The sequence below is a fragment of the Lepus europaeus genome, chromosome 3 (genome assembly GCF_033115175.1).
Source record: "Lepus europaeus isolate LE1 chromosome 3, mLepTim1.pri, whole genome shotgun sequence".
Taxonomy (NCBI): Eukaryota; Metazoa; Chordata; class Mammalia; order Lagomorpha; family Leporidae; genus Lepus; species Lepus europaeus.
In genome coordinates, this window is record NC_084829.1 from 16893338 (window position 1) to 16949386 (window position 56049).

The window sequence follows — 56049 nt, forward strand, 5'->3', positions numbered from 1 at the left end:
CACAATAGACAAATGTTCCATGATTCCTTCACTTAACATACAGAACATCCAATTTTTTCAAAACACACATTGGATAATTACAAAATTCAATCCAGGCTTCAGAAAGTGTTACAACATGTACCAAAGGATCCATTTCATACATATTACACTCATTCATCATATTTTAATTGAAGAGCAATAGAAAAATTGTGATTTTTTTTGAAGACAGTAAAAATAAAAAAAAATCTCCAAATGCTTGGAACCTAAAAATCACACCCATATATACTATGGATTAAATTTAAAAATGGACAGGAAATTATGTAATATTTTGAAATAAACATGTGTAATATAATATATATGAAAACTGCAAGATGTATCTGAAGTGTATATATATACATATATAATATTAAATGCATATATTAAGGAACATATATAATATAAATGCATATATGAAGGGACAATAAACAATGAGGATATATAAAATAGATATACAACAAAAGAAGCTAAAATAAGAAAGTTGAAATTACTGAAAGAAAAGAAATTTTAAAGGAACAAAATTGAACATAAATCAAAAACTTGTTCTGTGAAAAAAAATTGGGTGTGCTTGTGCCCGGCAGTGAGGATGTTACAGGAACACTGATATTGGGGCAGGCATCGTGGCACAGTGACACCCACATCCAGCGTCCTGCTAATGGACCTTGGGAGGCAGTGGATGACAGTCCAAGTGCTTGAGTCCCTGCCACACATGTGGGAGACTTGATAGGCTTTGGCATGGTCAGCTCTGCTGTGGAAGGCATCTGTAGAGCGAACCAGGAGATGGAAGATCTCACTCTTCTCTGACTTCCTCCTCTCTCTCTCTCTCTGTGTTTCAAATAAATAAACCAATAACTCTTTTTAAAAATAAGGAATACTGATATTGAAGAGAAGGTAATTATGGAAAGGAAGGCAAAAAATCACCAGAGAATGTTGTAGATAACTTTTAGAAAAAAATTAAACTTAGAAAAAATTATAATTTTCAAGAAAATATAAGAAAATTGGCATATGGAATAAAAATATGATTAAGGAACTAGGATAGACAATTAAAAAATCTCTTATACTCATTAACCCAAAGGATGCCAAACTCAGATGGACTTTACAAGTTTTAGTGAATTTTAAGAATTAATGACCCCTGTTTTACAGAACTTGTTTCAACAGAAAATGGCTCTCTTGCACAATTTTAAAAACTGTATAATGTTAATAGCTAACTGGAGAACAGTACAAAAAATAAACAGAAAAGAAAGAAAACTATCCCATCTCACTATGTGAACATGTACCTTTTAAAAAGGTCATTTAAAATGCAAGAATGTGGAAACCCAAGAGCTATGGTACTAAAAATATGTAACAGTATATCATGTAGACATTATTTCAAGAATACAATAAAATTTAGCACTGTAAGCTTGTCATTGGAAGAGATTAATAGAGATGAACTATGGACATCTCCCTAGTTGTACAGAAAGCATTAGACAAGATGTAACACTCTTTTATCACCAATTTCTCAACACTCTAGAATGAGAGGGGAACTTCATAAAGAGTAGCTACAGTGACTATAAGACGTTCAGGGACAATTTGGAAGGATTCCCACAGATTCTGAATTAAGATAAGAGTGCTGTGGCACGACTCCTATTCAACATGGCATCATAGGGCCTTGTCAATGTCATCAGACAAGAACAGGAAGCAAGAAGGGTAAGGATTCACAAAAAAAAAAAAAAAAAAAAAGATTATCTTTGTTCATGAAAATAATATAATTGTCAATATAAAGTTCCAAAAGAATCTATAAACAATTGAATGTAGTAAAAGTTCATCATGGTTGGTGAGCCTAAGAACATCACTTAGAAATTCATAACCAGTCTATACATTAGCAATTACTTATTTGAAATTGAGATAGAAAGGTCAGACATCATTCACAACATTACCACAGACTTTAAAGATTCTAAATCAAAGAATAAACATTCTAGGTATATATGGATAAAATTATGAAATTTCATTGAAAGAAACAGTATCCACTTAAACATACTAGTATATTCTATATTACTGTTCTTTGTTAATAATTTGTGGTGACTCAATATGGTAATATGTTCTCACATTCCAAAATAACCTAAAACTTCAATGTTATGCCAAACAAACTCTGTTGCATAGTTGGTAAAGCACTGTAAAACTCATCTTAATAAGCAAGAGAGTCAATGGATTACACAAAAGAAGAGGGGTCAGCACTGTGGGGCGGTAGCCTCTGCCTCTGCCTGTGGGACTAGGCATTGTGGCCATTTGGGGAGTGAACCAGTGGATGGAAGACCTTTCTGTCTCTCTCTCTCTGTCTGCAACTTGCAGGTTCAAATAAATAAAATCTTAAAAAGAAAAAAAAGAAAGAAAGAAAAGAAAAAAGAGTGGTGGGCCTTGACAATATATCCAGACGTATACACATGCAAGAAAGCCAATGAGGTCTAGGTATAGGCAGCAGGTTTGCAGCAGGTATCTCTGCTATTTTCTGAGAGCCTCTTCAAGCAACACTAATTGCTACAGATAGCTCTTCACTGGTTGCTTCGTGTCTTTGAGACCCAGTCCCTGTATCTTGGGGAGTGAAGGGAACAAGTATGTTAAAACATTTTCTGGCCCAAGGTTCAACTCCCACTGTTTGCAAAAAGAAATCTGGTTGATTCATCGTTGCTGAATACCTTCAATGCTGAGAATGGGGGCTCTGCCTGCATATAAGGTACCAGGGCGGTGAAGCCTAAGAGACACATCCCTGAAACAGGGAGATGGTGGCTGAGTGGGTGTGTGTGTAACAGCAGACAGCAACGCCGCCGCAGCACAATTACTAGGGAGAGAACAGTGGAAATCTCACCAACTTGTGAAAAGCAAGCTCTTGGTTATTTCTGCTTTAACTTGTGGTTATCCACATCAATTTTTAAGACTTACCAAGAGATAACACTTTCAGTGCATCCCTTAACGGAAGGGACCCCGGAGCTAATTCTGCTTGGGTCAGGGTGCCCTCTGCTGTTTATGATCTGTATGACACTGGGCAAACCGGCGATACAGGGCGTAGCTGCTATGATTAAATGATTTAACATTTAAAAAGCTCTGGGTGTTTAGTTTAAAAATGTAAATAAAAATAACTCTGAAGGGGTGGCTCCACTCATCTTCGGGGGTATTGTGTTTCTTGGCCTCCAGGCACTTTTGCCTTTGTGGGTTCCTTCCTCTATTAAAATAAGATCAATAACAACGCTACATTACATAAAAAGTAATACCTATTGTTTTCTTCTACCCATATGGCTCTTTTTATTCTTCTCATTTTACAGGAAATTACAATTTTTATGAGCTTATACAATAACTGAGGGCCCTATGCACTGTGCCTACCGGATCACTGGATATGGATTCTGTGTGCACCTGAAGATGAAATGTTAAAATATCATTAGGAGGGGCCGGCTTGTGGCCTAGAGGGCTAAGCCTCCTCCTGCAGTGACGGCATCCCATATGGGCGCTGGTTCCCGTACTGGCTGCTCCACTTGCGATCCAGCCCCCTGCTAATGGCCTGGGAAGGCAGTGGTAGATGACCCAAGTCCTTGGGCCCCTGCACCCGCGTGGGAGACCTGGAAGAAGCTCCTGGATCCTGGCTTCGGATTGGCCCAGCTCTGGCCGTTGCGGTCATTTGCGGTGACCCAGCCAGATGGAAGACTTTTCTCGCTGCCTCTCAATGAAATCTTTAAAAATATATATAATTAGGAAATAAACATTATACACATTCACATACATGAATCCTCACACGAGACGACCTATGAGCAGCAAGGTTTTTCTCTCAGATGCCTAAGAAACTGGCGATGCTGGGAGACTGAAACTGAACTTTTTTTTGCTTCTTCACTCATTGGTGTGGAACGTAAAAGAAAAAAAACAAAAACAGAACTCGAGACGTCAAAGAGGCCAGGTAAGGCTGTTTCCCCGCTTCTCGGTCCTCAAAAGTCTCGAGCATCGACTTTTAACTGCGAATGACCAGAGCCGCTTGTTCAGAGCCTCCAAACACCCGGAGGCCGCCTACAGAGAAAGGCCTCATAATGCGACAGCCACTCGCCACTTCCGGGCGCGGGCGACGCGATGACGTCCTCTCACGGACTGCCCAATGGGGAGCCGGAGCGGCTGAGCGTGGCGTGGGCGGAACGTGAGCTCTGGCGTCAGAGGAGGGGGCGTGGCAGGAGAGCCCTGGTGTGGGCGCTGTGGAGGGATGGAGCCTGGGGAGTGGGCGTGTTGGGGCATAGCAGCGATGGAGCCTGGGGAGTGGGCGTGTTGGGGCGTGGCAGGTGTGGAGGGGCGTGGCCCAGAGGCCCACGCAGAGCTGGCGTGGAGGAGCGGGATTCGTTTCTGGCTCCTTCGTAGCCACACCCGGAGCAAAGCACCCTCTGCCTTTTCAGGACCGCTCACCTTTGTGATTTGGGGCTCTTGGGTGACTATTTGTAACATCGTTTCAAATCCGTTCCCAGTGTTTTAAAACAAATTCCTCAACGATGGTGCCCCGTTCAGCAGTAGCAGCATCCCCTCGGGTAACTTAGACACGCGAATTATCAGATACTATTCCAGATCTAACAGATCAGAAACTATGCAGTTAAATCCCCAAAATCTGTTTTTGAAAAAATCCGTCAGGTGATTTTGATGCAAACTCAAGTTTGCAACTGCTTCAAAAATATTGTATTCACCTTAATTCACATGTAAGGCGTGACCTCTCACATGGCAGCTAAGCCAAACTATGTTTCTGTTTTCTTCCAAAACCAAAATATGTGAGGAAGATGACACATAAGCAGGTAAGTAGATATGTGTGTTGGTGGGTAGGTAGGTATAAGGACGGATATGGAGACAGGTGGATGGCAATGAATAGTCTTTTTCTTTTTCTTTTCTTTTTTTTCCTGTATGAAAGATGAGAATGCTGAAGACCATTCTCAGCAAGCAGACTGTCAACTTGCAAGAAAATATCCACACCAGTTTGGAAGGAAAATTACTGTGAAGGGTCCTCGAGGTACCCTGCGGAACAACCTCACTCATGTCAATGTAGAACCCAGTCTCATAGAAAAAGAAGAGGATCGGGCCTGACCAACGGGGAGAAGGAAGGAAGGGCAGCTGTTCACACCGCCTGCAGTGTTGCTCAGACTGAAGCCAAGGTTACTCTGGGCTTGCATTCCCAGGTGAGGTCTGTGTCCCCTCACTTCCCGTCAACGTGCTTACATCCAGGGGACTGGATCTCTTGTCGAAATACAAACTTCTTTGGGTGGAAAGTATATCTGTAGGGTCTGGTTGAGACCAAGTGTTGCTTGTTTAGTGTCTCAAGCCCAGAAAGATGAGTTAATCTTTGAAGGAAGTGACACTGGCTTGTTTTAAATTCCGCTGTTTCGATCCAGCAGGCAACATCAGTTAAAAAGAAGGATTTCAGAAAAGTTTTGGTATCTGTCTCTGTAAAAGGAACAGTTCAACAGGCTGGCTGATCATTAAGATCTGTAAGTTGTCCAGCGACTGAAACAAGAAGCCAGAGTGTAGGTCCAATTTGTGAAATTTTAATAATGCAATAAAAACTACTGATTTAAAAAATACAGAATTCCAATTTTCCAGATTTTATTAATCATAATATTTCATTTACAGACATCCAGCCTCTAATTCAGACTTTTCCTAGCAAAAGTAGTCTATGGTAAATAACTAGGCCTGAAACAGAATTAAATTCTATTTTTATAACTTAGACAATGAAACAAATAAGCTAAAACTGTTTAATCTGTTCCACTCAGGTAATGCTCTTTTGATGGATCAAAGTGCAGCAAAGCAGGACAGTTTGGGTGGAATATACAGACTAATCAATCATTCTTAGGCAGATCACAATTTTCATACTTCATAACTTCTATATACAGATTGATATTTTCAGTCACTTTATGCACTCATTTCTTCTCTGCATTCGTATCTCTCCCCTGATTAAAGAAACAGAAAGGACGGGTTAGGTGGCATTTTGCATCAGCATTAGTGTTTTCTAAACAAAGAAGGTTTTTTTTTTAATTTTTTACAAGTGTTTATATATTAAACTATCTGGAATCTCTGCTCCAGTGTTGCTACCTATGCCTTAGTCATTATTAGAATTAAAAGATAATGGTTCAAACATGCTTAGTCAAGAGATATCCCTAATTGCTTCCATCTTACGTGGTCATTCACTAAGGCCTATACAAGTGTTTCTCATACTTTTTGGAAATCTGCAGGCAGTGGAGTTTGGCTCATATGGAGACCACCAAACTCATTTAATTTAGGCAAAATAATTACCTCGATTGTTGAATAATAAAACATAGTATATTAATGTCATTGTTACATATTGTGAACTTAAAGAACAGCTCTAACATTTAACGCCAACTGCAGAGTTCAGGGCTCTCCAAAACCAGCTTCAGATGTGAAAATTTCTAGAATGACTTCTAGAATTAACTAAAAATTAAAGCACAAGGATGCAAATTAAAAGCAGCCAAGGGGGCGGACACAAGGAGCCAAATATAAGAGCGTTTCAAATGCAATGAGAAATAACAAGATACATGTGGAGTGCTGACAAGCTTTGTGTCCAGACTGTTTTGTGATAGATAACTATACAGAGATTGAGAAGCACACCAAAGTTGCTGAACTTAGTATTAATTTTTAAAAAAAAATCAGAGGTAAATCCAAAACAGAAACTCTTAAATATTTTTAAATATAATTAGAGGTGGAGAAAAAGGTATGCAAAAAAATCAACATTTCTCTAGTCATAAAAATAAAATAATAATGCAACATGACCATCAAAGATTTGGCCTAGGGATGTAAGTATGAGTCAACATTAAGAAATCTGTCCACACTTCATTGCAGCATGTTAAAAGGAGAAAAGCACATGATTTTACCACATTCCAAAAAGAGTTAGAGGAAAATTATATCACCACAATAAAACCTACACACACAAATACTATAAATCATGAACTACCAAAGCCATTGCTATGAAAAAAAGGAACAAGATAATGATGCCTGCTATCATGTCTAACAGGATGTGTCATTTTGATTGTAGCTAACAAAAGATGACAAATGCAAGTAATAGTTGCTGGAAGTAATGTCAAACTTTTTTATTTGCTAATAATAGTATTATATGCAATGAAGTTCAAGACAGATGATCAACTGCTTATTAGAATCAAAATTGGTGAAGGCAGATAAATAGAAAAATACATACAAATAACCAATTGCCCAATTATCCTCCCATACTCAGACTTTGAAACACTGCATCAATCAGGCACAATCTGTCATGGAACAGAAAGCACAACTTGATAAAAGGCACATAATTTTAGAAGGATTTACAGAGCTTAATTCAGAGTCATATGGGGACCTTTCAGTATCATTTTTAACTGATTTTTAAATACATGAGAGAATCCACCAATTTTCGGAAATTTTCAGTCATGATCTTTTAAAATCTCACATATGCATCATCCTCTTTGCTTGCCCTGATACTATGATTACATCCATGTCAGATTACTATGAATTCCAGATCTCTTAGATCTACTTTAACATTTATTTTTCTGCATTTTGGTAATTGCTTAATATCTAGTTACACAACTAAATTTCTTCTGCCGAGATCAAATTGGCTGCTAAACCCAACCAGTAAGCTTTTACTTTTAATTCTGCAGTATCATTTTATATAAATATTTGTTTTCTAGAATTTCTATTTGGTTCTTCACACCTTGTGTGGTCATTCCTTGTATTTTTAGTCCCTCAACATGTTTTGAAAAGTTTTTAAGAGGTTGAAGTAGGTCATTGGAAGTCTGTATCTGTTAATTTCTTCTTTTTACTCCTTTTGTTGCTATTTGCCCATTGTTCTTGTTTATTCTTCCTTGTTTTATGGTATGGTTAATTTTAATTGTGAAGCTGCTTATGTGTTTTCTTTGATGTCTTATCTGTGAGATTTTCTGAGGCCTAAACTGGAACTTGTTCCTCCATTTGTATTTGTTTCTACCAGGTGTTCAGGGACACATAACCAATGTGGAATAATGCTAAATTAAATTTTCAGCTTGGATATTTAGATTTCTTGTGGTATGAATGCTGGAAATAATTAAGTTGAGGCTGGCTTACAGTCCAGACTTCAGTGGCAGAATCTGCAAGCAACCTTGGGACGGTGTGTGCATGGGTGTTTCTGGTTCACTCTACCCTGAGGATGTGCTTGTGGCCTGGTGTCTGTTTCAGTGGTCAAGATTTGTCAGCCACTACACTGTGGTCAGGCTCCATGTAACACCCTGAAAGCCTTAACTCCGGTTTAGGTCAAAGCCAGCTGTAGTGCTGGGGTTTCACATGAGCGAGTCTGTGGGCCTCAGTTCCTTACGTTCAGCCACTTTTTAGTGCTTTTAAGAATTAAAATAATTATGAAGGCTTTTATTTGTCCATCCTGGTACCAATATTGCCTTATGGAAGAGCTAGCCTTGTAATCCATGATTCCACATTTGTGGAGATGAGGATACCAGGATTTCCAAGTTCATTCCTCCTTCAACCAGTATGATTCTCTACCCCCAAGCCCAGCATCCCTTCCTCTAGACCATTCCCTCCCAGCTCCCACCAGTCAGTCCCTTTCCTGGATTTCCCCCTCAATCATCCATTTCCCAGCAGTGAAACCTTTTATACCATCATCCTTTGTTTTCCTCCATACCTAGGCACTCAGGACACAAAGACAGGAATGTGCAAATCACATTGAGAAAGGGCCTCACAGGAGATTGGACTCGCCCATCTGCAGGCAAACACCTTAAAATGGATGGGTTATTGGGTGCCTCCCCTTTGGATGTTGCCAAAAGGCTATAATAAGGCCTTCTGACAAAGGTACAGTAATTAACCAATTTTGAAGGCTTCTCAAAGATTGCTCACTTTGGGGGCCCTTTAACTACAATTTAAGATCCACCATTTCTGTCCCCCTAACCTGCCTGAGCAGTCTCAAAAGTTGGCTCAATTACAAAGCAATCAAACCAGAAAATCTAGCTGGTAGTTCTGCACAAAAACATTGTCTTTAGGAATCATTCAGTATTACATACCCAGATGACTAAAATTTAATGGAAAAGGAAAGGATTTGAGGAAAACGAAGTGGCTTTGGGAGAGCACTTTCTTCAGTGCTCATCAGAGCAAACAGCACGGAGTCCCAGATCAACATCAGGGTCAACTTAGGAGGCTTGTACCGGGAAACAGCTGGCAATTCAGAATCTTTCAGTTCTTATGCTATACACAGTTCTGAGGTTAGGTAGAATTTGCCCATAGGGAGCGTTCAGCGTCTGGTATTTTTTGTTATTTACTTACATGTACCCTTTACACAGTATTGACGTAAACTAATCAGTGGTAGCACGAATTTAAACCTGGTATGAGAAATATAAAATTGCGAATTACAACTCGTTTATTGAAAGCATGCGTGGCTCTGAAAAGAGCCTTTGGAGTTAGGTGTAAAACGCTTACTTGGAAGCTCACTTGGAGCTGGTGTACTTGGTGACGGCCTTGGTGCCCTCGGACACGGCGTGCTTGGCCAGCTCGCCGGGCAGCAGCAGGCGCACGGCCGTCTGGATCTCGCGCGACGTGATGGTCGAGCGCTTGTTGTAGTGCGCCAGGCGCGACGCCTCGCCGGCGATGCGCTCGAAGATGTCGTTGACGAACGAGTTCATGATGCCCATGGCCTTGGACGAGATGCCGGTGTCGGGGTGCACCTGCTTGAGCACCTTGTACACGTACACCGAGTAGCTCTCCTTGCGGCTGCGCTTGCGCTTCTTGCCGTCCTTCTTCTGCGCCTTGGTCACCGCCTTCTTGGAGCCCTTCTTCGGGGCCGGCGCAGACTTCGCAGGATCAGGCATGATAATACTAAAGACCACAGCAGTCAAAACACCTGCGAGAATAACCAACTCCAGGAAGCCACACTCACTTATAGCTGCGGTATTCAAATGAGGCTAGTGAGGCTTCGCTTGTGATTGGGTCAATGTTAGTGTGTCGTCACAAACACGAACACAAGCAGCACTTCGGAGCCTCTCTTCCCATTGGCTATTTTGCTGCTTTACTTTGACCCAATCAGAAAGCTCAGGCTGAACTACCCACGGCTCCTATAAATACCTGTCCCAGGCCTGCAGTAATTCCTACACACGGTTTGCCGTTGTTGTGGCGGAAAGTACCTTAAGCGAGTACTGCCTAGTTGGTGGGGGAGGCAACAATCAGGCCAAACGTTGTTCAGACTGTGCAGCTGATGTGCATTGAGTTTAAACTGCCCTGCGCGACTTGCCGCAGAAACGAGCTATACCCCTCACCACTCGCCCCTGGGTAGAGACCAAGGTCTTAAAAAGACGGGTGCCAGGAGCGAGCGTAGAGCCCACCGCCGACCATGCCCTGCACCGCAGCACCGCCCCCCGCCCCAAGGCCCACCCCCGCCGGCGCCGCGCCCTGGCCACGCCCCCCGGCGTGCACAGCTCTTTCCAGAGATCCTTGGGTGGCTCTGAAAAGAGCCTTTGGGTTGTGTTCAGCTAAGCAGTTGGCCAAAGGAACTTATTTCTTCTTGGCGGGCGCCTTCTTCGGCTTAGCCGTCTTGGGCTTGGCGGCCTTGGGTTTGGACGCCTTGGGCTTCACAGCTTTGGCCTTGGCGGGGCTCTTGGGCGCCTTCTTGGGCTTGGCAGCCTTCGCCTTCTTCGGGCTCTTTGCCTTCTTGGCCCCTGCGGCGGCCGCCGGTTTCTTGGCCTTCTTCGGGGTCTTCTTGGCGCCCTTCTTCGGGGCGGCGGCACTCGTCGCCTTCTTGGGCTTCTTGGCCGCCCCGGCGGGCTTCTTGGGCTTGGCGGCGCCCGCCTTCTTGGGCTTGGGCTTGGCCTCGCCGGCCGCCGCCTTCTTGTTGAGCTTGAAGGAGCCCGAGGCGCCGGTGCCCTTGGTCTGCACCAGGGTGCCCTTGCTCACCAGGCTCTTGAGGCCCAGCTTGATGCGGCTGTTGTTCTTCTCCACGTCGTAGCCGGCGGCCGCCAGCGCCTTCTTGAGCGCGGCCAGCGACACCCCGCTGCGCTCCTTGGAGGCGGCCACGGCCTTGGTGATCAGCTCGGACACCGGGGGCCCGGACGCCTTGCGCTTGGCGGCGCCCGCCGACTTGCGGGCCTTCTTCTTCACGGGCGTCTTCTCGGCGGGGGCCGGAGCGGCGGGCGCGGCGGGCGCAGTCTCGGACATGCTGAGGGCGGGCGTGGGGAGAGCACTTCGAGCCGGAAGCGGAGGCACTGGCCGGGACTCGGGCCGCGGCGCTGCGCCCGCGCGTTTATATAGGGCGGAGCTGCGCCGTGATTGGTGCGCTGTCCAGCCCGCCTCGCTGGCAGCCGCAGAGTGTCCTCTCGGATCCCGAGTTGTGTTTGTTACACCTCAAAAAAACCCAAAAATATCAAAATTCTCCACACCGAATCGCTCGGTTTTCCACAGATAATGATCCCCGAAGTCTCGGGCTTCAGGCAGAGCTCAAATAATGCGGAAAGCGCATCACCTTGTGCCAAAAACTGGCCATATTTCCCACCGTGCTCGGCAAATTTCAACTCCAAGAAACAAAACTTTCTATTTTCTTCGTAAATTATAAACTGATCTTTCACTGTGGAGTTTTCTAACCTCCCAAACCTGATTCTCCAAGTGGTTAGCTTATTATGTGTCCAAAAAGCATGTTGCTGGCATTAAGATTTTTATTACAAATCTGCGCTTAAGTGAGGGAAGTAACACAGGCTCCTCGGAGAGTCCTGCCTATTGAGCCGAGGGCATTTGAGTTCATCAAACTGGTTTAGTTTGAGGCCAAACAAATTATTACCCATTTTGGGTTACATTTTGGACCACTGGGACATCAACCTATGTATCCATGGTTTTATTTTTGTCCAATTCCGCTGGGTTTTAAAACAATTCCTTAGGATATTTCTTTTCCTTTCGGCTCCCAAGGGTTGGGGGCGGGGCTGTTGCCTCTCTCTTCCTCTGGACAACTGCTCCAGGGGTTGAGAGACCTTGAATCCAGGTTATTTGGGAAGGAAAGGGAGTACAAAGCATACCCAGAAGATGGAGATGAAAAAGAATTCATTTTCAATTAACACGCAAATGATGTTCATAAAGTCACTGGAAGCGGAGGTGCACTTTACTTTGACGAATATGTCTGCACTCTTGCTGAGTACTTTTGGCCCATGGTTTGGATCCAGTTCTAACGTACTAGTTAGAACGGAACGTCAAGCACTGAGAAAGCAAGAAAAATAAGTGATAAGTAGATTGGAGCGTATCTATTCCCACTGCTACAGAGAACCGGATCCTAGTCTCACAGAATACTTGATGAAAGGCCAGTTTCACCCACCATATGTGGTTTCAATCTTCTGAAAATTAGGGGACGCATCAAAAAGAAAATAAATGACATGTAGGGACTGAATGATCAATCCAAGTTTCATTCTCAAGAGACAGAACTTTGAGAGGTTATCTATGCTAAGTCATTGTTCTTTGAAGACTTCCTTTCAAACTGTCAGAAAGAATGGTTTTGTTGTTGTTGCTTTTTACATAGTTACCCAACCAAGGACAAGCACTGTGAGTTTAAGTTGACAAAGAAACACGACTCAATAATCTCTGGAAAACAGTCTGACTGGAATTGTCTTTTAAAAATTACTGAAATTTGGCTACCACTTGCAGGTGGCATGATTCTGTTCTGTGGCCGTGGCTGGTTGTAATATGGCATTGGACATTCCTTTTTTAGTTTCATTGTCCCAATTTTCTCAACACTCCTGAAGTAAAAGAAAACAAACCAAAACAGAACCTTGAAACATTTATGAAATATTTCATAATGATCTATTTTGAGGTAATGCTGAATTTGATACAAAAATCAAGTAACACTGTCTGACATTAAAGGCATTGGATAGAAGCCTTTTAGGTAAGATTTGGATTATATATGTTCTTTAAGAAAAAAATGAAATAACAGCAGTGTTTCTTAAGCCATAGATTGTAAACATTTTAAGTTTAATTATTGTCTGCTAGGACAGAATAAATGTGCCCTTTGATATTTATGAACTAAAAAAAGGGGTGGGGGATGGATAAGGCTCCCAAACAGACTAGAGAAACTGTGGTTACATGTACATTTGATTCCAGAATGGTGGAATTATCCTCATTTTTAATGACACCGGAAACCAGGCTTGTAAAGAGCTGAAGTCTACACAATACACAGCTTGCTGTCAAAGGCCTCACTTTATTCTGTGTACGTCTCACTGCCTCTGACGTAGTGGGATTTAGAATCTCCAAAATCTGTCACCTTGTAACTCACCTCTGATTGTCTCCTATGGTGCAGCATATTTTCTGTTGAATAAAACTATTTCTATTCAAGATTACATTGAGAATTGACCATTATTAAATTAGGCATTTATTTGATACTTTTCTACAATGAACTAGGAATAATACCCCCAAAAAATGCTATTTAACAGGCTCCTTATGCCTCTCACGTCCTCCCAAGTTTGAGAATCATTGCTGCTCTCACTGGAGGTGACCGACATGGTCAATGAGTTTCCTGTTGTGGAATGTTCCTGTAGATTTCTGGATTTGTCTGTGAGACCTTAGAAGAGGAGCTCACACTGGATATGACCACGTAATGGGAGAATGTGGGCAGCAGCAATGCCATCTTGACTTCTTAGATTCATACCTCACTGGTCACTCTAATGTGCTGGTTAAGGGAAAAGAGACACTCAAGTTAAACCACTGATTCAAATTTTCTGTTCATAGAGGGTGCACTGAGTATTGGCTGCCTGTGGACTACTTGGATCCCTAAGTATAGCATTACCCCATTATATCACTCTTTTTAATAATCCCTTTCAGCTTTGGGCTACTGTACTAGGTGCTACCTGGAATCTTGCTTAGTCAATGCAACAAGGCTCTGCAGTGAAGGAGGTGAACTTGCAAAGACTAAGGAATTCTTCTGAGGAGATTGTTGGCAAGAGGTTCAACCCAGATTCTAGCTCTCATTGGTCTGAATTCAGAACACGTACACTTATCAACCAATATCTTTGAGACTGTAAGTCTGAATAAATATTAGAAGTTATGAAGTCAGTTTAGTAGTACAACACTAAAATTTTTCTTGATGTAATAAATGAGAGTAGACTATAAAATATTAATGTATGTACTTTCACTTGTATACACAATTCTGTGCACTATATTCTCAACTAAAGGGCATCTCTTACAATGCAGGCTCATAGATTGCATGTTCTTCTCATTAACTCCTTGAGCTTTTGTAGTTATGAAATGTTCCCAGTGATGCTATTTTTCAATGAACTGAAAAACTATTTCTTATCAGTGACATGTTGAAGGCTTGTAAATAACCCTGAGTATAGGAAAAAAGAAGCATTATGTTCATTTCCACTTTGTACAGGATAACAGCTCTGCTAAGGAGAACAATGTGACTTGTGGAAAGCTGAGAGGAAGGGCAGGCTTCTGTCGGTTCCTTGAACTCCACAATTCTGAGTTCAAGTGCTTAATTCTGACTTTGCTGTTTTAATACATTGTTATCATGGTTGTTTCATTTAAGACAGAGTTTGGAGAACAGGTTTTTATGGTAGACAAAGGGGCCACATATTATCTTATATCTTGCTTTTTTTTTAATTTAAGTCAACAATTAAAACTGTGGGTTGCAAACCCAAGGTTATTCATTGCAATAATCCTTGGAATTGTAAAATATTAGAAAAAACTTAATTTTCATATCTAAGAGAGTGGATGAACACATGAAGGCACATTACTGCTCCACTACAAAAAACAGACTGATGAAGATCTCTGTGAACCAATATGGAGTGAATTTCAGTGTATACATTACAGTGATAAAGCAAGCTGACAAAGAACATGCATAATATGATAGTCTTTGTGTGAGAAAGAAGGGGACATAGAAAGATTTTCTGCTCATTTGTGCAAAAAAAATACAGGAAGGCGAAACCAAAAAATAAAGAGTTTGGTTACTTGAGAATGATGGCTGAGAAAGAAAGGTAGAATTTAGAGGGAGCAGAAATAGGGTAGAAGGAATGAGGAGAGTGTGACACTCCCTTGAGTATACTTTAATCATATAATTGACAGTTATAGCAATGCTTAATAGACTGGCAAGATAAACTATTCAATAAATAAACTAACAAAGTCAGTGGGAATACAAGTAACAACACAGGAGGCAAACTGTGTTACATTGATAGCAAAACAACACTGAAGGGATTGAGCAAGAGAAAAAAAGTTAACCTAAATAAGTTCACTCTTGACTGAATACTATGAGGCTAAAACAAAGAAAAAGTTATATATGTACTATATACTATCAACATGAATGTTTCACTAAAATTGGATTTTGGGGGAGTGGTAGCTTATACTAGATAAAGGGGCTATATATTTCCTTAGACTTTTTTAAAAATTTAAGTTAACAATTAAAACTGCTGGTTTTATATACAAGGTTACTCATTAAAGCATTTCTTGACATTGTAACATAGATTATATTTTGTATATACAGATATTTAACTATGACATCAGGGAGATGGACTTTCAATTCTGAAAGTAATTTTTATATACTATGCATTTTCATAAACTTTAAAAAATTATTTATTTATTATGTGAAAGGCAGAGCAACAGCAGAGAGGGAGAGAGAGAGAGAGAGAGAGAAAGAAAGAGAGGGAGAAAGAGAGAGAGACCTTCCATCCACTGGTTCACTTCCCAAGCGGTCACAGCAGCCAGGGCTGTGTCAAATTGAAGCCAGGAGACAGGAACTCCATGTGGGTCTCCTGTGTAGGTGGCAGAGGATTACTTGGGCCATCATCTGCTGCCTTCCAAGCACATTAGTGGGAACTGGGTCAGAACCAAAGCATCCAGGACTGGAACCAGCATTTTGATATCGGATGCCAGGTTTGCCAGCAGCAGCTTAATCTTGTTGAGCCGCAACAGTGGTCTCTTTTTCTGTGTGTACATAAGAATTGAATAACTAAATAATGTTTTAGTGTTGTGGATAGTGAAACCCAGAGTTCTGACTGGTGGAGAAAGAGTTATCTGACCAAAATGAGTCTTATGTTGTTGTAGTAAAACAAGATTTAATATAAACTCCTATTTTAAAATGTGTCTACAGTTAATATAGGTAGAGAAACAGATATGTTTGTATATATATAAACATAGATATGGGCTAGTATACACAGGTGTACCTCCCTGCTCTGTCAGCTGAGCGGTCTAGAAGTAGTAACACCCTCATAACAATTAGTACATCTGGCATGCAGTATTTGATTGATAAGGATAACTATGTGATGAAAAGAATCAGGGCTCCTTAGAGAAGCAGCTAATTCCAAGAGTGGGGTAGAAAAAAATAGGATGCATGGAGTATCTTGTGGTAACAGAAAGTAAGGAAATGCTCCAAAAAAGACAGAAATTTGTTGAAGAAACAGGCAAGGCAATCTTAAACATCTCCTCATCACCAAAGCTGGTACTATTAGGGTGAATAAATATGACAGCATTGGGTTTTAATTCATAGAATAAAATATATATTCATAAATAAGCAAATCATAGGAAGGGATAATTTTTCCTTTGTTTATAAATCTGATTAATAAGGATATAAAGAAAAAAGCAAAAGAAAATGATTATTAGGCAAGCATTATAGGGATTGTGTTACAGACAATATCCACCAATGGATGCGAAAATCAGTGGGTAACATTTAAGGAGAAGAAGAATTTGATTATTGTCTCACATAGCTTCCCCAAGATACCTGTCAACTCCAAAGGGGAAGAGAATAGGATACACATGAGTAATCCTGGCAGAGATCATGTTAACTAAGTGAATAAGGTAAATATCACAAAGTAATGAAAACATTTCTACCTCATGAACTGACACTTGAGTGGCATAGCAGGTAAAGCTGCCACCTGCTGTGCAGGCATCCCATATGGGCGCCAGTTTGAGCCCAGTCTGCTCCTCTTCTGATCTAGCTCTCTGCTATGGCCTGGGAAAGCAATAGAAGATGGCCCAAGTGCTTGGGCCCCTGCACCTGCGTGGGAAACCCGAAAGAAGCTCCTGGCTCCTGGCTTCAGATTGGCCCAGCTCTGGACGATGCAGCCATTTTGGGAGTGAATCTGCAGATAAAAGACCTCTCTCTCTCTCTCTCTCTGCCTCTGCCCTCTGTAATTCTGCCTTTCAAAAAAATAAATAAATCTGTTATAAAGAAAAAAAAATGACACTTGATTTGGGTGGTATTTCTGAAAATATACATAAATCTCAAAAAAGTTCAAATTAAGAAATATTTTTCCAAAAAGTGAACTCTTCAAAAATCAAAATGTGAAAGTCATAACACAAGGACACATTGCAGAACTACTGTAGACTGGAAGACACCAAGGAAAAATAACAAATTCAACAGATCCTGAATAGGATCCTAGAATAGAAAAAGAATATTAGTAGAAAGCATTTATGAAATTTCTGTAATGTCTGCAGTGTAGTTAATGTTGCATAAATGTCCATTCCCCGTGCTTGATAACTGCATATTGTTATGTAAAACATTAACATAGGGGAAGCCAGTTGAGAGACATAAGGAACTTTTTATACCAGTTTTTGTAACTTTCCTGTAACTCTAAAATTACTCAAAATGGAAATTTTTCAGGGCTGGTGTTGTGGCTTAGTGGGTAAAGCTGCTGCTTGCAATGTAGGTGCCCGGCTGCTCCACTTCTGAACCAGCTCCCTGTTAATGGCCTGGGAAAGCAGCAGAGGATGGCCTAAGGGCTTGGGTCCCTGGCCTCCCATGTGAGGTATCCGGATAGGGCTCCTGGCTTCAGTCTGGTCCAGCCCTGGCCATTGCGGCTATCTGGAGAGTGGCCCAGTGGATGTCAGATCTCTTTTTCTCTCCTGTTGCTTTCTCTCTCTCTCTCTCTCTCTCTCTCTCTTTCTCTGTAACTCTTTGAGATGAATAAATATTTTAGAAAGTAAAATAAATAAATAAAATGAATAAATAAATTTTCCTTAAAAATTTCTCTTAGTAGTTCTCCACATTTTTCACAAGGAGAAAACATCAGATTGTAATAAAGATTTTCCAAAATGATAGAAATATAGATTACTTTTATTCTTGTGTGTAAATTGTCAGTGTTCTGAAAGTTTCTATCATAAGCATCCATTGCTTTATTATTAATTAACAACATATTTCTCTTAAAAATCTGACAAAATGGGGCCAGTATTGTGATGCTGGTATCTCATATGAGTGCTGGGATATGGATGAAAGACTTCTTTGTCTCTCCCTCTCTCTCTGTAACTTTTTCAAAATAAATCTATGTTAAACATGTGGTAAAGTTAATTTTTAAAAAACTGGGGGTTGGCATTGTGACTGAATGGGGGTTGGCATTGTGACAAGCCACCCCCTGCAGGTCTGACATCCATGTGGATGCCAGTTCCAGTCCCAACTGCTCCGCTTCCGAACCAGCTCCCTGCCAATAGCTTGGGAAAGGCAGTAGAAGATGGCCCAGGTTTTTGGGCCCCTGTCACCCATGTGGCAGATCCCGATGAAGCTCCTGGCTCCTGACTTCAGCCTGGCTCAGCCCGGCTCAGCCCTGGCCATTGCAACCATTTGAGGGGTGAACCGGAGGATGAAAGAGCTCTCTCTCTGTTTCTTCCTCTATCTCTGTAACTGTAACTGAAGTAAATAAAGCAATCCTCAAAAAAATTTTTTGTTGTTTCTCAGAAAGCCAAATACTGTTGCCCATATATATATATATATATGAAGAAAATGGCTTAGTTTACCCTGTTTTTGAAAGTTGTATATATGAGATCATAGTACATTTGTTATTTTGTGTCATGATTTTTTTCTCCTCACAAGATCCATCCCTCTGCATTGTATTGAAGTAGAAGGCTCATGCTTGCTTATTGGCACTGCTACTTCATGTTACACATACAGGGCAGTATATTTTATATGTCTAGTCTATTCCTCATGGGTGCTCTCATGGTTGAAAAATGGAGCAATTTTAATTTTGTTGGACTCCTCAGGCTTGGGTTCCATAAGAGTTTTGGTGTTTCTGAGATCACCAAGTTGCACGTGGAGACCACATATAGGACATTTGGTTAATCTTTGAATCATTCTAATTCAAGGGCTAGAAATGTAAGATAAGGAGGCTCCAGGTGCTTCCAACTCCCAGTGGTCAAGTTTTCTCACCTGAAGCCCCAAAACCATGGCACACAGATAAGCTAAGTCCATTCTGTACTATCCAAGGCCTGATGTGTAGATCCAAGGGTATAACAAAATGGTTATTTTAAGTCACCAGGTTTGGGGGCACTTTGTTACCCAGAATAAGTAAATGTACAGCAATGTTTTCAATTTATTTTCATGTGTTTATTAGCTGACAAATTAGCTTTCTAAAGAATATTTTTAGCAGCTGGCGTTGTGGCGTAACAAGTAAAGCTGCTGCCTGGAATGCCAATATCCCTTTGTGGGTGGCAGTTTGGGACCTGCCTGCTCCACTTCCTATCCAGTTTCCTCCTGATGTGCCTGGGAAAGCAACGGCAGACAGCTCAAATGCCTGGGCCCAGGCACCCACATGGGAGATCCAGAAGAAGCTCTGGGCTCCTGGCTTTAGCCTGGCTTAACCTGGGACATTGCAGCCATCTGGGAAGTGAACCAGCAGATAGAAAATCTCTATCTCTTTTTCATCTCTCTTTAACTCTGCCTTTCAAATAAATAAATACATCTTTTGAAAAATTTTTAACTATAATCTATATAAAGAAACATATATCATACATTTATGCCCACATGCTATAACTAAACAATTTACCCAGCCCCTTCCTCTTCCCTTTCTTTCCTTTCCTTATTCAATTCAACTTATTTTCTCTCTTCTCTCTTCTGTATTCAATGCCAGTAATACTGGTCACAACCAATTAAAATGATTTTCATAAGTAGTCAATCTTTAGTTGTAGATTGAAGGAACACTGGTATATACTGCAGTTTAAGAAGTGATCATCTCTTTATATATTCTTATATTGTATACAATATGTATAGATAAATAACATATCTTTAACTCATATACGTATGTCTATATATACTTATACACATATTATATGCTCTAGCTTCAGAGTTAAATTATTCCACATTTGCTTCAGGTTAATGAGTTAATAAAACAAAAACTAAGAAAAGAATAAATCTTATGAGTGACTTGAAATTTAATTTGTGTGTTGAAACATGGAAACTTCAAGAACCTGACAGAGTTAGTGCCTTGGAAAGTCTTGGCTTCCAGGAGAGGAATCTTATAGAAGCTAGAGTGGTAAGTGTCTTTGCAAAAGGTACAGGTGGAGAACAGTCTGGCTCGGGGCATGATTTCATGGGTTGGGATGTGCTTTCTCAGGCTAGTACACAACATTATTTTAAGGTCCTTACTAGTACACATTAGTTTGTACACATAGCTGTTGGGAATCAAAACACAGACCTGATCTTAGCAATAGCAGGTAATATTCTCTTCTACGTGGAGACAGAGTCCCATGAGAAACAATAGTTTCTGAGATATTAACTACCCTTCCATTACCCTTAATATTGATCACCCAGTCATTTTCCTAATCAATCTCTTCAGCATCCATTTATTCAAAAATGTTGCTGATGTCTTTAGAAGTGATGGATCAATGACCCAGGAAAGATAGCCTGTGGATATCTTGTGCATCTTTGTTCTTTGGTTTCTCTCTTTGCCTATCCTACTCCCTATTATTATTTCTTCAATGACAGACCCTTTTCTTTTTTCTCTCCACACCCTCCTCTGCACATGTTACATGGACATGCTGGTTTGTCAATGTAAGGGCTATCTATTAAACAGGATTGTTAATTCATATATGAGAGCAGTTTAGCGTAGTTAAGCAGATCGACCCTTGGATAGTTATTTCTCATTGTCTACAAAATTATCTTCAAATTTAGTGGAGTGGGAGTGACAACTTGGTGATTGTCTGTGGATCTCTCATAAGATGGGAGTCAAGATATCAGCTGAGGCTTCAGTCATTTATAGACTTAGCTGAAGACAGAGGTTGAAAGATAAAATTCGCCTTGGGCCACCTGCCTGAGAGATAAGTGCTATCTGTTGGCCAGGCCTGCCTGCCTGAGGGCTCACTGCATGGTTCCTCTGACAGGAATGATCCAAAAAAGAGCAAAGAAGTCACAGTATCACATTAGTTTCACAGATCAGTCCTACCCAGCTAGGGGTGGGGCTCTATATTTACCTCCTGGTGTGAATGCCAGGAGGTGAGAATGACCAGGACCATCTTCAAGCCTGGCTACCACAGTTCTGGAGACACATAGTTCCTTTAAATTGAAAATCCCATCATTTACTAGGTGACTTTAAGAAACTTATTAAGGTCTGCTATTTCTTAGCTTTCCCATTTATAAAATTCTCATGAGAATGCTGCTGTAGATTTCACCTGGATTGTGTGTATGTGTTGTTTTCTTTCTTCCTTCCTTCCTTCCTTCCTTCCTTCCTTCCTTCCTTCCTTCCTTTCTCTCTCTCTCTCTCTCTCTCTCTTTTTCACTGCACTTTGTGGAAGGATCATACATCCCTGCCCATTTTACCGCATTCGCTCATGTGAGGAGTTCACTTCCCTACAACACTGACAGCATCATCACCATGTAAGTTGCTTTGTTTGGCAAAATATGAGGCTAGGGGACATATGTCCACTTTCTAGCAAAATCTTCAAGAGAAGTGAGATCCTTTTCTGTTATTTTTCTTCAGCTTGGTTCCTCCATGAAGATGTGGAACAAAGCTGTGGCTGATCCAAGAGAAATGCAGTGTGTGCCTGAAATAACCCTTCCTGTTGCTGTCTACCAAGATTTGGGGTTATTGATTACAAAATTGATAAACTATTGCCAATGAAGATTGTTGCTAGGACTAGATGTTTTTGAAGTGCTTATAACAATGTCTGGAATATAGTAAATAACCATACGTGTTACCTATTATTATGATTTTTTTTTTGACAGGCAGAGTTAGTGAGAGAGAGAGAGAGAAAGAGAGAGAAAGGTCTTCCTTCCCTTGGTTCACACCCCAAATGGCTGCTATGGCCGGTGGGCTGTGCCGATCGGAAGCCAGGAGCCAGGTGCTTCCTCCTGGTCTCCCATGTGGGTGCAGGGCCCAAGGACCTGGGCCATCCTTCACTGCCTTCCCGGGCCACAGCAGAGAGCTGGACTGGAAGAGGAGTAACCGGGACAGAATCCGGCGCCCCGACCGGGACTGGAACCTGGGGTACTGGTGCCTCAGGCAGATGATTAGCCTAGTGAGCCGTGGTGTCAGCCCTATTATTATGATTATACAGACCTAAATTCCCATGATATAGGTTTCTATGCCATGGTTTGAGTATGATTTGTGCCCCCCAAATCACACAAGAATTTGAAACTCAAAGTCACAATCAATGGTATTAAGAGGGGGGAAACACAATCTGATTACAGTGTTTAGAGGTGAGACCTTCACAAAATAATTAGATTGGTTAGGTCATGAGGGTGGAACCTGCCTCCCCATCCCCATGATTGGATTTTGGTTGCTTTATAAGAGACATGGAAAGGCATGTGTGCTCTCTATCTTTTGCCATATGATGCTATACACCACCGTGGGACTCTACCAGCAAGAATCTATTAAAGGTTAAATCAATAAGGCCTTCCCAGTCTTGGACTGTGAATTTCCGGAATCATTAGCCAAAATAGACCTCTTTTCTTTATAAAGTAAACCTGACTCAGATATTTTGCACTAATAAAAATCTAACTAATATACTATTTCATTCATTAACTTATAATGAAAGATACACTTGATGTTATAAATAAGTATTAGAGGTCTGCTTATTGCAGGACTTTCTGGACAGGAGACCAAGATACTGATGAGAGGATAATTGTAAAAAGGAACATTTCCTTTCTTTTTTTTTTTTTTTTTTTTTAAGTTTGTGGGTTTTGTTTGTTTTTTGACAGGCGGAGTGAATAGTGAGAGAGAGAGAGAGAGAGATCTTCCTTTTTGCCGTTGGTTCACCCTCCAATGGCTGCTGCGGCTGGCGCATCACGCTGATCCGAAGCCAGGAGCCAGGTGCTTCTCCTGGTCTCCCATGCAGTGCAGGGCCCAAGGACTTGGGCCATCCTCCACTGCCTTCCCGGGCCATAGCAGAGAGCTGGCCTGGAAGAGGGGCAACCGGGAAAGAATCCGGCACCCCAACCGGGACTAGAACCCGGTGTGCCAGCGCCGCAATGCGGAGGATTAGCATGTTAAACCACGGCGCCGGCCAAGTTTGTGGGTTTTTTTTTTTTAAGATGTATTTTATTTATTTGAAAGACAGAGTTACAGAGAGATGTAGAGCCAGAGAGAGAGAAAGGGATCTTCCATCCGCTGGTTCACTCCCCAAATGGCTGCAATGACCAGAGCTGTGTTGATCAGAAGCCAGGAGCCAGGTGCTCTTCTGGGTCTCCCATGCAGGTTCAGGGGCCCAAGGACTTGGGCCATCTTCCACTGCTTTCCCAGGCCATAGCAGAGAGCTGGATCAGAAGTGGAGTAGCCCGGTCTTGAACCGGTGCCCATGTGGGATGCAGGTGCTGCAGGCCAGGGTGTTAACCCAAGAAACATTTTCATGAAGCAGTAGTCTCCTGATCAATCAGCTTCTCCACTCCAGGCACATCTGCGTACTGCATTCTGCTCTGTGTTAAATACGTATTGAGCAAGCCACCATTCTATGAATGCTCCCTTTTCTAGATGATAACCAATCTTCCTTTTCTTGTAGTGGTTTTTATGTGGAGGATTCTGACCTGCAGAGATAAGATGTCTCTGTATAATTTATACCCATTACAATGGAAGTGTAGTCAATTGCATCTTTGTTGATATCACCGTATTTAGGGAAGCTTACTACAGAGTAGACACTATGGGTCACGAGTCTAAGCACTTGGAAAATAATCTTTTTACAATAACCCTATGTGCTGGTATTAGTCACATTTTTCCAGAAGACAAAACTGCATCCAAAGATGTTAAATAACTTGCCCAGGGTCTTGTAGCTAAGAGAATTTACCTTGTTGTCTACCCTTCTGGGTAGTTTGCCAGTGGCTAATTCTATATTCCTTTGAAAATAATTAGTATCCCAGGTAGAAACAAATGTTATTCTTTTTTATATTTTTAAACTTTATTCCTAAGCGTTCTCCCTGATTTGGTGGTAGGGTAGGAAGCAGAGCATGAAATGGAAAACAAGAAACAATTTGTAAGATAACAATGCTATTTTATGAAGCTGTGGCATGACCCCTGATAGCTTCCCTCAGTCTCTACCAGTGCAACTCCCCTTTTGGGTTTTCTATTTTTCCCTCTCCTTCCTTCTCATTTTCTTTCTTCCTCTTCCCGGCTCCCCCTGAAAACACACACACTTTGATCTCAGATAAAGTGGTCTCATTCTCTTCACAGTCGGAATGCAATGCCCAGTCTACGGCCATACCACCCTGAATGCGCCCGATCTTCTCTGATCTCAGAAGCTAAGCAGGGTCCTCCTGGTTAGTACTTGGATGGGAGAATGCAATGCCCAAACTGTCCCTAGGGAGAAATTTAGAAGTCCTCAATATTCAAGGATTTAAGGGACCACAGATAACACAAAGCTGTCAGCATTACAAAACAGGAACCTTGAGCCGGGAATGGAGCAAGTGTATCCTGGAGGAATGAGCACTCTCTGGGCTGCAGCAGCATGAGGTTGAGGGCGGGTATGCCAGGGAAGAAAATACCACACACACCGCTCTCTGTATTGCTCAGGAAAGGCTAGTATGCATCAGCTATGTTCAGTTTGTTTGTCAGTGTACTAGTATAATCCAGTTAAATACTGAGAAAATATCTAAAGGTTTCATAAAGAATTAATTGAACATGTTAGGAAATAAACAGGTGATGAAAGATTTGAGACACCCAAAATGGTGTGGGACCTACCCAAAGATAAGCTGCAGCACAAAGTGGCTGCTTCTCCTTGGTTAGAAGAACAAAAGAAAGAAGAGGTGGTGCTGGCATTTAGGAGTTGGCATTGGAACTCCCAGGAAAGGCAAAGCAGCACAAACTGGTCAGGCAGGAGCTGAGACCCCCAGTGGAACAGAGTCAGAGGAACCAATAGGGCTGGAGAAGCCCCAGGCAACAAAGAAGGGAAGAAATAAATACTCTAGTTCCACTTCCACCATCATCTTCCAACAGTGCTTCCCATTGGCCAAATCTATCGCAAGTCAGAGAGCATGGGAATCTGGGAAATGTAGTTTCAGTGATATACAGCAAACTACATGTAGGAACTCTTTGTATTACTACCTCACAATTTCTGTTTTGTATATTTAAAACTATTCAGAAATAAGATGTTTTAAAAAACCACCCAGGCAAAAGTCAAATAGAAATGTTTCTGCCATTTCAGACTCATGAGTGCATCACCATGTGTGTGCAGTAATCCAGCCACCCTAGAAAACACAGAAATATACTTCTGTCTTTAAAGATGTCAAGAAGCTGGGGTGCCTTGTTTGAAAGAGACCATGGCAAGGGGCTGGCACTGTGGTGTAGAGGATAAAGCTGCCATCTGCCGTGCCAGCTTCCCATATGGACACCGATTCGAGTCCCAACTGCTTCATTTCCAATCCATCTCTCTGCTGTGGCCTGGGAAACAGTAGAAGATGGGCAAGGTCCTTGGGCCTCTGCTCCTCCATGGGAAACCCGGAAGAAGCTCCTGGCTCCTGGCTTCGGATCGGCACAGCTCTGGCCGTTGCGGTCAGTTGGGGAGTGAACTAGCAGATGTAAGACCTCTCTCTCTCTCTCTCTCTTTCTCTTTCTCTCTTTCTGTGTAACTTTGACTTTCAAATAAATAAATAAATCTTAAAAATATAAAAAAAGAGAAAGAGACCATGGCTGACCCATTCTGGCAGGCATCCTCTGAGGTGAACTCTGGGAGTTCACACAACTGCCCTGCTCGCTGGCTGTGTGCTGCACTAGTGACTTGTTTCTATCACTTCTGAGATTAGATGACACAGGCTGGCTTTTGTCTAGGACCTCTCACTTGCTCTTTCTTATAGGAGAACCTCAGCTGTTCCTGGGAAGCTATGATATGGAAAGGCTCACCCAGCAGGAGGCAGCCAAGGACTTGAGGCCCTCTGACTACGAACCCTGCAAAAAGTGAATTGTGCCAACAGCCATGTGATTGGTCTTGGTCCGATTTCATGTTGAGTCTTGATGACCGAAGTCCTTGTCCTCGCCTCAGATGCAGCCTTCTGAGTTCCAACTTGGACCCAGTTTCGTAGAAGAAGCTCCTGGCTCCTGGCTTTGGACTGGCCCTTTAGGGAGTGAACTAGAAGATAGAAGATTCTCTCTCTCTCTCTCTCTCTCTGCTTCTTTATAACTCCTTTTTTTTTTTTTTTTTAATGGTTTTCATTCAGAGCATTTGAGAAGATGATACATGAGGTGATCAGGATAGTGGTAAAAAATGGGATCCCATCTCCTTCATGAAGGCTGTGTGCTCTCTCCCCGTGACTACACCTCATTGCTGACTTAGCCAAATGTGGTCTTCCTCTCCTGGCTTCTATCTGTCATGTCAGCAGGCACAGTGTCATGTGTGCCGATTGGAACTTTTAGGCCAGTGTCAGGAGATGGACAATACTTGTTCTCACATAGCTCACAAACTGTGCACGTGTAAGTGGTTAGGCTGATGCTCAGAGGGGCTGTGCTCCATCAGAGTCCTCACGCCCTATGCAATTGCTTTCCCAGAGACTGTAATAAGGAGAGTAAACATTTTCTGTGTATCATCTAGGAAACCAGTCTCCTAGCACCTGGGAACATTGGCTGATCCTCCCACGGGGAGAGAAGCAGCCATAGTTCCAGGTTCATCACCAAGCAACCCAGAGGAGGTCCCTGGGGTCATGGGCTTAGCCATTCTGCTTCTGTTTTCACAGCCTCTTTGCTTGTGGTCTGACAGTGCTGTGTTTGCAGTGCACGGTCCCAGCACTGGAGTCCACCAGACTACAGCCACACCCAGGAGGTATCACTCCCTCTGGGAGAGGGAGAGCAGTCAAGGGGCCTCACTGAGAAATATGAGTGTGAGAGGCTGATAGAAGTGAGGCGTTGAGGCAGGTGAATATCTATGAGAAGAGCGCTTGAATACCACGTGGAAGGCAGGCTCAAGAACATCAACGGTGAGAGACAATGGCAAAGTGGATGTGGTAGGTGCAGGTCACAGCAGAGTGTGGCACATAAGTCAGCCCAGAGCATGATGGGAGTCATCTGGGAGGTGAAACAGGAGCTTTAACAGCACAACAGAGTGAGCCAATGAGTGAGGGAGGCAGGGAGAGAGAGAGAGAGAGAGAGAGAGAGAGAGAGAGAGAGAGAGAAGCAAGCGTTCCTTTACCAGGAAGGAGTGGGAGGTATTCAAGGCACTGGTGTACTTTTAAATGTTTATCAACTGCCTCCCCAAGAACAAGACAAAAACAACAAAAACAAAACAAAAAAACACCCTGATTTATAACGTTTACTAATCACCTGGTAAAAAATAGTACCATTTTATCTAATATCAGGCTCCCAGTGTTACACTGCACATAGAACAGAGAGAAAGGAAGTATTCAAAATGACATGTGGGTTTCAGTTGGAGAGCTGAGAGAATGACAACACCAAGCACAGAAGTATAACTCAGGGGGGTGGACACAGCACTGGCCTGCTTCTGGGGTGATACACAGGAGTGGCTGGTTTGGAGCCCCAGTCCCATCCACAGTCTGAAGGGATTGCATTACAGGGCATGGCAGTTTCCTCTGAGCTCCCATTTATTTATTCTTTCCTCCCACAGTGCCTGCACATCTGGGGTCCTTCTCCAAGGCCTTCCTCTCTTTTCCTTTCTCTGTGAGCCTTCTCAGGTGCTCAGTAGGGATGAATTTTCTATGTCCCCACTGCTGGCAGAGAGTCAGGTTGGACAAAAGCTGAATGGGTAGATGTGGGGCACTCTGTCTGGAAAATTCTACGCACAGCACTGGGATGCTGCCTCTGACCCTGGAGGAGAGTGCAGGGAGATGTGGGTCACCACTGCCCCTCACGGTGGTCATCTGCAGCTGGCCCCTCCCGAAGCTTCGCTGGGCCCTGCGAGTGAACTGCAGCCACAAGCAGCTGGGGCTTGAGCTGTTAGCAACTCCAATTACTCCAGAGTCGGCAGGTGGAATCAACTTCCCTGATGGGAATGCTAATATCCTCGCCTGCTTTCACTTTTCCGTGTTTGGAGACCGTGGATACTCTTCATCCAAGATTTTTTCAAAGTTTGTGGAATTAAAAGATAAGTTTCTTTTGGTGCAGACACTGAAATACATGCATAGTTTTCTTTCTTTCTTTTTTTTTTTTTTTAAGGTCTTCCTTTTTGCCATTGGTTCAGCCTCCAATGGCCGCCACGGCCGGCGCACCGCGCTGATCCGAAGCCAGGAGCCAGGTGCTTCTCCTGGTCTCCCATGCGGGTGCAGGGCCCAAGCACTTGGGCCATCCTCCACTGCACTCCCTGGCCACAGCAGAAAGCTGGCCTGGAAGAGGAGCAACCAGGACAGAATCCAGCGCCCCGACTGGGACTAGAACCCGGTGTGCTGGCGCCGCAGGCGGACGATCAGCCTACTGAGCCGCGGCGCCGGCCCCATGTACAGTTTTCTTATAATACACATCTTCTATGACATCTCTGAAGAGTTCTCAAATAATCTTAGATTTTACAAGGAACTGAGTGCTTTCTGGGTGCCCTTTCATTTGCTTTTTCCTTGCACAATTCTGAGAGGTGCTGTTATTGCACTTTATAGATGAAAAAAACTGATGTTCAGAGACAGCAAGTGACTAAGCTGCAGTCAGACACTTGGGAGATTGCAGAGCTGGAACCCCAGCCAGGTGCCGTCCATCTTTCCAGAATACCTGACTTCCGGTCTATGCTGGTGTGTGCTTTCATACATGGAAAACCACAGAAAATGGTTTTACAGATTAACTGCAGAGGCTTTTTTAAAAAAAGATTTATTTATTTATTTGAAAGGCAGGGTTACAGAGAGAGAGGTCTCCCATCCACTGGTTCACTCCCCAGATGGCTGCAATGGCCTGGGTTGGGCCAGTCTGAAGCCAGGAGCCAGGAGCTTCCTCCTCCCATGTGGATGCCAGGTCCTAAGGACTTGGGAAATCATCTGCTGCTTTCCCAGGCACATTAGCAGGGAGCTGGATTGGAAAGTTGAGCAGTCAGGACTTGAAAAGGTACCCATATAGGATGCTGACACTGCAGACGCCAGCTCAACTCACTACGCTACAGCACTGGCCCTGTGCATAGGCATTTCTTAAGAATAAATTGGGGGGTTGGCAATGTAGCGCAGTGGGTTAACACCCTGGCCTGAAGTGCCAGCATCTCATATAGGCACTGGTTCGAGTCCCACCTGCTCCACTTCTGATCCAGCTCTCTGCTGCGGCCTGGGAAAGCAGTAGAAGATGCCCCAAGTCCTTGGGCCCCTGCACCCACGTAGGAAGACCTGAAAGAAGTTCCTGGCTCCTGGCTTCAGATCGGTACAGCTCCAGTCATTGTGGTCAATTGGGGAGTAAACCAGCAGATGGAAGGCCTCTCTCTGTCTCTCTCTCTCTCTCTGTGTAACTCTGACTTTCAAATAAATAAAGAAATGTTTTTAAAAAAAGACTAAATTGGGTCCCACTTTCTTCCAATTCTGCTTGAAAATTCTCTTCTACCAGCTGCAGGATCTTCAGGAACAGAATTCAAAGCTCCACCGAGTAGGCCTCCTGAGTTCACTCGCTGTCGCTTGACTATTGTATGCCAGGCCATACTGGGCTCTGTGCTGGGACGGTAATACAGCAGCAGACCTGGTCCCTGTCACTTGCAGACTGAGCAGGGTTGCTGAGACATCCCTGAAGCTTGATCTCCCCTGCAGGCAAAAAAGCCCAAGGCTGAGAGGATGAGCAGGCCAGGAGGGGGAGTTTCCTAATTCCTTCTCAGGTAGTAGAGGAAGCAGCAATTATCCAGGGAGCAACCTGGGCAGATCAGCCGCAGCCCCGCCTTCCTTCTCTATGCACCACCCTTCTTTCCTGGCCAGCCTAGTGTTTGGGGGATCTATGAGAGAGGATTTACAGTAAATGACTAGTGTGTATGACTCTCACAAAACAAATGGTGATGAACATTAACTAAGTTTATTTGTGCTGCTCCTTAGCACTCCAAATAAATCATAACTATCATTTTTTTATTCTCCTAATCACTTAAGGTGCATTTTATCTCCATTTTTCAGATGAAGAAATTGCAGTTCAAAATGATGGGTAATGGTCTAATAGAACCTTGATTCTGACCCAAGAGAGACTTGAATTTCACATTGCACAATTCCAGTAAAATATGACAGCAATTTCAGTTTTTCTGCAAATCAAGGTTAACCGTTCCAGAATTATTTTAATGCAAAAGACTGGCAATAAACCATGTACTTTCCCAAGAAGAGGACTGTTGAGGTTTGAATGTGTTCCTCAAATTTCCTGTGTTGGACATTCAACTCCTAAATTCATGGGTAGGGGGTATTTGCAGGTTGGGGGAAACCTGTTTTTCACATGAGCTGGCACCACCTAATTGTCTGGGGCCCTGCATGGAGCAAAAACTGAGGGAAGAAGCAGGCATTGGCCACTGTGGTTAAGACTCCACCTGGGACTCCCACATCCCATATTGGAAAGTCTAATTTTTGTCTTGATTCCTCTGCATCTAATCCAGCTTCCTGAGCAGAAGCAGATGGTGGTTCACGAACGTGGGTCCCTGCTACTCCTACAGGAGACCTGGATTGAGTTCCAGGCTCCTGGCCTTGGCTTGGCCCAGACTTGGCTGTTGCAGACATTTGGGGAGTGAACCAGCAGATGGAAGATTAATGTCTCTCTCTCTCTCTCTCAAATAAATAAACAAAAGTTAAAAACAAAACACAACACAAACAAAGGAAGATGCATGTGTTTCTGTCCTAGAGCTGGGTGCACTGCTCTCTCTTAGACATAGAGAATGCTGTGCTCTCCAGCCTCTGGGTTTCAGGACTTAACCCAGTGGCCCCCTTCCCTGCCTCTCAGGCTGTCAGCCTCTGGCTGGGAGTTGCACCATCAGCTTCCCTGGTTCTGAGGCCTCTGGAGTTGGACTGGGCCATGCTGCCAAGTCCCAGGGTCTCCAGCTTGCAGAAGGCCTGTCGTGGGGCTTCTCGGTTGCCTTCCCCTAGTAAATCCTCTGTCACGTACCTCTATATACCTCACACAGGATGAGTTACGTCAACTATGAAGCATCACAATGCAATACTGTTTAACAGTGTACAGGAAACTCCACGTATCCTTGTGAGGAAACACTCTCAAAGATACATTGTTATAAGGAGATTAAGTGTAGAGTAGTGTGTGGAGCCTGCTTCCTTTTAAGAATGAAAAGGAGGGAAACGAAACATATATTCATTCTGGACTAACACCAGCATGAACTAACCCTGGACAGATACATAAGAAGAAAGTGACCACCTAGTTAGGGGGAGTGAAAGAGGGATTCTCAATGTTGGGTGGATCTGCCTGTTCCAGGTTGTGGGAACCCTGTGAGTGAATGGCCCACTCTAACGATTTGACATACTTTGTACTAAAGGGAGCCTCCTCTCAGTAATATCCTGTCTCTTTCCTACTCTCTTTATTCCCAACACACACACACACAAACCCACAGAAATAAACATAGAGTAAGTCTTTAATAAGAACAAAATTGGGGCTGGTGCTGTGGCGCAGCAGATTAAAGCCCTGGCCTGAATTGCCGGTATCCCATATGGGCGCTGGTTCTCATCCTGGTTGCTCCTCTTCCAATCCAGCTCTCTGCTGTGGCCTGGGAAAGCGGTGGAGGATGGCCCAAGTCCTTGGGCCTCTGCATCCGCGTGGAAGGCCCAGAAGAAGCTCCTGGCTCCTGGTTCCTGGCTTTGGATTGGTGCAGCTCTGGCCGTTGCAGCCATCTGGGGAGTGAACCAGCAGATGGAAGACCTCTCTCTCTGTCTCTACTTCTCTCTGTAACTCTGTCTTTCAAATACATAAAATAAATCTTTAAAAAGAAAAAAAAATCACGGATACAGAATCAGTCATGATGTAGGAGCAGTGACATTGTCCATCCATTTATTTCTGAGCTCAGCTGGGTGTGGCAGATGGTCTGGGTCAGGAATTCAGGCATTTGGGGTGCTGCAGAGCTTTTGAAACCTAAGGGAGAGAAGAAACCAAGGTAAATGTATTTAGGAAGCTCCTTCTCAATTTCCTCACACATAGAGAAAAAGTCACAGAACATTTTCCTCTTAATGCACTAGCTTCTGTCCGGGGAACACCCAGCTTCCTGGGGAAGCTGCCTCAATTTTGCTCTTACGATTTGGTGATTGAAAAATACAGAATGTCCAGTGATAGCTGAATTTCAGGTAAGCATCAGATTTGTTTTTTTTGTTCAGTGTAGTATGTCTCACGTGATATTGGGGAAGGGGAACCTACACTAAAACAGTTCAGTGTGCCTTAGGTAAACTGCAAACTGAACTAGTATTCTGTGTTTTGCCTGGGGAACTCATCCTTGGATGCCACCTGGAGGAAGTTGTGCACTTGACTTTGTTAGCCCAGAGTGATGAGTACCTAGCTCTATGCTGTCTCAGAGAACCCTCAAGATGAAAACCACGTTCTATAGCTGTGCTGCCAAAATACAGCAGCCATCTGCAGCTTGAAATGGGATTCCTGTGATTGAGACACTGAATTTTTAATTTCATTATTTAATTTAAACTTAAAATGTCACATGTGGCTAATGGCTGCTGTATTTGAAAACATAGCTCTAGCATTAGATTAGTCTTGTATCTCTATCCAAATTTAGCAACGGGAATTTTAGAGCAAGTGGAAACTAAAATGGTACATAGCCCCGGAATAAACTCACAAGTTCTGAAGCTTAGAAAGTGACTGAGTAGTACCTGCTTCAGTAAGCAGATTTGCTGAAGACCTATGGGAAGGATGAGAAGTGCAGGGGTACAGACATGAGTGAGACAGAATTTTTCAACAGACTCACGTTGTGGATGAGAGCAGTGACTGGATAATCCCAGCATCAGGAACCAGAAAGCTTGCCCTGTCACAGAATAATTTTGTTATTTGATGAAATAGCACTGATTTGGTCACACATGCACACACAGCAGGAGTGACCTTTTCTTTTCACAGTTCTGGGCAAACATGCATCAACCAAAGGTTATTAAACATCTGTAATGTATTAAAGTTGGTTCTTTTGTGCTTAATACCAACCAGTAGAGAACAGACCCTTAACTAAGTTAATCGCTACCTGTGCAGGTGTTACTGAAGTCTGAGGAGGTTACACCGAAACCAGGAAAAGAGTGGAATGTGGGAGACAAATGGGACAGACTTCCACATTACATGGTGTTTCTGATAGCTCAGGCAGGTGAATAGGTAACATATTAGCAGTGTTTTATGGACATTTGGATAGCCACAAGCTGGCCAGTGAAAAGACCTTCTGGGAGAATGCATTTGTTCTCTGATTCTTTTGCCAGACATATGAGTGCCCAGTAAGTGCCAAGACACAGCAGTAAACAGACACGGCAGGTCCCTGCTTTGTGGAGCAGAGTTCCAATGAGGAAATGCAAACCAAGAGAGCTGATCAACACAATCTCACACTATAGTTTCTGATCGATAGAAAATAATTTAGGATAGGAAGCAGTGAGAAGGAACTTATTATTTTTTGTTTCTCTTTTTCTCTATTAAGTGACCATATTCACACATGCTTATTTTAATATTTCCCACACAGATATTTATAAAGATTAATAATCTTGCCTCATCCTATTCTAATTTTACCTCCCTGAAATGAATACTGTGATGTGTTTTCTTCCACACCTTTCTCTGTACACCCTGATTCTCAGAGGTTGTGACTCAGTTTCATTGACTTCTTGTTTTAGGAGGCCGCCTCCTATTCCATGGTGTGGATAAATGCTCCATTGTTAAAGTCCACAGTATTCTTCCTCATGTTATTTAGTCGGTTTATAACTATAATAAATTTTCATTTGTTGTTCTCATTTCAGTGTTGAAAAAGAGTCCTTACACAGATAACCTTACACAGCGGGACTTCTGTTTCTAGAAGGTAACCTCCTGCCCCTTCCCAACTGTCTGTTAATAAATTTTAATACATATTGTGAGGACAAGTTCTTAAACATTATACAACAGTGGCAATTCATCATTCTCAGAAATTCTGCATATTAATTTTTTAAAGGATTTTATTTATTTATTATTTGAAAGGCACAGTTACAGAGGCAGAGAGAGAGAGAGAGAGAGAGATTCACTCTCTAAATGGCTGCAACGGCCAGAGCTGGGCCGATCTAAAGCCAGGAGCCTGGAGCTTCTTCCAGGTCTCCCATATGGATGTTGGGGCCCAAACACTTGGGCCATCTTTTGCTGCTTTCCCAGGCCATAGCAGAGAACTGGATCAGAAGTGAAACAGTTGGGACTCAAACCAGAGCCCATTTGGGATGCCAGCATGGCAGGTGGTAGCTTTACCTGCTACGACACATCACCAGCCCCAAGTCCATGAATTTATGATAGCATCATTTTACTGAGGTGTGGAGGCTTAGGAAGCACATGTTAATGCTTTGTCTTGGAAGTATTTGGACAGAGAGGCCTGTTGCCAAGCCAAGTGATGATGGTTGCTAAATATCTGGACATACACATCTACATTTCAGGAAGAAGTCAGGGCTGGAAACTTAGGAGTTTCACGGTGTATAAATGGTCTTCAAGACCACAGTATTGATAAAACCATCAAACAGGTGGAGTAAACCATAGGGACCAGCACCAAAGTCCCAAGTTCTGCAGATTTAGAGCACACAAGGCTCTGGCCTTGTATTTCATACAAGGACAACTGATTGTGGTAGAAAGTCACAGCCAGCATGGAGGTTCTCATCTGCTTGGCGTTCACGATAACCACAACACAGGGGAGAGTCTGACCAAAAATCTCACTGTAGGCGTCTCGACTTCAGACCTCCAGCTTCCAGAATGCAGAGAAAAATACAGTTCTGTTACTAGGCCATCCAGTCTGAGCCCAAGCAGGACAGATCTTGGTACAAAGAAGCGAAAGGTGCTCCTCCAACGAACACCTAAATATGAAGAAGTGGCTTTGGAACTGAGTGATGGATAAAGACTGACAGAGTTATGAGGTTCATGCTGTAATGGCCAATTACTGTGAAGGGACTACTGATAAAAACTGACATTAAAGGCAATTCTGGTGAGGGCTCAGAAAGAAGCAGAGTTGGAGGGAAAGCGTAAATAATCGTGAGCGTAACATTGGCCAAAATGGACATCGTGGCCGTTCTGCTGAGGTCTGGGATGGGAATGGGGGACAGGCTGCTGCACGCTGCAGGGCAGGTGATTTTTCTATGAAGTGTCCTAGTGTTTGATGAAAGGTAGCACCTACAGATGATGACGCTGGATATTTACACTTGATCTTAGCCAAAAGGCCGAGAAGCCATGAAACTGGATATTTAGAAGAGGAGAGAGCTAAGCAAAGGATTTAGTATGTGGTTTACATCCTCACTACCACTTACTGTATTATTTGAAAGAGACAAATTAAGAATGAAGGGCGGGTGCTGTGGCATAGCGGGTAAAGTCTCAATCTGCAGTGCTGGCATCCCATAGGGACACCGGTTCTAGTCCCAGCTGCTCCACTTCTGATCCAGCTCTCTTCTATGGCCTGAGAAAGCAGTAGAGGATGGCCCAAGTCCTTGGGCCCCTGCACCCATGTGGGAGACCCTGAAGAAACTCCTGGCTCCTGGCTTCGGATTGGCGCAGCTCCGGCCATGCTGCCAGTTGGGGAGTGAACCATCGGATGGAAGACCTCTCTCTCTCTCTCTTTGCCTGTCTTTCTATGTGTAACTCAGACTTTCAAATAAATAAAATAAAATTAAGAATGAATTGTTAAGCAAAAATGAACCTGTATTTGGGAGATTTAGAAAATACTCAGCCTATCACTATCCATATTGTAAAACATATGAAAGCTTTTCTAGAAGAGGTTTGTTTGATCAACCATTTGACCAAACAAATATTGGGTATGATTCAAAGACTTAGTCATCTCAGTAGAAACCAGGCAAAGTTGGGATTACACCTGCAGGGACACCGTCAGTTTGAACTCAGCTAGAAGGGATGAAATGAAGGAAGGCTGGTGGGTTTTTTGGACCCTATAAGACATCCCAGCACTGTCTGGCTGTGAAAGTGTACTATCCTACAAGAAAAGGGAAGAAGGAGCCCAAAGGTGCTTCAGTGATCATTAGGGGATGTTTGCAGCAGGAGGCATACATAGCTGCCTCTACCTCAGTTTCGAAGGATGCCCGGCAATGCTGTGTGTGCCAAGTCCCTCATAGACTTCTGTCTGGGTGGGACCCCACCAAACTCAAGGAGTGGGCACCCGACAGAGCAAAAGGAGGTTACTTGGGAAGCCAGGGAAGCGACCCTGCGACACTGTCATGCCAGAAGCGCAGGGCAACAAGCTAAAGAGGATTATTCTCAAGCCTTGAGATCTAACGGAATTTGCTTTGCCAGGTTTTAGAATTGTGTAGGACCCACTCCCCCTTCCTTCTTTCTTATTTTTCCCTTTTGGAAAGGAAATGTCTGTTCTATGCCTGTCTCATCATTAAGTTTTAGAAGCACATAACTTGCTTGGTTTCACAGATTCATAGCTGGAGAGGAATTTTGCCTCAACAAGAATTGCACCATGAATCTCACCCATATGTCATTTAGGTCATATTTAGATGATGCTTTGGATCTTAGGATTAATGCTGTACTGAATTAAGACTCTGGGAATTGGGAAGGAATGAATATAGTTTTCATGGGAGAAAGATGAATTTTGGCGGGCCAGGGAGGAATGGTTATACTCTAAATTGTTTCTAAGAATTCATATGTTTTAAGTCCTAAGTGACTGAATTTGGAGATAATTAAAGTTAAATGAGGTCATAACAAGTCAAAGAACAAGTTAAAGTTAAATGAGCCCTTCAAGTCCCAGCTGCTCCACTTCCAATCCGGATCCCTGCTAATGTGCCTCCAAAAGTAGTGGAAGACGGCCCAAGTGCTTGAGTCCCCGCAACCACATGGGAGATGTGGAAGAAGCTCCTGGCTCCTGGCTCAGGTCTGGCCTAGTTCTGGCCATTACTGCCATTTTGGGGGAGTGAACAGTGACACTCTCGCTCTTTCTTTTTCCTAACTCAAATAAATAAATCTTTAAAAACAAACAGTGGGGTTCTAATTCTTCAATAGATCTCGGTCTTCACCCCTGCATTGAAAGGAAGGGTCATGTGAACATACAAGGAGCCGGCACCCATCTGTAAGCCAGCAAGACAGCCTCACCAGCAGCCAGCCATGCTGGCACCTCCACAAGTGCGAAAAAAATAAACTTCTGCTATGTAAGTGATCTAGTCTGATATTTATTAGGGTAGCCTCAGTAGACTAAGAAAGATAGTGAAGGATGAGGGAAAAGTTTCAGCCCCAAGCAGCAACCAGACACTATGCACTTATACAAACAAATCTAAAGGTTGGCACCCTTGCGTCTTTCAGAAGGAACCTCAACCATGAGCAATGCACATAAGGTCTAAATCCTAAGAGATGTTGGTCCCCCAGTCTACCCAAACTACAACTTAAACAACTGAAATGCAATGAAATTCTGACATTGCTTCAATATGACTATGCTAATTCACCACCTAATTCACTTCATTTTGAAGACACATGCCATGTTCTCATTTCTCTTGAAGCTATGATGGTTGTACTTCCTTTTCTCTAGTTTCTTTGATTTGTCTGCTTATTGAGTTTTCTTTCTAGGTGTTAATATAGGCAACGGATATCTTTCAGTGGATTTTGCCATGGTGCTTATCTTCCTTTGTTTAGCACAATATTAAGGTATTGGAATAAGATAGAGTGGGGAGACTCTTGTGGCTACAAATTAGCCTTTATTCTTAGTTTCAGTATGCAGAGAATCCTCAGTTAACTCCCAATAATCTTCCAAATACAGGTGTATTATACTTAACAGGAATATATAAACCTGTAATTATGACAATATCAACAATGATAAACCCTTAGAACATAACTTAAATCCATGCCTAAAATATTTTATATTTTATAATGTTTTATATCTGGTTATAAAATTTATTGTGTGTATAAGAAAGGGGTTCAAATGACACACAAAAAATAGAAACTGGACATGACAAATGAAATTAGACAAAGGATACTGCTACACAGACTAATGGGACTTTAAAAAGAAATATAGAGGGGCTGGCGCTGTGGCATAGCAGGTAAAGCTGCTGCCTGCAGTGCCAGCATCCCACATAGGTGCTGGTTCAAGTCCTGGCTGTTCCACTTCCAATTCAGCTCTCTGCTATGGCCTGGGAAAGCAGCATAAGATGGCCCAAGTCTTTGGGCCCCTGCACCCACATGGGAGACCTGGAAGAAGCTCCTGGCTTTGGATCAGCACAGCTCCGGCTGAGAGAAGACCTCTCTCTCTCTCGCTGCCTCTTCTCTCTGTGTAATTCTGACTTTCAAATAAATAAATAAATCTTTAAAAATAAATTGGAATTGTTAATATTATTACACTGACCTGACATGTTCAGGATACCCTATCTATCCACATGATGATTCTACCTCAGTCTCACGTCTCAGTAACTCCTCCAGATTAAACTTTTGTTCCTGGCGACCAGGTGCCTTCAGTAGTAGGGAAACATAGGTACAGCATTCTCACCAAATTGCCCAAATTTAAATAGTCCTTCCCAGCACCTCGAGGCACGGTAGGAGAACACTGCTCAAGGACTGGAAACCCACGCAGCTCTAAGTTCATTCCTCACTACAGAAATTTCCCCTGGAAGTAACTGGGACTTTTGGACATAAAATGGCTTATTCCATAGATGGTAAAAGAGGAGACCCCAGAAAGCTGGGTTCAGAGGCAACTTGGCAGGTCAAAGCGCACGATCCGAAGGCTCATCTAAAACAGCTCCGACCTAAGGCTCCAAGTCCTCTGGCCTGCAGGAAATGCTGGGTGGGAGAAGCCCCTGGGCGCAGAGAGCTGGGAGGTTGGACTCCCCCGTGTCTGAGGATGCAAAGCTTGTAACGCTAAATGAACGCATCAGGGAATTCTCACGCGCGGCTCTCAAGGTGGTCATTTGGTTTTTCTTCAAACGAGACACCGCATCCTTTTTCTTTGAGGGTGGTTACTAAAGGAGCCTGTGCGGATCCGAGGCGAGCGAGGAAGAGACCGTTGAAGACAGCTTGGCCTGTGTCACTGTGGAAAGCAGGTGCATCCCTAGGAACCAGCCTCTGCGTGGCTTATTAAACACAGAATAATGACAGTAATAATAATAAAGTGTCCTGGGACACCCTTGGATTTAAACGCCGGAAACGAAGATTGCAGGCAAAACGCTTCAGGGGCTATCCCAGGGCGAGGGACCCTGCCTGACCGGTCCGAGCATCCACTCACTTGGCCTCTGCCGCCCACAACCCATCCAGCTTTGCCGCCCACTCCACTGTCAAACCGCAAACCAGGCCGTCCACAGCAAACTCTGGCGGCACTCGAAGACCGCAGCAACTGTGGCACAGCCCTAGATCGCCACTTGTTACGGGGGAGCGGGCGTTAATGGACCCACTGCAGCCACGATTTGGGGGAAACTTAGCTTCCCCGACTTCATTGAAAACCTAGGCGTTTGATTTATTAACAATTGATTGAATGTCAGTCACTGTCCTGGCTTAGGGGCCTTATGTTTACTCACGGGCAGTATACACCCAATTTAAAGATGTAAAAACCGAGCCCAGGATTAATCTTGCAACCAGTAATGAGGGTTAAAATCTACAACTGGAGTCCAATAGTCTGCGCTGTTGCCGTGTGCACACCAAGTACCCGCGATCAGGCCCTAGTGAGGTCGGAGGTCGCCCTTGCAGCGCCCACGGAGCTGAGCCAGGAGCTCTGAACAAAGCCGGAGGGGGGGGGCGTGCCCGCTCACTGGCCCGTGGGCGTGGCCAGAGCGGAGCTGGGGGCGTGGCTGGGGACGGTGACGCCCCCGCGGCGCAGGCCGGCCCTGGAGAACGCTGGGTAATTTAAGGAAACGCTGAGAACAACAGCTATTTACACACCCAAGTTATCCAACTCCCCACGGCCGGTCCCCAAACTACAAGCGCCTCATAAGTTACGTCAAGCAAACAACCTCTTAATTTGAAGAATCACTAGGTTTTTAGCTGACGCCCCACTTGCTCAGTCAGCCCTACAAGTAACAGCGGAGTGTCCCGACCTCAGTTCCACCTCTATCCACAACGACGGTGCCAGCTCTTTTTTTGAGAGGGTGGGGGCTCTGAAAAGAGCCTTTGGGTTCCATGGGGTTTCCGGTAGCTGCCGCCTCGCCAATCACTTGCCCTTGGCCTTGTGGTGGCTCTCGGTCTTCTTGGGCAGCAGCACGGCCTGGATGTTGGGCAGCACGCCGCCCTGCGCGATCGTCACGCGGCCCAGCAGCTTGTTGAGCTCCTCGTCGTTGCGGATGGCCAGCTGCAGGTGGCGCGGGATGATGCGCGTCTTCTTGTTGTCGCGCGCCGCGTTGCCCGCCAGCTCCAGGATCTCGGCCGTCAGGTACTCGAGCACGGCCGCCAGGTACACCGGGGCGCCGGCGCCCACGCGCTCCGCGTAGTTGCCCTTGCGCAGTAGGCGGTGGACGCGTCCCACGGGGAACTGCAGGCCCGCGCGAGACGAGCGAGACTTCGCTTTAGCGCGAGCTTTTCCTCCTTGCTTCCCACGCCCAGACATGGCTAGAGAATCAAACGAAACAACCACACACACACAAAACCGAACTCACGTGGAAGGCGAGTCTGGAAACAGGCAACAACATGGCTGCTTTTATAGCCATTTCCTGGGTAGTAAATCCTGCCTCCTGATTGGCTGGCAGCGAGACTCGCCCAGAAGCCAATAGAAGAGCTACATTTGCATTCTTCATTTGCATAGCTCTGCCCGCGGATGACAGCCACCATTCTTCTTCCAATGAGCGCAGATGCACTCTGCATCCCTTATTAGCATAAATGCCCTATAAGTAGACGCTCTGTGCGCCTTGGTCTCATTGTGCTGCTTCCTGGTAGCTGTGGGAAAATGCCTGAGCCCGCGAAGTCTGCGCCGGCCCCGAAAAAGGGCTCCAAGAAGGCCGTGACCAAGGCGCAGAAGAAGGACGGCAAGAAGCGCAAGCGCAGCCGCAAGGAGAGCTACTCGGTCTACGTGTACAAGGTGCTCAAGCAGGTGCACCCCGACACCGGCATCTCGTCCAAGGCCATGGGCATCATGAACTCGTTCGTCAACGACATCTTCGAGCGCATCGCCGGCGAGGCGTCGCGCCTGGCGCACTACAACAAGCGCTCGACCATCACGTCGCGCGAGATCCAGACGGCCGTGCGCCTGCTGCTGCCCGGCGAGCTGGCCAAGCACGCCGTGTCCGAGGGCACCAAGGCCGTCACCAAGTACACCAGCTCCAAGTGAGCGCCCGGGTCGGGACCGCCGCCCCTCACCCCAAAGGCTCTTTTCAGAGCCACCCACGCTTTCACAAACAGAGCTGTGGCCGGGAGCTGGCGTGGATCGGGTTGGAATCGCCAAAGGTGGGGGAGCCGAGGCTGTAAAAATGCAGGACTGGAGGTTGTAAATGTAAGTGGGCAGCATTATTGAACTACGCAGTTCAAATTAAAAGCTTAAGTTTTTTTTGGTATTCTCCGTGTTTAGTCCTTGGGGTGGGTGATCTGCGTAGACGGTGCATGGGCGTTTGTGTCCGCCTTTCCGGGGGTCGTCGGCCAGCTCCAGAGCCCGAGCTGTGGGGCCACGAGGCACACGGGTGAGTATAGGGTGAGCTGTTGAAATGAGGAACCGTCTCCCGCTGCAGACTTGGCCGCGGAAGGCATAGTTACAGGCTGGGAAATGGACAGCTGCTCCTCATGCGCTTGCGTTGTGAGTTTTTACCGATGAAACAGGTTTTTGAGGTGCGCAGGAACACATTCAAGTTTAGGACACATTTGCAGCTCGAGCTTGCATTACTAAGTACTTGGCAAGTGAAAGGACGCTTACGTAATAAAGAGGTTCTGCAATTGCAGGTAAAATACCCTGCGACTTAGGTTGCAAAATAACGCAAGGGTCCTGCGCTGTAAGTGCCATTTCCTGGAGTAAACAAGGGCCCGTCTGGCCTGCGCTCAGACGCTGCAATCGCTGCCCGAGTCACCTGAGTTTCACGAAATGGCGCAGCGCTGAGCTGATTAAAGTGGAAGTGCGGTTTCCGTACTCGCGGCTGCTTTGAGATTTCTAGAATTCTTCAGTGTGTGTGTGTGTGTGTGTGTGTCCCTGTTCTGGGACTGGTCTTGCCCAACGAGTGGTTTCCAATCCAGACTAACATCACATAACTTCCAACTGGTCAGTTTAACCAGAAACTGCAAACAAGTCTGTTACAGGGCGACTGCACTTTTTTTCCTGGCATTCATATGTATGAATTTTTTGTCTCTACTGGATGCAGGAAAAATAATTGTATTGCTTGTTCTCTTTAATATAGGTAAACAGTAGGTTAGGCACTAACTCTTAGACCATCTAATTCTGCAGATTCCACCAAGGTGTTGTGTACCTGAGTTCAATAACATGAATCCACAGAAATGTGCGATCTGAATATGCCCTTTGTCCAGCCCGGGCCCTCTGGTTGCCTGTTCACATGTCCCAGGCTTTTGCACGCTAACGTTTTATCTTGACCACGTTTGTCCCTGTTCTCGTTCTCAATCGGAATGCACGTGGCTGATCTGGGTGTATATTGGTAGCACCGGGGGTGGAATTTGAGTTATGGCTTTATAGTCACATTATTAAGTGATTTTGTAAGACCCCTGCTAAAAGTAAATATTAAAATAATTTTAGCAAGGGTTTAAAAGTTTGGCTGCTGACAGTAGCCATTCCTTAAGATAACTGTGTGTCCACCTGCCTACAGAATAACCTTGGGAAACTGCCTTGTGAAACTGCTCTGTGTAACTGTCTCACGCGATAACACTTGCAGGAGTCCGGAAAAGAGTTGCAATAAGGTTCTGTGACCATTGTATAAACTTACCCCTTCCCTCACTAAAATCACAAGAGTTTGCCCTTCAAAATAGCCAATCACCAAACGCCCCGCATACATATGTTAATCAGGTGGCTATTGTCTTTAAAAACTGCTGTAACCCCTGCTCGGGGCTCTCTCTCTGGACTGCCTGAGATGCTGGGGAGCCCGTTTGCGCAAACGTATTAATAAATATCCTCTTGCTTTTGCATCTACTGGGCTGGAGTTTTGGGTCTTTGGGCGACCACCCGAGCGCGTTGGATTCCCAGATTTGGGGTCCTTCAATTTGTTTGGTGGCAAAGACAGAGTTTAGTTCAATTATTAGTCTTGGTGGGCTTCATGTTTGGAGATTTTGTGTTCTCTACATTTGAGGCTACAATCACAGAGATTTGTTATTTTCCTGGCCTTTGCCAGCATCTGTGCTTGGTATTTTGTGTTTGAATGCCCTTTCCACTCTTCCAAAACTTTTTCCCTCATGTTTCCTCCAAATAGTTGATAATATATTCAGAAAGAGTACTTTGTGTGAAAGAAAATACAAAGATAAAATGGCTGCTTTTAGTCAGTTTTTACTTTAACAAAATATCAGGCCTGATAAGAGATAGGACAAGAAGGAAACTGACCTGTGTCTCTTTATTGGCTATGCTGAAGCCTCTCGAGTTTTAAGATTTAAAAATTGCAAATCATTGTCCTTTTACAAGTTCTGAGAGAAGAGAGAAGAAATAGATCATTGTAAATTGGACTGAATGAGAAAACCAGAGTGCTTCTAATACTCCTATGCAACAAAGGTTCATTATGTTCTAAACCTTAATGAGTTTACTGTAAGGGATATGGCACTAGAAATTAGTTTCCTACCATCCTTAGAAGTGGATCAGAGAGCCTGTCCTCAGTAATGATGCTCCCTGAAGGACCTCTGATCTTAATTACCTGCCTTTGCTTCTTTAACTCATCAACATTTGTAAAAGATATTTGTGGCTCTTCAATGAACTTAATTACCTTTTCTAACTTTCTCAGTCATTCGAATATTTTCTGGGACAGCATTGTGGCCTAGCAAGTAGAGCCACCATCTGCAGTAATTACATCATATATGGTCCCAGCTGTTCCACTTCCAATCCAGCTCCCTGCTAATGCGCCTGGGAAAGCAGCAGAAGATGGCCCAAGTGCTTGGGACCCTGCACTTACGTGGGAGACCCGGATAAAGCTCCTGGCTCCTGGTTTTGGCCTGGGCCCAGCCTGGGCCATTGCAGCTATTTGGGGCCAGTGATGGAAGTACTCTCTCTCTCTCTTCCTCTGCTTCTCCTTCTTTGTAGCATTGACTGTTGAAAATCAGAGTTACAGAGAGGGAAAGACACAGAGAGAGAGATTTTCCATCCACTGGGTCACTCCCCATGAGGCTGCAACAGCTGGGGCTGGGCCAGGCCTAAACCAGGAGCCAGGAACGTCTTCCAAGTCTCCTACATGGGTAACAGGGACTCAAACACTTGAGGTCAACTTCCGCTGCTTTTCTCGGGTCATTAGTAGGGAGCTGGATTGGAAGTGGAGCAATGTCCATATGGAATGCTGGAGTTGCAGTCATTGGCTTTACCTGCTATGCCACAATGCAGGCCGCCAAGACTCCCATTTTTCTAAAAATTCAAATTTCTCCATTCTTGAAATGTGATACTTATGTATTGGGCCATCCTCTACTGCCTTCTCAGGCAATAATGGAGAGCTGAATGGGAAAAGGAGCAGCTGGGACTCGAACCTGAACCAGATGAGATGCCTGTGTCAAAGGCAGCAGCTTAACCTACTGTGCCACAACACTGGTCCGACTACAACCTTTTTTATGTTATTTTATTCCTATGATTCATGTTTGTACCTTTTACCTATTCTAAATTCAATACCCAAATTCAAAACAATGAAACTTTTGGCCGGCGCCACGGCTCACTAGGTTAATCCTCCGCCTTGCGGCGCCGGCACACTGGGTTCTACTCCTGGTCGGGGCGCCAGATTCTGTCCCGGTTGCCCCTCTTCCAGGCCAGCTCCCTGCTGTGGCCAGGGAGTGCAGTGGAGGATGGCCCAAGTGCTTGGGCCCTGCACCCCATGGGAGACCAGGAGAAGCACCTGGCTCCTGCCATCGGATCAGCGCGGTGTGCCGGCCGCAGTGCACCAGCCGGCGGCCATTGGAGGGTGAACCAACTGCAAAAGGAAGACCTTTCTCTCTGTCTCTCTCTCTCACTGTCCACTCTGCCTGTCCAAAAAAAAAAAAAAAAAAAAAAAAAAAAAGAAACTTTGTATGCCTTTTAAACACAAAAAAATTACCTCCAGGGTTTTCTTGTCATTAGTCAACCAACAATTTATTCCCACACCTAAAGAAATGAGGGATGTTAAAATAAGTATGCATATTTGGTATTTTAAAATATTCCCTGCAAAGTCATTGCTCAATCTGCTTTTTAATGTAACTGTTAAATGCTGTTCCAATCTAAATGAAGCTTCCAGAGCCCTTTCTCACAAAGGTAAACCTCATGATTTTCTTTTTTTTTTTTTTTTAATTTGTTTATTTGAAAGGCAGAGAACACTGATGGTCCTCTCCTCAAATGCCCACAAGGACGAAGGCTGCCTGGCCAGGACAACCAGGAACTAGGAACTCAATCCAGACCTCCTATAAAGGGTACTTGAGCCATCACTGCTGCTGCCCCTGGTTTGCAGTAGGAGAAAGCTGGAGTCAGGAGCCAGAGGCAGAGATCCAGTCCAGGCACTGGGCGATACTGCCTTAACCATCAGGCAAAACACCTGCCCCCTCATCATCAACAATCGTCATCACATTAAATTTGTTTCATTCTGCTTTGTCTGATATTCAGCACTAATTAGAATCTTGACATAATGTTACTTGGCCATGATTATCTAAATATTCCATCACCAGTAACAGTGTAGTTAATATCTCAGAGGGTAGAAAAGGCCTTGTGGCACAGCAGGTGAAGCCGCTGTCGGGGACACCTGTGTCCACATCACAGTGCCTGATTTGCGTCCCAGCATCTGTGCTTCTGCTGTGCACCCTGGGAGGCAGAAAACGGAGGCTCAAATACCACAGTCGCTGCCATCCATATGAGAGACCCTTATAGATTCTAGATGCCTGGCTGTGGCCTGACCCAGCCTGGGGGCATTATGGGCATTTGGGTACTGAACCAGGGGATAGAAGGCCTATCTCTTTCTCTCTCTGTAGCTCTTTCAAATAAATAGAAATAAAATGAATAAACTTTAAAAATGAGCTCAGATGATGAGGATGTGCCTTTGCTATAGACTTAAGAGTCGATAGATATGAGCAGACTTTAAAAAGGTCATGAAAAATTGAATGAAAATATACATTTAGTGCAAAACCATTGAAATCCATGTATAGTTTTTTCATAATATACATTTTCTGTGACCTTGTTGAAGGCCCCTTGTATACTTATAGTTCATATGCTTGGCTGCTGTTTATTATTTTAACTTGTTTGAAAACAAAGGGGATTTTCTAATTTTTTAAGGCAGCTCAATAAATATTGAGGGAGAAAAAGAATGATTGATGGGAGACAAAGGAAATTTCCGTAGGTAAAATCAATGTTGAAGAGAATGCCTCAGCTGATATGTTCTCTGTGCTGATGCTGTGATGTAGACGGTTAAGCCTCTGCCGGCAGTGCTGGCATCCCACATAGGCACTGGTCTGAGTCCTGGCTGCTCCACTTCTGATCCAGCTCCCTGCTAATGTGCCTGGGAAGGCAGCAGAGGACGGCTCAAGTCCTTGGGCATTTGGGGAGTCAAAGAGCAGATGGAGTCTCTCTCTCTCTCTCTCTCTCTCTCTCTCATTCCTTCTCTCTCTGTATCTCTGCCTTTCAAATAAATGAATCTTTTTTAAAAAGGATTAGTGTTCTCATCATCATGAATTCTGTAATGACTGTTGTCTAGCCTGATTTCTAAATTAGAAAAAAAAAAATCAATATAACCATCTCTCTGAATAAAAATGGACTACCTCAAACCTCTCATACTCTCAGTGTCTCCCAATCACCTCCAGACTTGATAATCATGTAAAAGAAAAATTAGTCCAATGTCAGGGACAAACTAGTTCAAATTTTACAAAAATGATAATTAGCTCAAAGACTAACAAGAGAAGGAATCTTCCCTTATTTAGAATTATTGTAAAGTGAAAAACTTTAACAAATGGGCAGTGGTTCACTCCAAGCCCTGAGAACAACATTAACAGATCAATTTCATATAATAATTAGTTTCAAGATATATGAGTTTTGGGGCCAGCAATGTGGCACAGGAAATAAAGCCGCCACCTCCAGTGCCAGCATCCCATATGGGTGCTGATTGAGTCCCGGCTGCTCCACTTCCAATTCACTCTCTGCTATGGCCTGGGAAAGCAGTGGGAAATGGCCCAAAGACCTGCAACCCACCATTTAAAATTGCACTCAAAGACCTACTTCACAGCTTTTCTATGCTTTTGATCTGTTTCACCTTGTGCACACATATTATCAATAGTTAATGTTAGCCTTCGCTTCTCCGGGAGGAGAGTGTTAGAGAGGATCATAGATAAGATGGGAGAAGACTTTGGACAAGGGCTGGTTCTGAGATAAGGTTGGATTTCCTGGGAGGGACGGGGAAGTACAGTGAGGCAAGACAGAGAGAGTCAAGGCTGTGAACATAGAAGAAATAGTTTTTGGCTTTTTAGGGAGAGCTTTGGAAGAGAACTTGATCCAGAGACCGCCAGCGGATTTAGAAGGCTTAGTCATAGGAAATCTTCCTTGATCCGAACACTCACAGAGTGGTAGCCATCCCAGTAATGTTGGTTAAACATGTCGTTAAACAGCCATTTGGACTGAGTTGTCAAAGTAGAAGACAACCCAGAGGGGGATCAGACAGAACTCGGGAAGAAGCTCCCATGGTGACCTGTAGAGTTGGATTGGAAGCTATTGGGTGTCCCTGAGATCACGAGAGTCCAACGGGAGGATATGAGAACAGAGGGCAAGCGTTGTCACCCATGCGCCCACTGCAGTCCAGGGCTTAGCCTGTAGAAGGGAAATGGGGTTGAGTTGTCATCCACACCCACTGTGGCCTGGACAGAGTCCATAGATGCAGGAGGCCGTAGGATTTATGGTGCCTGGTACCATGACTTCGGGTTGAAGTAGAACCAAAAGCCATGGAGAGTTGCACTGAGAGGATCCTCTGCCTGCCTTATCTTACCTCAGGAATTTGAGAGGCTGGAGTGTGGATGGAGATCACAGAGCGTCCGGTGGCATGGGAGGAGGTCCAGGGGTATGCTTTGTGACTGGTAGAAATCGAGGATCCAAACATAGCTCAGGTCCCCAGGAGGAGAGCAAGGTAGATGGTGAAATCAGAGAAGACCCCCTAAAATTTACACTAAAATGTGGCCCCTTAAAGTTCCCTAGAAATGCTCTCCGGGGTGCCACATGTGCTACCGTGATTTCACCACGGGCTTATTACTAAATCCCCGATATTAATAAGCCCAAGAGGGTTCTTGCCTAATATTTAGAGAATAATCTAAATACCGGCACAAATAAACGAGGCAGCATGGTACGTTTTAAGCTTTTATTTAGTGAGAAAGATGCATAGGAGAGTGAGAGCTTTATTTAAGATAGGTAAATATGGGTTCATACCAAGCACCAGGAACCAGCCACGTGGAAGAGCATCTAGGCCAGGAAGCCTAGAACACATGGCCCGAAGGCTATGCGCCCTGGAAGTGCAGGGCTACAGCAAGCCCCCTTCCTGGCAAGAGGCCAGGGAAAAAGAGCAGGCCCGGGCCACAGCATGTCCTGGCTTTTAACCCACTTCCAAAGAGGAGTGGTTAATTAACCTGATTGGCTGGTGGGCACCCAGGTGTGGCCAGGTAGGGGAATGAGGCCACACAGGGTCGTGGCAAAGGCAACAGGTAGGGGCTTGAGGTCACACAGGGGCGTGGCAAAGGCGTGGTCTTCCAGTTCACAAATCTAACAATTTTAACCTGTATGCCTGCCTACTTCAATGGGAGAGCCTGGATCTGGGTCACACCAATGTAAGGCCATCACAAAACACACCAAAAACCAGAGTTAAGGGAAAGGTTTATTGTCAGGTGGGGGAAGCCCAACAGGCCAGGGTGAGAGAGCGAGAGCATGAGAGAGAGGAGGAACCAGGAGAGAGAGCTCGAGTTCAGGAACAGGTCCTGTTAATCCTTTGCATGTGTGGGGGCAGGGAAGTAGAAGCAGCAAATCCCACTGGGGGTGGAACTGACATGTGTGGTTGGGCCATGGAGTCACCTGGCTTCCAGCAATGGCTGCCTAGGATGTTGTCCAGGGTGTAGATCATGGCACAGATAAGACTGCACCATTTTACTAACAACCCCACAACAATGGCTCAAGTAGTTGGGTCCCTGCCACCAACGTGGAGGACCTGCATGGGGCACCAGCCCCTGTGTTCAGATTGGCCTAGCCCTGGTTGTTGTAGGTATTAGGTGAGTGAATCAATGGATGGAAGATTTCTTTCTCTTTCAAGTAAAATTAAAACAAATGCATGAATAAAGTGAGCCATTTGTAGAATAATTAACAGAAGAAAGATCTGGTTTCATATTGTAATGGTTGTTCCTGCCCTGGTATGAGATCCCCTGCTGCCGGGTTAAACTTTGACTTCATTACTAATAAACTGAGACTTGTCCTCTGACCACATCAGATTATTCAACAGAATTGGATTTAAAAACACTGAAAATAAATGTTTGCTCCCCTTTTCTTTTTTCCCTCTTTCTCTTGTTTTCCCTTTTTTTTTCTTTTCCTCATTTTTTTCCCACTTTTTTCTCTTTATTGACAAACTCAGTCATGGAATAAGACATTCAAATATTAAAAATCAGGGAGTGAAGCCTGGGTCCAGACCCCCTGTTCTATATGGCAGGCTCAGTTCTCACTTTTCTTGCACAGTCCTCTCTGCCCCTCATTCTGTCCCCCCAAATAAACTTAAAAAATATTAAAAATGAAAATATGCTCCTTTTTGTTTGGATTTGCTTAAACTATTGGTGTAATGGACCTTGGGTGCTTGAGTATTTTTAAAGATTTATTTTATTTATTTGAAAGGCAGCATTACACAGAGAGAGGGAGAGAGATATCTTCAATCTGCTGGTTCACTCCCCAAATGTCACAATGGCCAGGGCTGGGCCAGGTTGAAGTCAGGAGCCAGGAGCTTCTTTGGCATTTCCCACATGACTTCAGGGTCCCAAGGACTTGGGCCATCCTTCAGTGCTTTCCCTGGCACATTAACAAGGAGATGGATCAGAAGTGGAGCAGCCAAGGGGCTGGCACTGTGGCGTAGTGGATAAAGCTGCCACCTGCGACACCAGTGTTACCGGTGAATGTCAGGGTTCTTGTCTTCATGCAAGAAAGAATTCAGGCATGAGACAGCGAGTAGTGGAAAGTAAAATAGCAAGGTTTATTAGGGAAAGGACATCCATAAGAATGGATGGGCACCTCTCCAGACAGAACCTGAGAGAGAGTGCCCACTCAGGCTGGGGGAGAGCGGGGTTACATTAAGAGCACACCTGGCCAGGCCAGGCGGGGGACTCAGCATAAAGGCGGAAGACTGAGCGCGCAGTCTGGTTGAGGCCGGGGGTTTTTAAGAGGATGGGTCTTGCCTCCCCACCTCTGCTCCTCTTAGAACAAAGGACTTCTTGGATGTAAATAGAAAAATTCCTATCTGAGTGTGTCCCCCCCCCCCCCCCAAGTTATCAGACAGGGATAAACCTGGCAGGTTTATTGGGAAGAACCTGGCAGGTTATTGGGAAGAAAGGGGCAGGGCAGGATGCAAACACTGGGCTGCCCCTGAAATGTTATTGGGATGACTTTGAGATGCATATGCTGGACCTAAATGTCTCCTTAGGCCTTTGTCACACACACATAAGCTCATATCTGACTTCCTACCTAACAGACTGGCTGGAAACAGCTTTATCCAAACACCTGAGACATGGCTTCACAAGGCTATCTTCTGCTCTTCTCTCTGTCAGACAGTATTCTGTAGCCAGATTTGCACATTTGGGCTTTTCTTGGTTTTCTGCTTTCTCCATTTGCTGGAATTCCTTCTTTGAGCCCCCCCCCCCCCTTTCTGGAGAATTCCTACATTGCAGACATCTGGTTGGTTATCATCTTCCCTGGGAGTATCTCAGACAAACCCTATCAACTACTCTGTAATCATGATACAGTTTGCATTTAATTGTCATCATTCATCTTCTTGTCACCTTTGGAAGGTTCTGAGCTGATTGGTTCACCACAGTATCTTTAGGGCCTATTAGTGAGCTCAGTGTGCAGTAGGTATCCAGAAATGATGGAATTGATTGATTCATTCAAGAAACTTTTTTTAATGTCTACTGAGTATCAACTATGATTCTACCGATATACATGTATTTGAGCAAAATAACAAAACCCTAGCCTTCAGAGAGCTACAATTCGAGAAGACTAAGAGAAAAACATAATAAGCAAAGTAGTTGATCTCCTACAGGGAGTCATGGAGGAAAAACCAAAATACTGCAAGGATAGAGAGGTGAGGACTACTTAGGAGTAGGGATTGCAATGAGCCAATGAATGAAGTGCTGAGGTGAGACTCTGAGGGTCTCACTGGAGCCAGCTGATATGCTAAAGGTGTAGAGGTTTGCTGGGAGATAATAGTTGTTACTCCTTGCATATAGGATACCCAATGAGGAATTAAGGCCTGGCCCTCATGGGTTGGTAGAGGTTCTGTGTGTCCACAGACAGCGATTTTTGAGTTTAAATCTGCTTCAATACGCAAACCTTAGATGAAGACAAGGCAAGTAATGCTTGCTGTTGTATTGTCCAGACCTTTAAAAGTCAGTGGTTAAACAGAGTGAAGTTTCACTACTCTATTATACAATGTCCCATGATGTCTCTTGGGCATCTTAGATCTCATACATGTCTGCTGGGGCTTCCACCCAGGGCCAGCAGACAGAAGAAGAAAAGAAAAGGCCTCTGTGATGGAGGTTTCTGTGAGCCAGGCCTGGAAGTGTCACACATCACTTTTACCATCTTCTTTGGGCCAGAGTTCAGTCTGTGGCCCACCTGCCTGCCAGGGAAATGGGAATGCAGACTGGCTGTGGGCCCAGGCAGGAAAACAAGCTTTGCTGGGTGAAGAGTGACTGGCTGCCGTCAGTTATTTTGTCCAGGCCTCTCTTTTTTCCTTCTTGCACTCCCCTTCTGCAGCAGCTTTGCACTGACCAGGGATACCATCAGCACAGGGGAAGCAAGGACAGAGTCTTAGGTTGCTCTAGGAAGGGGCGGCTTCTCTCTGCCCTGTCCTCTAGGCCAGCAGTTGGCTCTTCCTCCAGCTGCTCAGGAGGCATCTTCAGTGTCTGTCTCCTTGGACAAGTCACCCTCATGCAACTTCCATCACAGCTGGAGAAGATGAATCTCAAACAATCGTTTTTCTAAGCAGTTAGAATGGGAGAAAGGAAGGAAAGGGAAAAAGAGAAGAAAAGGGGGAGCAGGTGTTGTAGCAGACATGATATTCATACTAACACTAATTCAAGTGTTTAATATCTCAATAGTAGCTAACATGAATGCAGCACTTAGTGTGGGAGTTACCCACTGTTCCAAGTGCTTGACTATATCAACTCAAACCATACAATGCTGGCTGGAAAGCTCAGAGGAGGCCCTTGAGGGATGAACCAGCAATGCATCAGAGGAGAAAGCAAAACCCTTTTGGCTCTACATTTGACATATTCTGAGTACCTCTCCCCCCTGCTCCAGTACCACTGTCACTGCTGCCATCATAGGTGTGAGCTTGTGAGGGTAGGGACAAGGTGAGCGTGAGCACACAGAGGGAGCTGTGGTTCCCTGAGCAGACCTTACATTTGGTGCCTTTTAAATGGTGTTTAAAGGAGCAGGTGGTACTTGCAAACATTAATGTTACAGAGTGAACAAGCCTTGGCTCCCCAACCCCATGCAGATGCTTAAACCCAAAGGCCTATGGGAACAGTTAATGTATTTGTACTAACGGTTACTGGCTCAGGGCACAGACCTAATCTAATTACGGCAGCTGGGAGGTGGGGCCAGAAGGAGGTCTTTTATTATTATTATTTTTTAAAAAACTTAAACAGTTTTTAACAGGTTCAATATGGTTTGTAGATATGATTCTAAAAACATAATGATATTCCCTTCCTCCCAGAGTGAGCACTTTAGGTCATTCAGGGCTTGTACTTTGAAGTAGTTCTCGTGAGAGAGCTGGCAACTTAAGCTAAGTCCAGCCTGGCTTCTCTCCCTGCTTCCTGGCTCACCCTGTGACTCATACTCGCTCTGTCACCACCAGATGCCAGACTGATTAATGATTTTTATCTCTGAACCTTCAACTGTAAGAAGATCCTCTCAGGTATTTCATTTAAAATAATGAAAAGCTGAAGAACCCAAGGAACAATGAAGGAAAGAGGAGAGAGAACCGGTTCTACCTTGGACCTATTTCTAGTACCTCTCCCTCCCTTTCCAGCACCATTGTCGCCGTCACTGTGGGTGTGAGCTTGTGGGTTAGGTATAAGGTGGGTGGGAGCACACACAGAGAGAACTCAATCCCTCCAGCACAGCCCTTCAATCTGCTGTCTTTTTAAAGGTGTTCAAGGGCACATTTGGCACTTGAAATTGTTAAGGCTGTGCTACAAGCAATAGTGAGTATATTAAACTCACCATTGGAATATCAGCAGTCATGCCATGAGTTAGCAAAGTTGATCAAAGTTTGTGAGGGAGATGTGCCTCTTACCAGCTTAACAGAGGGGACTGTCTGCCCTATGCCCACCCCTACTACCACCCAGCTCTGCTTCCAGACAGATCTTTCTGCAAACCTTTGTGACAAAGGGTTGTGACTTTGACAACTTTTACAAGCACATGCATCATATGGAGTAAAAGTCCCCGTCCATGTGCAGTGATGGCCTGGGAGTGGGGGAAACTCACTCAGTTAGGCTCTTCACTGTCATGGCACCTGGCAGGACTGAAAACTGATGTTCAGAGGGCCCGGAAGCTGATGCAGTTCTGCTATGTAGCTGCTTGGCTGCCCGCCACTGTTGTCAATAAAGCTTATAAAAGAAAGTGAGGGCAGATCCAGGTGCGGAGCTCACCTGGCCTCCAGCAAGGCTCTGTTTCCTTCCTGCCATGGTGAAAATAAAGAGGTAGGAGTCCCCAAAAGGCTCTGAGGCTGTTCTTTGGCCTGTTCCAGTCTGAACCTGAACCTGTTCTTCCTGGAGCTGAGCTCCTGCAAAACAATGTGTCAAGCATGAGTGGCAATTGCAAGTCTTCAAATTAGCAGAACGAACCCCTGTCACAGAAGCCCTTCTATCCCTGCCCCAGTGATGGCAGGCCCAGAAGCAAAAGGAGACTCTTAGTAAGCTAACAGTACACGCATTTCCCTGCACTCGATCTGGACCTGTGGAGAGCAATCAACGAGGCCTATCTTTGTTGTCAAGAGATGGAGAAAAACACCATTTATAGCACTGCAATGAACAGCCCAGGCATTGATTTGGGAGCTTTCCCAGTAGATACATTTCATTTACACTTATTGCCAAGGTAGATGGAAGTGGGAGGCATGGGGGTGACGTCTATCAGCACCTGGGAAGGGTGAGTACTTGAGAGAAAACTGTTACAGCTGCACTATGTGGGGAACACAGGAACTCAGACCTTCCACATCCCTTACAGGCGAGTCTGCACAGCTCATAGCCAAGCCCCATTGGCTGGCATGTGTGGCTCCTTTATGAAAATCCCTAACTCCTCCTCCTCACCTGACACATTCTTACCCTTTGAGGCCTAGATGGAACTTCCAGGACACTAAGTTCCTGCTTATGGTTTGAATATGGATTGTCCACACAAAATCCATGCTGAAGCTTTTGTGCTTCTACACAAAATCCATGCTGAAGCGTGGTGTCTCACACCTCCATGCTGAGAGGTGTTGGAACTTTCCAGAAGGATTAATGCTTTTCTCAAACGCCTCAGCTCTCACTCTCTTAAGACTGCAATGGGCCTCCTGAGAGTGGGCTGTTATTAAGCGGTCTGGCTCTCCCCTCCACGCTGGGCTCTCACTGAGGGAAGAGCCTGCACCTGCTTTCCCCTTTTCAATCATGAATTGAGGCACCAGGAGGCGCTGGTTCCATATCCTTGGGCCTCCTGTAAGGAAATAATGTACCCAGTTTTGGTCTTTTTTTTTTTTTTTACACAGGCAGAGTTAGACAGACAGAGAGAGAGACAGAGACAGAGACAGAGAGACAGAGAGAAAGGTCTTCCTTCCATTGGTTCACCCCCCAAATGGTCGCTACGGCTGGCGTGCTGCGCCGATTCAAAGCCAGGAGCCAGGTGCTTCCTCCTGGTCTCCCATGCAGGTGCAGGGCCCAAGGATCTGGGCCATCTTCCACTGCCCTCCCGGGCCACAGCAGAGAGCTGGACTGGAAGAGCAGCAACCAGGACAGAACTGGCACCCCGACCAGGACTAGAACCCAGGGTTCTGGGGCCGCAGGTGGAGGATTAGCCTAGCGAGCCGCAGCGCTGGCCGGTCTTTTCTTATATCAACAGAAAAACAGCCTAAGAATCCCAGCCATTCTTTATTTAAAAGCATACACGGGGGTTAGCGCTGTGACATAGCACTGGCATCCCATATGGACCCCGGTTCAAGTTCCGGCTGCTCCATTTCTGATCCAGCTCTCTGCTGTGTCTTGGGAAAGCAGTAGAAGATGGCCCAAGTCCTTGGGCCCTTGGGCCCCTGCGACCGCATGGGAGACCCAGAAGAAGCTCCTGGCTCCTGGCTCCGGATCAGCGCAGCTCCAGCTGTTGTGGCCGGAAGACGTCTCTCTCTCTCTCTTTTTTTAAGATTTATTATTTATTTGAAAGAGTTACAGAGAGAGGTAGAGTCAGAGAGAGAGGTCTTCCATGCGCTGGTTCAGGGCCCAATTGGCCACAATGGTCGGAGCTGTGCCGATCCGAAGCTAGGAGCCAGGAGCTTTTCTGGGTCTCCCAGGCGGGTTCAGGGGCCCAAGCGCTTGGGCCATCTTCTACTGCTTTCCCAGGCCATAGCAGAGAGCTGGATCGGGAGTG

The 56049-nt window shown here is 44.5% G+C and overlaps 4 protein-coding genes across 4 annotated transcripts; 1 reads left to right on the forward strand and 3 right to left on the reverse strand.

The window, feature by feature from the left end:
• Positions 1 to 5530: 5530 nt before the first annotated feature.
• Positions 5531 to 10308, reverse strand: LOC133754612 (histone H2B type 1-H). Its single transcript, XM_062185034.1, has 2 exons — positions 9457 to 10308; positions 5531 to 5948 (listed from the first exon to the last, which is right to left on the reverse strand). The coding sequence occupies exon 1, from the start codon at positions 9843 to 9845 to the stop codon at positions 9465 to 9467; it is 381 nt and encodes a 126-aa protein (XP_062041018.1). The 5' UTR covers positions 9846 to 10308; the 3' UTR covers positions 5531 to 5948; positions 9457 to 9464.
• A 103-nt stretch (positions 10309 to 10411) lies between these two features.
• H1-4 (H1.4 linker histone, cluster member) lies at positions 10412 to 11230 on the reverse strand. The gene has a single exon (XM_062184967.1). The coding sequence runs from the start codon at positions 11182 to 11184 to the stop codon at positions 10525 to 10527; it is 660 nt and encodes a 219-aa protein (XP_062040951.1). The 5' UTR covers positions 11185 to 11230; the 3' UTR covers positions 10412 to 10524.
• A 28809-nt stretch (positions 11231 to 40039) lies between these two features.
• On the reverse strand, positions 40040 to 40695 carry LOC133754559 (histone H2A type 1-C). Its single transcript, XM_062185005.1, has one exon. The coding sequence runs from the start codon at positions 40693 to 40695 to the stop codon at positions 40303 to 40305; it is 393 nt and encodes a 130-aa protein (XP_062040989.1). The 3' UTR covers positions 40040 to 40302.
• A 318-nt stretch (positions 40696 to 41013) lies between these two features.
• Positions 41014 to 41508, forward strand: LOC133754631 (histone H2B type 1-C/E/F/G/I). The gene has a single exon (XM_062185055.1). It carries the CDS (start codon positions 41032 to 41034, stop codon positions 41410 to 41412), a length of 381 nt encoding a protein of 126 aa, XP_062041039.1. The 5' UTR covers positions 41014 to 41031; the 3' UTR covers positions 41413 to 41508.
• The last annotated feature ends 14541 nt before the right edge of the window (positions 41509 to 56049 follow it).

What these genes read in the sequence shown, in the direction of transcription:
- H1-4 (XM_062184967.1), bottom strand. Translation starts at nt 11,184, where the DNA reads ATGTCCGAGACTGCGCCCGCCGCGCCCGCCGCTCCGGCCCCCGCCGAG.
- LOC133754559 (XM_062185005.1), bottom strand. Translation starts at nt 40,695, where the DNA reads ATGTCTGGGCGTGGGAAGCAAGGAGGAAAAGCTCGCGCTAAAGCGAAG.
- LOC133754612 (XM_062185034.1), bottom strand. Translation starts at nt 9,845, where the DNA reads ATGCCTGATCCTGCGAAGTCTGCGCCGGCCCCGAAGAAGGGCTCCAAG.
- LOC133754631 (XM_062185055.1), top strand. Translation starts at nt 41,032, where the DNA reads ATGCCTGAGCCCGCGAAGTCTGCGCCGGCCCCGAAAAAGGGCTCCAAG.